The sequence below is a fragment of the Capsicum annuum genome, chromosome 4 (assembly GCF_002878395.1).
Source record: "Capsicum annuum cultivar UCD-10X-F1 chromosome 4, UCD10Xv1.1, whole genome shotgun sequence".
NCBI classification, from domain to species: domain Eukaryota; kingdom Viridiplantae; phylum Streptophyta; class Magnoliopsida; order Solanales; family Solanaceae; genus Capsicum; species Capsicum annuum.
The window spans coordinates 49,298,675-49,370,763 of NC_061114.1; the positions used below are offsets into that span (position 1 = coordinate 49,298,675).

The window sequence follows — 72,089 nt, forward strand, 5'->3', positions numbered from 1 at the left end:
AAAATTATTTGAAAAATAAAAATAAAAAATTATTATTTAAAAAAATTATAATTTTTTTTAAAATAAAATAAATTATTAAAAAATTATTTAAAAAATATAAAATTAATTATTAGAAAAAATTCTAAAACTTTTTAAAAAATGAAAATAAAAAATGGAATTGTGAATATAAATTATGAAAAATAATTATAAAATTATTTAAAAAATAAAATAAAAAACTGATTATTTTTAAAAAAATATAATTTTTTTAAAAAATTAAATAAATTATTAAAAAATTATTTTAAATATTAAAAAATAATTATTAAAAAGATTATAAAACTTTTTAAAAAATGAAAATAAAAAATGGCATTGAGGATTCAAATTATTAAAAAAATAAAAATAAAAGCCTAATTATAAAAAATAAATTATAAAATTATTTAAAAAATAAAAAACTAATTATTAAAAAGAAATTATAAAATTTTTTAAAAAATAAAAATAATACTCCCCCACCTACCCCCCGCCCCCCAATCCCCAACGTATTCTTTTATTAAAAAAATTGGGACCCCCTAATGCTTTTTTGCCTAATTATAAAAAAGAAATTAAAAAATAAAAACTAATTATTAAATAGAAATTATAAAAAATTTTAAAAAATAAAAATAAAACTCCCCCTACCCCCAGCCCCCCAGCGTATTGTTTCATTAAAAAAAAATATTGGGACTCCCTAATGCTTTTTATTTTATTAAAAAGGACCTTTAGTGTTTTAAATTTTTTCTTTTGTTATTAAAAAAATTCTGGGGCCCTCAATGCCTCTTGTAATCTTTTTATTTGTAAATTAGTAAAAAAAATGCTCCTCACGTGCCTCCCACGATGACACTGCACGCACAGTGCCACATAGGCAAAAAAGGCCCTATTGGAACAAAATGTGGGGGGGGGGGGGGGGGGGGTTTAGGGGCCTGATAGGAACATGCCTTAGTTTAGATGTCTTAGTGAATTTTGACAACAAGTTTGAGTGCCTATTGATGCCTTTGGTCGAATTATTATTTCGATCCGCATATGGTTCCATCCATAAATATAGTTTGTGTAAGATGAGGGTGGTTTTTAATTTAGTTGGATAAGTGTGTTGATAAAAGGTGGATAGTAGGTGGTACGCGGAAGTTTCACTATCCAACCAACTGTATTTCGTGTCTCCCCTTGTCGTCTTGACGGTCCTAATTGCACTGCGTTTTGCTTTTCCTTTTTTTTTTTAAAATTATTCAACGTCTATATTAAAGTTTGATTAATTTGAATTGCATACTTTTAAGACTTATTTTGAACATTAATTTTTTATAAAATTTTTAATATATTTAAAACTCAAATAAAAAATCTCTAGTTAAGAATAGAACAGTCACACCTCACAACAACTCATATTGAAAGTTCGGAACCAAAATATTCTTCATTTTTAAAGAATGACCAATCTATGTCATGAAATTAGAAAGTGACTAAATAGATTTTGTGCACAATATTTTTTTAACATTATGAGGGACGCCGTTTAAATTAGATAGTGCACTATTCATTTTTTTCACATAGTAAGCAAAAAAAGTGCATTGTTAATTATTTTTAGTGAATAGTGAAAAGTAACACATTTTTTTTACACTATCCATTTTTTTTCCTTATAGTGAATGCTTATTTATGAAAAAGTTAAAAACCTAAGGTTGGTTTTTCCCTATAAATAAATGAATTTTCCTTCATTGTAATTCACCCATCAAGAGAATCCCTCAAGAGAAATAAGAATTACTCTTTCTTCTCTCTCTATTTTTCTTCTTATTTGCTTTATATTTCATAACACATTATCAGCACGAGACTCTGCCAAATAAGGTGAGATTATAAATCAAAAGGTAATTTCAAGGTTAGTAATTCCTTATGTTATTTATCTTTTGATACTAATGATATAATCATTATTGGATTTGGGAAAAAATAATTGATTTAAAACCACTTATGCTTTAAATTTGTTCATGAAGAACAATATTGTTAAAAAATATGATGATTAATTTAAGTCTCATCTCATCAAGAGGGTAAGACATTGGGTTAAAAGTTTCAATGCACCATGATGATAAGATGTTGGGTTCAAGTCTCATAGATTTATAGCCTAAGGCGCTTTTATATGGATAATATATTGAGTTTGGATCTCAATATATCATATTAATGATATTATGATGGCTAAGGCAAAATAATGGGTGTTTGGAGAAAAGTTATAAAACATATCCCACTGATATGCTCTATTCCATGAAGTGAATATGATAGCAATATATGATGAATCTAAAAGTTGACAACTTACTCCATTCTTGAAGGGAGTGTGGTAGTAGTGCATAATATGTCTGAAAGAAGACAAGTGATTGAACACACAGATATAAGCATGGAGGGACAATATGATAATAATCATCAAAAGTGATAATATTTTCACATGCTTATTATAATTATAAAATATGTTAGAGAAACATTCTCTGCATTATATATATGCCTTAATTTACTCCTATAGTAGCAATATCTTAAAAGTAGTACTAAGCTATCATAATTTGATAGACTTAAGGCATAGTTATATTTCATTCCTAGGGAATGCGAATTTCAATTGTTATAAATGTAGTATGATTCTATTTGGTAAAGCTTATAGACTCAAACGTGTTATTAATTAGTTGTGATTATATCACAATCCACCTCTAGAAGAGGTAGAATAATTGGACCATTGAATATCTCCAAGTTACTGTGGTAAGAAACACGAATGTGAAAAGTTACCCAAACATGTTGAAATCACATTTCATAATAAACTAAGAGTTCATTGTTTATTGATACAAAATTCATGTCATAGTAAACAAGAAGTTTACTAAAGTAAAAGGCACAAGTCACGGTAAACTTAGAGTTTACTAGTACAAATAAGTTCATAAGTTGACATGCACAATTATGACATTCCAAAGATGTGCGTATTAAGTATTAAACAAATATTGAAGAACTAGAAAATTCTTCATTAACTTTTAATGTTGCGTGTTCTCATGATAAGTTTGTTGGACCAACTAATGTTGGGATTAAATCCCTTAAAATCTGAAAAAATATTAAAGGTGAATAAGGTCCCGTTCATCTGTCATGTGATCTATTAAGATGCATCAATATAAGATGATCACATGAGAGTTTATTGTCAACCTGCAGCTTGACATTCATAAAGTTGCTTGCTCAATATAATGTAACACCCCAAGTCTGTACCCTGGACACTACACGGTGTTTATAATCCCAAAGGACCACAAGCTAACCCATGACTGGTTTCTGTTACAATAATTGAATAACAATACTGTAAAATGCGGAATTTAGGTGGAAATAGCCATAAGGTTCAAAACTGAAAATCAATTACTAAATACTAAAATCAATACTGTAACCTGAACATCTATATGAAAAATTACTCTAGTCTGAAAAGCCTCTAACTGTCTGAATAAGGAGTTGATGGGACAAGCCCCAAACTAACCTAAGCTACTGAAAACTGATAAACTGAGATACTGAAGTAATAATAATATCCTTAACTATGAGGACTCATAACTAAATCTACTGCTGAAAGGTCCGGTCTGCTAAGTACAGTCAGGAGCCGTGCGTCTGAACCTATGATATAAGACATCATAGCGCAAAAGAAAAGTATGCGTCAGTACTTTGAATGTACTGGTATGCTAAGTGAGGTAGGCCTATAAGCGTGGGTTCAAATGTATGAACAATAACTGACTGAATAACATGAACATAACTGAAAGAGAGTACATGTATAATGCTTAAACTGTAACTGACGTCATGGTAACACTAAATACTGAGTTCTAAATTACTTGTTTATTGATATCTATAGTACTATTAACTGAGTGACCATATCTGACAGTCCTAATTCTGTAAAACTATTCTGAGTTCTGGACTGAACTGAGTGACTGTATCTGACAGTCCTGATTTTAGTTAAACTGAACTGAGTTCTATACTGAGACTGGAACTGAAACTGAGACTGTGGGAGGTAATTATCTAACCGATATGCCCCTCTCTGATATGATTGGGGTTCAACCTATAACCCTAGCTGGAAGGGTGTCAGTACCGTGCCATAGGTAAAGACAAGATAAGTCACCCTCATCTGTCAGGTGCTCTGAATGAGAATAGTGGTACCCTCAACTGGCAGATTAAAACACCTCATCAATCCTCAACTGGAAGGTTGATGTCTCAACCTACGCTGGCTATATAGTTCTAGAATGCAAGGACTACTTCTAAGGATCACACCCTCTGCTGGCAGGTGAGTCCCCATCCTTGGGTTCACTCAGTGAGGAATCCTACTCCTAACTAAATAGATACTGAATTGATTTCTAAAATGTTCTAAGCTGGACTGAATTGTTATTAACACTGTTAACTGACTGAACTGAACTGAGTTCGCTGGGTTCTAAACTGATTACTAACTGAGTTCTGAATTGATTACTAACTGAGTCCTGAACTGATTACTAACTGAGTTCTGAACTGATTACTGAACAACATATCATGATATGACTGATACTATTTTGACACTGACTCTAGATATACAACTAAATTGTCAGGTATTAAATACCCCCAGGACTCGATAGCATAAAAAGTAAATCACTGCATGACTTTAGTAGCATAATGGTACCAGCTTGCTAATAATACATTCACTTAGACATTTTTGTCAAAAACTTGATATACATGAGCTTGTGCATGATTGAAATCACATAATAACATGTTATGCTTGATCTAGTCAATTCACATAAGCATTTTAACAAACATTTGGGGGAGCATGGGTATTTCACATATCAATAAACATGTAGTAATATCATGGATTCTACATTTAACTTGCAATTCAAGAGTTCAACATGTAGTTCACAAAATTCAATTCACAATTAACTAATTTGCATAAAACTTGGGACAAATTATGGAATTAGATCACTATTAACATCATAATCATTAATGCATTTAAGATCCAACATGAAATCCATGAAATCAATTAACTTGTATTTTAAAAGAGTTTTTTGAACTCCAAGGGTGGAAGGAGACCCTTGGATAAACACATCACATACTCAGGTATTTAAATTTGCGAAGAATGATGGAGTGTTCTTGATGGATGAATCTTGAATTGGAGGTCCTAGGGTTGCTTCTTGAGAAATTTTGAGAATGATGAATGGATTTTGCCTCTAAAGGGGCTTAATCTCGTGTTTGGGGGCTGACATAAGGTGGGAAAATACTCAATTACCCCTGAGGATGCAACTTTTTAATGACTGAAAATGGGTCCAATAACGTGCAGGCCGACGCGTCGCATCGGTGGGGTTGACACTATGGCCGACGCATCGCATCGGTGGGGTTGACGCTATGGCTAATGTACCGCATTGAGTCTGCGTTGACTCATTGGAATTTGACACTGGAAGCTGGAAACGACATTTATCAACGCGATGGTGATGCAGCGCGTCGAAATCGCGTTGACCCACTAGTTTGGACTCCCAAACTTGAATCAAACGAGGTCTGAAAAATCTGAAACTTGTCCAAAAATAACTACTAGCATTCTTGATCATGAATCAACCAAAAAGTTGATATTTAAAAGTTATAAGGGTCATGAAAAAAGATTGCCAACTTACGAAGGGTAAAATAACTTGAAGTATGAATACATAGTTAAAATTTTCTACGTCTTGGACCCCTCATAAAGATCTAAGAGATTGAGTTAGGCTTAGAATTCTGCGGGGTCTTACAATATCTCTCCCTTGAAAACATTCGTCCTCGAATAAGATTGACTAAGCTAAGAATACTGATAGACTAAATTTAGATACTGGATATGCACAACTGCAACATGATTTCATAACTGACACTACTGATATGCTGAAATTTCATACTGAACATGCATATCTGGTGCATTAGTACATAGCTAAACATGATTCACGAATGCATGACTGGGATTGCTAATAAGCTGAGTTTTTCATGCTGAATATGCATATCTAATGCATAAAGACACAACTAAATATGCAATGGTAACTGGTACCAAGTCTATAAAAGAAAGTCTGAGCATGGAACTGATTGGGCTAGGTCTAAGTTTGCAGAGAAGAGGTGAGGATACTTGGTCCACATATCTGCCTCTGCTTCCCAAGTAGCTCCCTCAGCTGACTAGTTCTGCCAAGGAACTTTGACTAGAGGGGCTTCTTTGTTCCTTAGTCTGTGAATCTGATAGTCAAGGATTTTGACTGGAACCTCTTCGTAAAAAAGACTATTTTGAATATCTAGGTCCTCTATAGGGGCTACGATTTCTGGGTTACCTATGCACTTCTTAAGCAAGGAGACATGAAACACTGGATTCACTGAAGCTAAGTCTGAAGGCAACTCAAGCTCGTAAGCTACCTTTCTGAAACAACTGAGAATTCGGTAAGGAAAGACATATCAGGGACTGATCTTTCCCTTCTTGCCAAACCTATTCACTTCTTTCATAGGAGAGATTTTCAAATACACATAATCACTAATATCGAACTCAAGATCCTTTCTGCGCACATCAGCGTACTATTTTTGTTGGCTTTGAGCTATCTTAAGCCTTTCTCTGATCAGCTGAACCTTTTCTGAGGTATCGAATACCAAGTCAGGCCCTACCATTGTGGCCTCATCTACCTCAAACCAAATAATGAAATACCTATATGCTTTCCCATAAAGCGCCTCAAACAGGGCCATCTGAATACTGGAATGATAGCTGTTATTATATGCAAATTCAATCAAAGGCAAGTGGTCATCCCAACTACCTTTAAAGTCTATTGCACACGCTTGCAACATATCCTCTAAAGTATAAACGGTTCTTTTTGCTTGACCATCTGTCTGAGGGTGAAAGGCTGTACTGGGGTGAACTTGGGTACCCAGACCCTTCTAAAATGCTTTCCAAAAATGAGAGGTGAACTACATACCTCTATCTAAGATAATAGATAACGAAACTCCTTGTAATATTACCAACTCTCTGACATAGAGTTTGGCATAGTTTTCAGTTAAAAAAGAGGTATGGACTGGTAGGAAATGAGTTGATTTGGTCATCCTGTCTACAATGACCCAAACTGAATCGTGCTGATGAGAGTATGAGGCAAACCTATCACAAAATCCATGTTCACCTCCTCCCACTTCCAAATGGGAATATTAAACTCCTGCATAGCCCCACTAGGCCTCTGATGCTCGATCTTAACTTATTAACATATTGAGCACTTGGCTATAAACTCTGTAATGTCTCTATTCATCCCACTTCACCAATAGATCTCTCGTAAATCATGGTACATCTTAGTGTCCCCTGGATGAATAGAGTAACGCGCACCATGCGCTTCTGTAAGAATCCACTGTCTTAGGTCATCTACACCTGGTACACATAGGCAACCCCTGACAACGCAGAACACCATCTCCCCCTTGGGATAAAACCTCTACCTTCTGATCTCTAAATTATTCTTTCAACTTAGCTAGACTAAGATCCCTATCCTGTTTTTCCTTTACCTCGAAAACCAAGAATGATGCTGAACTACTCTGCACCCATACACTACCTTCTGCTGAATCAACTAACCGAACACCTAGTTTGGCAAGCTGATGAACTTCCTGAGCTAACTTCTTCTTACTATCATCCACGTGAGCAATACTACCTATAGACATCCTACTAAGAGCATCAACCACTACATTGGCCTTGCCCAGATGATATAGAACACTCATGTCATAGTATTTCAATAACTCCAACCACCTTATCTGATGGAGGTTTAGGTCTTTTTGAGAGAGTACATACTACAGACTCTTATGGTCAGTGAACACATCAATGTGTACTCTAAACAAATAGTACCTTCAAATCTTTAAGGAAAATACTACTGCGGCTAACTCAAGATCGTGAGTTGGATAGTTCTTTTCATGGGGCTTAAACTGTCTAGAGGCACAGGCTATGACCTTACCTCTTTACATCAAAACATACCCTAAATCAACTCTGGAAGCATCATAATACACAACAAAGCCGTCTGTACCATCTGGTAGAGTCAAAACTGGGCCTGTAGTGAGTTGAGTCTTCAACTTCAGAAAACTCTTCTTGCATAAATCTGACCACTGGAATTTGACTTTTTTCTGAGTCAACCTGGACATGGGGGATGCAATAGATGAAAATCCCTCAATAAACCGTCGGTAGTAGCCGGCCAAGCCTAAGAAACACTTGATATCTAATGGAGAGATGGGTCTGGGCCAGTTTTATACTACTTTGTTTTTTTAGGAGTCCACTCTAATGCCATCACCAGAAATGACATGGCCAAGAAAAGCTACTGACTTTAGCCAAAATTCACACTTATTGAATTTGGCGAACAACTAATGGTTTCTGAGAGTCTGTAATACTATTCTGAGATGGTCTACATGATCATGCTCTCTGCGGGAGTAGACAAGAGTGTCATCTATGAAGACTATGATAAACATGTCCACGTACTACATGAACACACAGTTCATGAAGTTCATGAAAGCTGTTGGGGCATTGGTAAGACCAAATGACATAACTAGGAATTCGAAGTGACCATTCTGAGTTTTGAAGGTCGTTTTTGGAATGTCACATTCCCTGACTCTGAGTTGATGATAGCCTGATCTGAGGTTTATCTTAGAGAAGTAACTGGCCCCCTGAAGTTGGTCAAATAAGTCATCAATTCTGGAAAGTGGATACTTGTTCTTGACCGTCTATTTAACTGACGGTTGTCAATACACATTCTGAGAGAACCATCTTTCTTACGCACGAATAGATTTGGTGCACCCCACGGGGATATACTGGATCTAATGAATCCCTTATCTAAGAGATCCTTCAACTGTTCTTCTAACTCATTGAGTTTTTGTAAGACCCCACAAGATTCTCTCATAGTCTAAGCCTTAGAGCATGTTCAGTGAAGTGTTAATCCGTCCCTAAAAGGTTGAGAAGTGTCTTTCCAAGTGAGAAGTATTTTGAATTGTGTAGAATTTCCCTAATATCGACTTTTTTTCATGTAGATCATTGAATAAGCTTTCTGTGATACCAAATTTGCCCAAATCCAACACTCGGGCGAAGAGTTAGAGCTATTTTAGTAAGACAGTGTACCACCTGGTACTTTAGCGGGTCGCAGAGCCATCCAAAATGGCAATCGTCAAAATCCAGTGAGCCTCCACGATTATGGAGCATCGCTCCAACGCTTAATTTTACAATTGTAAATTTCATATGCACCAACGCGATTCCACCGTGTCACGGTTCTTTTCCAGCTCACAACCAAGGTGGCAATGTAATTTCCACCGCGTCGCGCCACCAACCAGTTTCCCAATTATCCAGTTTCTAGTGAGCTAGCGCGATTCCACCGTATCATACCAGCATGTGAAATCAGGATTTTTATATTCTATTTTTAAATTTTAAGGACCAATTGGTAATTTTCTAAAGTCCCAAACCAGTCTATATAAGGGATCTATACCCTAAATAATGAAAATACTTCTTTATTCATCAATTTTTCCCTAAAATCAAAATATTTTATCTCTCAAGAAATCAAGAACAAGACCTAGGGTTTCTAATCAAAGACCCAGGTCATCAAGATTCCTCCGTAAATCTTTCGAGAATCATATAACAAGGTATGTAGATGTTGATTATTGGGTCCCTTTAATCCAAGAAGCTCAAGAACCCTTTTCTAAATTTCAAAGATTTTATGTTTATGAGTTTTCATGATTCATGTGAATTGAAATTGGAGTTCATGCTATTATTGAGTTTCTAATTCATGTTTTGTTTATAAGGTTTCAAGCTTTGACCCTAGTATATGATATTCATGTGATGGTCATGATAAAACCTCTTCAATTTGCTTGTTAAGTGACGTGTTCATGTCAATTAAGTGTAGAAATTGTTGAATAAGCAAAGCATGCTCCCCATATGTTTGATAAAATGCTTATGTGAAGGAATTAGAATCATAGCATGTTGACTAGAAATCCCCAATTGTGTGCAAGCCTATACATGCCAAGTGTTTTTTGAAAAGACTTAGAGAATGAATTGTGACATGTTAGCATAAAATCCCCCAATTATGTATTCTTTAATGCATGTTAAGTGTTTGATGCAAGACCTTGTTGAATGGAGTATGAGCCAATAGCATGTCTCTCTATACTATCACATGTTTATGATTTCTAAATGCTTGAAGTGATGCTTTAGTAATTGTGAAGGTGAATGAATGTCCATGGTCTTGATAATTTAAGAATGGTTGTGCTTTACTTTTATGTTATCGAGTCCTGGGGTTATTTATACCCAACAATTTAGTTGCAGTCTAGAGCCCGTATCATTTTTCATGATAATCTTAGTCAAGCCATGATTCTCAAAACTCAGTGAGTTATAGAAATCTGTATTCTCAGACAGATATAGAACTTAAGAAATCTCAGTAATCTCTGTAATCTCAGTATCACTAGTAATCTAGCCTCAGTTCTGTACTCAGCTCAGATCTAGTAGTATTCAAGTGTTCAGTTCAGACCTTAGTAGTAGTCGAGTAATCTATTCAAAGCTCTGTATCATTCAGTCAGATAATGAGACTCAGTAGTATTCCATAAGATATGGAACCAAGTGAATTCAGCTTAACTCAGTCAGATTAGTCGATAAATATAATCAGTATCAGATTTAGTTCATTTTAAGTTGAGAATCACTTCAGAGTCTTTCAACTGGGAGTAGGAGCTAGCACCGAGTGAGTGTAGGGATGACAGCTTCTCGTTAGAGAGGCAGAGTCATTAGGAGCAATTCCTGAACTCTAAAATTACGTAGCCAGTGCAGGATGCAAGAGTCACCCATTAGAAAAGGCTTGTCACCCGCTAGCTAGGCTTGACTATTATACTGTCTTAGACTTGACTTCTTGCAAGGGTCACCCATTAGAAAGGCTTGACCAGAGAGGTCTTTACCCATGGCACGGTATTGACACCCTTCTAGCTGAGGTTATAGGTTGGACCCACCAGTTCAGATTTAGGGTATGTCAGTTAAGTGAGAACTTCCACAGTTACAGTTTTTGTATCAATCTTCAAAAAAGCACTCAGAAATCAGGACTGTCAGATACGGTCATCTATCTCAGTGAGGAACTCAGATAGTTCCATTAATTCATGGGCCACCCACTAGATAGGCATGGTCCCACATAAAGTTATTCAGTATCAGTGTTATCAGATCCAAAGATCACCCGCTAGATAGGCTTGATCTCAAATTTAGTTGAGCATTCTTGTTATCAGATTTAGAGATCACCCGCTAGATAGGCTTGATCTCAGTCTCAGATTCAATTGAGTAATCTCACTGTTAGATCCAGAGATCACCCGTTAGATAGGCTTGATCTCAGTCTCGGATTCAGTTGAGTAATCTCATTGTCAGATCCAGAGATCACCCATTAGATAGGCTTGATCTCAGTCTTAGATTCAGTTGAGTAATCTCATTGTCAGATCCAGAGATCACTCGTTAGGTAGGCTTGATCTCAGTCTGAGATTTAGTTGAGTAATCTCATTGTCAGATCTAGAGATCATCCATTAGATAGGCCTGACCTCAGTCTCAGATTCAGTTGAGTAATCTCATTGTCAGATCCTGAGAAGGATATGAATGCAGTGGTGACTAAAGGAACCTGAAAGGTCACCTGTTAGATAAGCTTGATCTCAGTCTCAGATTTAGTTGAGTAATCTTATTGTCAGATCCAGAGATCACATATTAGATAAGCTTGATCTTAGTCTCAGATTCAGTTGAGTAATCTTATTATCAGATCCAGAGATCACCCATTAGATAGGCTTGATATCAATCTCAGATCCAGTTGAGTATTCTCATTATCAGATTCAGATCCTCCACTAGATAGGTTTGATCTCAGATAAAATCTCTTTTTGTCATTGATAGTAGATTTAGGGATCATCCATTAGAGAGGTTTGATCTCTGATGCAGTCAGTCGAGAGTAGAAAGCTCAAAATTTAGTCATTGATATGAGTAGATTCAGTTAATTAGTTTTAGTATCATCAGTTTTTGAGACCACTCACTAGATAAGACTGATCTCAACTCCAGTACTCAGTTATTAGTATCGGATAATTCAGTGTTCAGTATCTCAGGCATTAGTAGTAAGTTCAGATAGTAGTAAAATGGTATTCGAGTTTCAGTATTTCGAGTTGCAATGATTTCGGTTATGATTTGTGCATTTATGCATACATTCTCATTAAGTAGTCTCATGATTATTCAGTTATGTAATTGTTCATGCGTAAGTCCTTGCATTTAGCCTTACCTCATCTTCATACTCGGTACATTCCCGTACTGACGCATTTGCGCTATGGTATTTTATTTGACACCATAGATTCAGAGAAATGAGATCCAGAGTACCCTTAGCAGCTCAGTCCTAGTCAGCAGCAGTAGGCGTAGCAGTGAATCCTTTTCATTCGAGGATGATCCTTAGTTTATTATTGCATCAAATTTGGTTTAATTTTTGTAGACGGAGTTAGTTAGGGACATATCCCATCAACTCCACAGTTCAGACAGTTTAGAGGCTTTTTGGACAGATGTATTAGTATTCAGTTTTCAATTTTAAGTATTTTTAGATGTTTTGAACCTTATGGACAGTTTCCACATTTATTATCTATATTATGCAATATTTAGGTACAGATATCAGTAGAGGGTTAGCTTATGGTCCTTCGGGATCATGAGCACCGTGTGACATTTCAGTTTCAGAAAAAAATTAGGTCCTTACAAACTTGGTATCAGAGCCTAAGGTTCAATAGTGTCTTAGGGAGTCTGAAAAGCCGCATTTAGTAGAGTCTTGTGCATGGGTGTGTTGTGCGCCACATTTTTGTACAAGAGGACATAAGATGTTTTTAGGAGCCATTTCCTTTATTTCAGTATTCATTTCGTGCGAGTGAGCATGAGCTCAAGTTAATCCTCAGTATAATCCATATTTTTCTTCTATTTACAGAGTATGGCTCCTCATAGAGATAGTGCCCATAGGTTTGATGACCATCCACCTTCGCTAGTAGATCCTGAGAATGAGAATATGTCACATACAGAGTTACGAGCAGCTTTTTAGGCGCTAGCCCAAGATGTGACTAATGTTCAGGGTAACCATCAGGCTGTGGCCTCACCTCAGTAAGATGGGGGTTCAGATATATCCAGAATTAGAGATTTCATGACGATGAGCCTGCCAGAATTCTTTGGGTCAGTAGCAGTGAGAACCTACAGCTTTATCTTTAGGATGTAAGGAAGATCACCCAGATTATGCATGTTACTGACAAGGAGAGTATAGAGTTAGCATTATATAGGATGAAGTATATTACTCATGATCGGGTAGTGATGTGGGAGAAGAGTAGAGGGGAGGGTCCAGCTCCCGTGACTTAGCAGGAGTTTCAGGATGCCTTTCTAGATAAGTTTTTCCTGCTAGAGATGAGAGAGAGTTTCCGCCAATCCAGATGTACCAAATATTGAGGAGGCTAAAGTAGAAGAGTTTATGAACCTAAGGCAAGGCTCCATGATAGTGAAAGAGTATTGTCTTAAGTTTAACCAGTTAGCTAAGTATGACCAACTTGATAGTTGACCCTAGAGCGAGTATGATTAAGTTTGTGACTAGTGTATCCAGGTTAGTGTTGAAAGAGTGTAGGGCTGCTATGCTCAATAGAGATATAGACTTTTCTAGGATGATGATGCATGCATATCAGATTGAGGAAGATAAGGTAAAACAAAGAGAGAGAGTGAGTAAGAAAGCTAGAACAGATAGTCATGGTTTCTCTCAGGTAGGGTTCCACGGTGGTAGCCATCCTCAGCATAGCTAGAGATTTTCAGTACTAGCTCCATCCTCAGTTAGTGTACCCGCACCAGAGTTTGGGGGTGTCAGTCATGATGGGGCGCCAGACCCCAAAGCCCAGAGTAGTGCTAGTGGTGTTTGTACCTATCCGCTTTGTGAAGAGTGTGGCAAGAGCTACCTAGGTGTGTATAAAGCCAATAGTGAGGTGTGCTTTGGGTGTGGTAATCTAGGACACAGAATACGAGAATATAGAGTGCTAGCTCAGAGGAGTAGAGAGTTTCATCAGCAGAGTGCCCCTTCCGGTGCCAATAGTGGTTAGCGTTAGAGCAGACTTCATGCACTTTAGACCCACTATGATCAAGAAAGGTTCCCTGATATAGATTTGGGTATGTTATGAGTCCTTCGTCTTTATGATATGCATTGTTAGATCCTTTTCTCCCATTTTGAGGTTATATGTCAGCATGAGTCATGTATTAGTTTTAGATCTCAGTTGGTCAATTATGACTCGGTTAGTAGGTGCTTCGTGCACCGCCCCAGTATTTCAGTGAAGTATGTTTAGAGGGACATAGATTCCCAAGGAGGAGATGCCCCATGATATTGCAATGCTTTCATGTCCTTAGACTCCTTCAGTTGTATGTTTAGACTTTCCTTACGAAGTTAACATCAGTTATTATTGCATACACAGTCATGCTTTTGAGAGTCAGTTCAGTCAGATATTCATGCATTATATATGCATGTTCAGTAGAAAGAGTTTAGCTTTTCAGTGTGTTCAGTCATGCATTCATGAGATCAACTCAATTGTGAGTCCATGCATCAGATATGCATGTCTATTATGAGAATTTAACTTATGAGTAGCTTCAGTTGAGTGTCCCATGCATCAGATATGCATGTTCAGTATGAGAACTCAGAACATCAGTAGTTCCAGTTGCATAGTCATGTTTCAGATGTTCTCGTTCCTTAAGTAAGTTCAGTCAATCAATATTCTTAGCCTATCAAGTGACATTCAAGGACAAATATTTTAAAGGGGGAGATATTGTAGGACCCTACAAAATTCTCTCGTAGTCTGAGCTTTAGAGCGTATTCAGTGAAGTGTTAATCTGGCCCTAAAAGATTGAGAAGTGTCTTCCCAAGTGAGAAGTATTTTAAACTGTGTAGAATTTCCCTAATATCGACTTTTTTTCATGTAGAGCATTAAATAAGCTTTTCATTGATACCAAATTTTCCCAAATTTGACACTCGGACGAAGAGTTAGAGCCATTTTAGTAAGACAGTGTACCACCTAGTACTTTAGCGGGTCGCAGAGCCAGCCAAAATGACAATCATCAAAATCCAGTGAACCTCCACGATTATGGCATGTCGTGCCAAGGATTAATTTCAGAGTTGTCAATTTCCTGTGCATCAACGTGATTCTACCGTATCGCGGTTTTTTTCTAGTTCGTAACCAAGGTGGCAATGCAATTTCCACATCATCGCGCCACCAACCAGTTTCCCAATTGTTCAGTTTCCAGTGAGCTGGTGCGGTTCCACCGCATTGCGCCAGCATGTGAAATCGGGATTTTTATTTTCTATTTTTAAATTTCAAGGACCAATTGGTCATTTCCTAAAGCCCTAAACTAGTCTATATAAGGGATCTATACCCTAAATAATGAAAATACTTCTTTATTCATCAATTTTTCCCTAAAATCAAAATATTTTCTCTCTCAAGAAACCAAGAACAATACCTAGGGTTTCTAATCCAAGGCCCAAGTCATTAAGATTCCTCCGTAAATCTTTTGAGAATCATATAACAAGGTATGTAGATGTTGATTCTTGGGTCCCTTTCATCCAAGAAGCTCAAGAACCCTTTTCTAAATTTCAAAGATCTTATGTTTATGAGTTTTCATGATTCATGTGAATTGAAATTGGAGTTCATGCTATTATTGAGTTTCTAATTCATGTTTTATTTATGAGGTTTCAAGCTTTGACCCTAGTATGTGATATTCATGTGATGGTCATGATAAACCCTCTTCAAGTTGCTTGTTAAGTGACGTGTTCATGTCAATTAAGTGTAGAAATTGTTGAATAAGCAAAGCATGCTCCCCATATGTTTGATAAAATGCTTATGTGAAGGAATTAGAATCATAATAGCATGTTGACTAGAAATCCCCAATTATGTGCAAGCCTATGCACGCCAAGTATTTGTTGAAAAGCCTTAGAGAATGAATTGTAACATGTTAGCATGAAATCCCCCAATTATGTGTTCTTTAATGCATGTTAAGTGTTTGATGTAAGACCTTATTGAAGGGAGTATGAGCCAATAGCATGTCTCCCTATACTATAACATGTTTATGATTTCTAAATGTTTGAAGAGATGCTTTAGTAATTGTGAAGGTGAATGAATGTCCATGGTCTTGATAATTCAAGAATGGTTGTGCTTTACTTTTATGTTATCGAGTCGTGGGGGTATTTGTACCCGATAATTTAGCTGCAGTCTTGAGCCCATGTCAGTTTTCATGATAATCTCAGTCAAGCTATGATTCTCCGAACTCAGTGAGTTATAGAACTCTGTACTCTCAGACAGATACAAAACTTAAGAAATCTCAGTAATCTCTGTAATCTCAGTATCGCTAGTAATCTAGCCTTAGTTCTGTACTCAGCTCAAATCTAGTAGTACTCAAGTGTTCAGTTCAGACCTCAGTAGTAATTGAGTAATCTATTCAAAGCATTGTATCGTTTAGTCAGATAACGAGATTCAGTAGTATTCCATCAGATACGGAACCAAGTGAATTTAGCTTAACTCAGTTAGATTAGTCAAGAAATATGATTAGTATCAGATTTAGTTTAGTTTAAGTTGAGAATCAGTTCAGAGTCTTTCAGCTGGGAGTAGGAGCTAGCACCAAGCGAGTGCAGGGATGGCGTCTCCCCATTAGAGAGGCAGGTTGTCGCTTCCATTGCTACCAGTGGTCAGCGTCTGAACAAATTACATGCTCTTTAGTCCCACCAAGATCAGGAAAATTCTTCTGACATAGTCACTGGTATGTTGCAGGTTTTTCACTTACATATTTATGCATTACTAGTCCCTGGGCTTCTCTTTCTTTTATAACTCCATATATAGCCGTCACCTTCGGAGTCAGTCTCAAAACTCTAGCAGAGCTCTTTTCAGTGTCTACCCCAGTAGGTATTTCTATTAAAGCCAGACAGGTATACAGGAACTGTCCGATCAAAATATCTCATAAAGTTACCTCAGTTGATCTCGTGGAATTAGAGATGATGAATTTTGACGTTATTCTCGACATGGATTGGCTCCACTCATGCTATGCCTAGGTTGACTGTAGAAATAGAATAGTTTATTTTTAGTTCCCAAATGAACCAGTCCTTGAATAGAGGCGTAGTACTACAACTCTTAGGGGTCAGTTAATCTCATACCTTAGAGCCAGAAAGATGATATCGAAGGGGGTGTATTTACCATCTTGTGCGAGTCAAAGAGATCTAACTCGGAAACTTCAACCCTTGAGTCTATTTCAGTAGTCAGGGAATTCCTAGATGTGTTCCCTAAAAATCTCCATGGAGTTCCTCCTGAAAGAGAAATTGACTTCAGAATAGACCTTCTTCCAGATACTCAGCCTATATTTATTTCACCATATAGAATGGCTCCAGCTGAACTCAAAGAATTGAAAGAAAACTTGAAGGATCTCATAGATAAGGGATTCATTAGACCCAGTATATCCCCATGGGGCGCACCATTTCTATTCGTGCGTAAGAAAGACAGTTTTCTCAGAATGTGTATTAACTATCGTCAGTTGAAAAAGGTCACAGTCAAGAATAAATACCTACTTCCTAAAATAGAAGACTTATTTAACCAACTTCAGGGTGCTAGCTACTTTTCCAAGATAAACCTCAGATCAAGCTATCATTAGCTCAGGGTTAGAGAATGTGACATTTTGAAAACAGCTTTCCAAACCCGGTATGGTCACTTTGAATTTTTGTTCATGTCCTTTGGTATTACAAATGCCCCAGTAGCCTTCATGGACTTGATGAATAGAGTATTTAAGAAGTACTTAGACATGTTCATCATAGACTTCATTGATGACATTCTTGTTTACTTCCGTAGTGAAAACAATCATGCAGACCACCTCAGAATAGTACTTTAGACTCTTAGAGCTTACCAGTTGTTCGCTAAATTCAGTAAGTGTAAATTCTGGATAAGATCAATAGCTTTCCTTGGCCATATTATTTCTGGTGATGGCAATAGAGTTGATTCTCAAAAGATCGAGATGGTGAGAAACTGGACTAGACCCATCTATCCATCAGATATCAGGAGTTTCTTGGGTTTAACCGACTATTACTGTCATTTTATTGAAGGGGTTTCTTCTATTTCATCCTCTATGTCCAGATTGACCTAGAAGAAAGTTAAGTTTTAGTGGCCAGATTCATGTGAGAAGAGTTTTCAGGAGTTGAAGACTCGACTCACCTCAGCCCCAGTCTTGACTCTACCAGATGGTTCAGATGGTTTTGTTGTGTACTGTGATACATCCAGAGTAGGTTTGGGTTATGTCCTCATATAGAGAGGTAATGTCGTAGCCTATTCCTCCAGACAACTTAAACCCCATGAGAAGAATTACCTTATTCATGATCTTGAGTTAGTAGCAGTAGTATTCGGCTTAAAGATTTGGAGGCATTACTTGTATGGGGTGCATGTAGATGTGTTTACAGATCACAAAATCCTTCAGTATGTGTTCTCTCAGAAAGATTTGAATTTGCATCAGAGAAAGTGGTTAGAATTATTACAGGATTATGACATGAGTGTTATGCATCATTCAAGCAAGGCCAATATAGTGGCTGATGCTCTCAGTAGATTGTCTATGGGTAGTGTATCTCATATGAAGGATGGTATGAAGTAGTTATCTCAGGAAGTCCATCAGCTTGCCCGACTAGGTATTCGCCTAGTCGACTCAGCTGAGGGTAGTGTGTAGGTAGAGAGTAGCTTAGAATCATCTCTAGTTTCCAAGGTGGAGGAAAAGTAGGATAGAGATCCCAGTCTAGTTAAGTTAGAGATCCCAGTCTAGTTAAGTTGAAAGAATCAGTCAGAGATCATAAAGTGGAGGTTTTCTCCCTAGGGGGAGATGGTGTGTTACGTTGTCAGGGTAGATTGTGTATGCCTGGTGTAGATTACTTGAGGCAACGAATTTTTACAGAAGGTCATGGTGCATGTTACTCTATTTATCCAGGGGACACTAAGATGTACCATAATTTTTGGGAGATCTATTAGTAGAGTGGGATAAAGAGGGATATTAAAGAGTTTGTGGCTAAGTGCTCTACATGTCAGTATGTTAAGATTGAGCACTAAAAACCTAGTGGGTCTATCCAGGAGTTCAGTATTCCCACTTGGAAGTGAGAGGAAGTGAACATAGATTTTTTGACAGGTTTGCCTCGTGCCCATCATCAACATGATTCTATTTGGGTTATACCTCTTATTCAGCTGAGGACTATGCCAAACTCTATCTCAAAGAGTTGGTTATGTTGAACGGTGTTCCCTTATCTACCATCTCAGATAGAGGTACCCACTTTACCTCTCTTTTCTGGAAAACATTCCAAAAAGGTCTTGGTACCCAAGTCCATCTCAATACAACCTTCCACCCTCAAACAGAGGGTCAAATAGAAACGACCATTTAGACTCTTGAGGCTATGCTGAGAGCATACGCAGTTGATTTTAAAGGTAGTTGGGATGGACACTTACCTTTGATTGAGTTCGCATATAATAACAACTATTATTCCAGTATCCGTATGGCTCCATTTGAGGCTCTCTATGGTAGGGGATATAGATCTCCAATTGGTTGGTTTGAAGTAGGTGAGGCCACAATTATAGGGCCTGACTTGGTGTTTGATGCGCTAGAGATGGTTCAGTTGATCAGAGAACGGCTTAGGGATGCCCAAAGCCGATAGAAATCATATGCAATCGTATACAGATGTGAGGAGAAAGGATCTCAAATTTTAGGTCGGTGATTTTATGTACTTGAAAATCTCTCCCATGAAGGGAGTGAAGAGATTCGGCAAGAAAGGAAACTCAATCCCCGATATGTAGGTCCCTTCAAAGTTCTCAGTCATTCTGGAAAGGTAGCTTACGAGCTTGAGTTGCCTTCAGATTTATCCTTAGTACACCCAGTGTTCCATGTCTCATTGTTGAAAAAGTGTATTGGTGATCCAGCAGTAGTTGTTCCCTTATAGAGTATAGATATTCAGAACAGTCTTTCCTTCGAGAAAGTTTCAGTCAAAATTCTTGATCATCAGGTTCATAGACTAAGGAACAAATAAGTTCCATTGGTCAAAGTTCTTTGGTGGAATCAGTCCGTTGAGGAAGCCACTTGGAAAGCAGAAGCAGATATGCGAACTAAGTACCCTCATTTTTTCTTCGCGAATTTAAATTTAGTATAAGGTACCAATCTTCTTAAGATTTCTCTCTATCATACTCACTTTCAGTTGCACATCATGTTCATGTCAATCGTGAATTTACAAATTAGTTTAGTCATGCATTCCATGCATCAAATATACATGTTCAGTGTGTAAGATCTACCCAATATCTTTCCTCAGCTTAACCAGTTTCATTTGAGGATGAATGATCCCAAGGGAGAGATATTGTAACACCCCATATTTTCCTAGCATAATCTAAGTCCCATTGCATAAGTATTCATTAATAAAAATTTCAAAACATTTATTACTTTTTAGTTTAGAGCTAGCCATTGAGTAAGAAATTCAATTAGCTTTCCAACAATATAAAATTCACCAAAATCCGATAACCAGGTAAGAAGTTATGGCGATTTTAAGTTTCAGTTGTTAAACATCATCATTTTATCTTAGCGCATCACGGAGACAGTCTAAATGACAATTGTCAATTGCCAATGTGACTCCGCAATGTTGGCGAATCGCGGAGCAGGCTAATTTCCAGTTTAGCAATTTCCAGTGGGCCTCCGCAATGGTGGCGCATCGTGGAGGTGGCCAAATTGGCATTCCCAAGGCTTACCGCTATAGATCCGAGTCGCAGTGTTTGTCCAGGCCCCAATTGTCCATTTTTAGTGGCTTGGCGCGATAGTGGTGCATCGCGCCAAGGCCAAAAATTGGGATTGTTAGTTTTCAGCTTACGTTTTGAATCCGTTTATAGGTATTTGGGTCGTTTTCCTATACCCTAAACTCATCCTAAAACACAAAATTTAGACCCAATTAACCTAAGTAATCATTCATTATTCAATTCCTCTAGAATTAAAGACCCCTTTTCCAAGAACAAGAAATCCTAGCCCTCAAATTCAAGACCTATCCTCAAGAACTCACCAAGAACCTCAGGAAATTCATTATCCCATGTATGTTAGATGTTCATCCATGGATTCCTTTCATCCATGGAGTCTAAATAACATATTTTAATTACCAAGTTATAATCTTTTCAAGTTATTTGATTTTAAATTATGATTACATCCATGAACCTCTATGTACTATTTATTTTATACCATGTTATCATGAAATTATTGATATCATTGAATCCTCCATGTTTTTATATTATTATTTATTGAATTAAACCATGATTTAGATCTATTATGTTGAATTTTTGCTATTCCTATAAGTTCTATGACATTTCTATAATTGTTTTTAATCATGAACTACCAATGTTTGATAAAATGCCTACAAGAGTGATTGATTTAATAAAAGTCTTCATACTTTTTCCCCCAAGCTTTAGTGTCATTTTAACATTGTTGTTTTTGAGTCCTGGGGGTATTGAATACCCGAAAACCATAGCTGTTTATGTAGTCTAGTCTCAGTACATTACAAAATAGTCTTTAGAACTTACTATGGGCATTATCAGAATAGTCAGATATCAGTCAGTTAAACTCAGAACAGTCTAGTATTTTAGTGTCTTACAGTTGGGAGTAGAATTTAGCATCGAACGAGTGTAGGGGTGGTGACTTCCCCATCCGATAGGCAAAGTCGTTAGTAGCAGTCCCTATTCTCCAGAACTACGTAGCCAGCATAGGATATGAGAAGTCACCCATCAGATTAGGCTTGACTATCTCGCAGGGGTCACCGGTCAGTTCAGGCTTGACACACTTAGTCCTTTGGACATTATATCAGTTAAGTGGATCCACACAACCAGCGTTAGTACACGTGACACGGTATTAATATTCTTCCAACTGGGGTTACAGGTTGGACCTCGATTAGCTCAGATTGGGGCATGCCGGTTAGTTGATACCTTCTACAGTCTCAGATGTAGTCTCAGTTACAGTCCCAGTTCAGTTATGCAGTCTTAGAGTTGTTTGACCAAAGCATACAGATATCAATATTTTTCAGTATTTCAGTTTATAGATTTTACTCAGTCCATATTATATGCTTGGTCATATATCCCCAGTGTCTATAGATTTTCACATATCTTCAGTATTTACAGACTGTCATGCATACTCGATATTTACAGATTCTCCATATTTTTAGTATCTACAGATTCCATGTTCTCTACTTAGTACTTCATGTTTTATATGCATATTCAATTAATTATTAATTCTGTTCATGAAACCATGCATATCAGCCTATCTCATTTAGCATACCAGTACATTCGAAGTACTGATCGCATACCTTTCTTTTTCACTATGATGTATTATATCATAGGTGCTGACGCTCAGTTCCTAGACCACGCTTAGACTTCACTTCTCAGGCTATCAACAGTACAATAGCAGTGGTGAGTCCTCATCATTTGAGGACAGATTATTTTACTTCATATCTCTATTTCAGTAGTTAATAGAGTTAGTTGGGGGCCTGTCCCATCAACTCATATTCAGTTAGTCAGTTTTAGAGGCTTTTCAGACATTAGAGTCAGTTATTCAGTATTCGGATATTTAGTCGACATGTCAGTTTATCAGTATTTAATAAGATTCAGTTAGTTTTCTATAGATTCATATTTCAGTATTGATTTAGTGATAAAACCTTATGGCAATATCAGATATTTTACGCAATTATGATATTATTATTTAGTGCTCACAACAGGTACCAGCTCATGGGTTAGCTTGTGATCCCTCAAGACTGTTAGCATCGTGTGATGCCCAGGGTGTACTCTCGGGGCATTACAGCAACACAGACCTTATTGCAGTGGATAGGATCCGTGACATGGGGCTATCGCGGAAGGCCACTATTTTGTGTCTTTGGGGGAATTTCCCCCCCTTTTTCTTGCCTTCCTTTTTCATTAACTTAATACATATATTACGTACATGATAGCCTCCCAAAACACTAAATTTACTCACTTGTTGTTCATCCCCATGCCCTGAACTTTCTCATTCCTGCAATCTCTACAAAAACAACAAAACATGTGAGAAAAAAATGGGTTGCCTCCCACCTAGCGCCTTAGTTTTGGTCGTGGCTCGACACATTTTTTTGTATTTTTGATTTTTTTATTTTTTTATTTTTTTCTCTTTTTTCCCTTTTTCAATTAAATAGAAAATACACTACGCTATTACATTACATTCGTAGGTTGTCTCCCATGCAATGCCTTATTACATGTCATGGAATGACCAAGCTTAGCTTCATTCATTTTCAAATATGATGAACGTCTTGTTCCTGTTCACATGATCCGTCCAATAATGCTTAACTCGCTACCATTTACCAAATATGCAGTACTTTTTTCCCCACGCTAAAGTTCAATAGCCCCGTGAAGAGTCATTTTCACAATTTTAAAAGGTCCAGATCACTTGGACATCGGTTTACCATGAAACATCTTCATCCTTAAATTGAATAGCAGCACTTGCTGACCAGGATCAAAGACTCGAGTCATAATTTTCTTATCATACCATCTTTTGGTTTTCTCTTTTTACAATTTCTCATTTTCATATGGATGTAAGCAAAACTCATCGAGTTCACTCAATTATAGCATTCTCTTCTCTCCTAACATCTTTAGATCAAGATTTAATTTCTTCACTGTCTAATAAACATGATGCTCAAGCTCTGTGGATAAGTGACACACTTTTACATACACTAAATAATAAGAAGATGTCCAATAGGAATTTTTATAGGCTGTCCTATACTCCCATAGTGCATCATCCAACCTAACCAGCCAATCCTTACGCTGACCATTAATAGTCTTCTACAAAATCTACTTGATCTCTCTGTTAGATACTTCCACTTGACCACTTGTCTGTGAATGATAAGCAGTGGCCACTTTTTGTGTGACTCCATACTTTTCCAATAAGTTCTTGAACCAATAATTCACAAAATGCGTTCCTCCACCACTAATAATTGCTCTGGGTGTGCCAAAATAAGTAAATATATTATTCTTTAAAGATTTCATCACTACCCTAGCATCATTCGTGGGGAGTGCTACAACATCCACCCACTTGGACACATAATTTACAACCACCAAAATATAAAGATTACCATTGATGGTGAAAAAGAGCCCATAAAATTGATCCCCAACACATCGAAGATATCAACTTCAAAAATATTATTCAGGTTAATTTCATGGAACCTAGAGATAGTGCCCTTTCTCTGGCATTGATCATATTCTCTCACATAAGCTATAGCATGTTTGAACAATATAGGACAAAAGAAACCAGATTGTAATAACTTTCTTGCTATTCATGCACCTCTATCATGACCTCCATAAGGTGATGAATGGCAACTTTCCAACACCTATTTGGATTCATCTTCTGAAATATATCTTCTCATAATTCTATCTGCACCTTATTTGAACAGATAGAGCTCACCCACATATATGAGCGGGAGTTACAAAATAGCTTCTTCTTTTGTTGACTTATGGCATCTGGAGGATACATATAACTAACAAGCAAATTCACTATTTCAGTAAATGAAGGAACCTCTACTGCATTTAGTGCTATCAACTACTCATTCAGAAAATCCTCCCGAATATATATTGTATCATCAGTAATATGAGCATGACTCTAAAGCCTCGATAAGTGGTCAACCACTTGATTTTTAGCTCTATTTCTATCGGGAACCTCCAAATTAAATTCTTGGAATAGAAGAATCCACCTGATTAACCTTGGCTTTACGTCTTTCTTGTTGAACAAATACTGGATGGCAGCATGATTCGTATGAACAATTACTTTCATACCTATCAAATATGCTCTAAACTTGTCAAATGCATATATAAGTGCCAACAACTCTTTATCTGTGACTATATAGTTGACCTGGGTCTCATCTAAGGTATTACTTACATAGTAGATAGAGTGAAATACCTTATATTTCCACTGCCCCAATATGCTCCAACAACCACAACACTAGTATTACACATCAGCTTGAATGATAATGCCCAATCAGGAGCAATCAGAATGGGTGCTTTAAAATTCAAAATTTACCTCTTTCTCTAGCAGTTTACACATGGGACTTGCTATCTTTGAGAAGTCTTTGATAAATTATTTGTAAAACCCTGCATATTCGAGAACGTTTATCATACCTTTCAATGAAACTAGATATGGTAGTTTCTCAATGACCTCTAATTTGGCTGTGTCCACCTCAAGTCCCCTTTGTGATACCTTATGACCAAGAAAGATACCTTCATTGACCAAAAGTGGCACTTCTCCTAGTTTAATACGAGGTTAGTCTCTTCATATTGAGCCAAAACCCTGTCTAAGTTCTGCAAGCATACATCAAATAAATTACCAAAAATGGAAAAATCTTACATAAATACCTTGACAAAATCTTCCACTATATCGTAAAAGATTTCCATCATACATATGTGGAAAGTCGCTAGTGTGTTGCTTAGACCAAAGGGCATACGTCTGAATGCATAAGTGCCGTAAGGATAGGAGAAGGTTGTCTTCTCTTGATCTTCTGGCGTTATGGATATTTGATTATAGCATGAATACCCATCTAGAAAAAAGTAATATTCTTGTACAGCCAACCTATCCAGCATTTGATCAATAAAAGGAATGGGATAGTGATCCTTTCGAGTAACATCATTCAACTTTCTGTAATCTATACAGATCCTCCCAGTCACTGTAGAAGTTAGAATCAACTCATTATTCTCATTAGTCAAAATAGTCATCCCTCTTTTCTTTTGAACAAATTGCACAGGACTGACCCATTTACTATCCGAGATGGGATAAACTATCCTAGCATCAAGCCACTTAATGACTTCCTTTCTAACTACTTCTTTTATCACAGATTCACTCTTCGTTGATGTTGGAAGCTTGCTTTATATCCATACTCCAAAAATATTTTATGCATATAGAATGCAGGATTAATTCCTTGAATATCTGATATTTGCTATTCGATTGCCTTTTTTCTTCTCTTCAGTACTGTCAATGCCTCTTTCACCTATACATCAGATTAACCTGTAGACAAAATCACAAGCAAAGTATCATCATCACCAAGGAAATTATTTTTTAGATGCGAGTATAGAGCATTAAGTTCTAGCTTCAGTGCTACCTTAATGCTTTGGAGGAGGGGCCAATAGGTCTATTCAAAGGCTCAAATACAGTTTTTCTAGTAATAATGCTTGCCACATCCAAAAGCTGAACCATTCCAACTACTTCAAAATCATCAAAAAATCATATCCCACCAATGCCTGCTCCAAGGGATCCTTGGATGTAATAAGATGAAAGTCAGACTCGAGATCCAAGACTGTGATTGTTGATATCTCTTCATATACTACAGGTAACTTCATTGCCTTGTACACGTCGAACACCTTGACCTTGTCATAAGTATGCATGATCAATTGTTTTGTAGCTACATCAATCAATGAACACTCGGTTGCTAAAAAGGGACGTCCCAAAATAAATAGGACTTATACATTAGCATCAAAATCAAGAATAATGAAATCCATTGGGAAAATGAGTGACCCCGCATGCACCAATATATTTTCAACAATTCCATCTGGTCTGGAAAGCGAATGGTCAGCAAAGTGCAAAACAACTGCGGTGGGTCTTGGGCTACCTAACCTCATTTTTCTAAACAAAGATATGGGCATAATATTTATGCTCTCCCCAAGATCACATACACCTCGAGCGCTTATTGATTGCCCAATTGTAATCTGAATGGTGAATCTCCCTGGATCTTTCAGCTTTGTGGGAAACCTTTTCTGAATTTGTGTTATGCACACCTCAGTAAGTGCCACAATAACATATTCCATCAGGCGGTTCTTGTTGGGCATGATGACTTTTATGTACTTAGCATACTTCAGAACACTCTGTAAAACATCAACTAGAGGTAGGTTAATGTGAACCTATTTCAACACATGAATAAACTTCTTATAGCAAGCTTCCTCTTGGTATTTCTACAACCTTTATGGAAAAAGTGGAGGTAACTTCACACTTTTCTCTTTTGTTTCTTTGCACTCAACTTTTTCTTCCATAATATTCTTTTTATCCTTTGTTTCTTCTACATCAACAACCTTAGCATTAACCTGTTTAGGTTCCAACTCCTTCTGTTACAGCCCACTCTGAGTAGTGATTGCATTCACCTATTTTGTATTTGGCTCAGTATCACTAGGTAGACCTCTCTAAGGTCTAGTGTTTTGTGACCCTGCAATCTGACCCATTTAAACCTCTAAGTTCTTTGTAACCATCCGTTGGTTCTTTATATCTGCTACCAACTGTGCTTGAGTATCCATAATCTTCTTCAACATCTTTTCAATATTGCTAGATTGAGTAGTTGCTTGATTTCCTGAAGTATGCTACAACTAATTCTGATTTACTAGCCCACGATATTAATTTGCATTTTGTGCCTGATTTCTACCGCATAAGAAGTTGGGATGATTCCATCTATTAGGATTGTAAGTATTGCCAAATTTCTGATGTCCTTGTCGATTAGCATTTCCTACATAATTAACACACTCTGGATTAGCTGTGCTAGCCTTTACTGTATAATCATTACTTTCGCAAACCTTGCACCAATTCTGATCCTGGCGAACTATATTTGTTATTGGTGGTGTGGGTTATGTGATCCCAGATTCATATTGCAGAACTACATATTTATTTGATTTTGTAGAGAAGTAATCTAGGCTAATATATCCGTGAAATGATCAACCTCCAGCACACATGCAACTTTCTTTGGAGCACCTTATGCATCAGCATGTCACTCAGGATTATCCTATGAAATCTAATTCATCAGTTTTTGTAATTCATCATACATCTTTACTAGAGCCTGACCACCTATTGCTGAATTTAGGAGAATCTTGGTGTTTGGATTAAGACTCTTAATAAAAGTATGTACTAACACATCATTAGTCTGATGATGATGGGAAATTTTTTAGCATAGCCTTGAATATTTCCAAAGATTGGTAAAGAATTTCTCCATTTTTCTACGTAAAACTCAGAATCTCACTTCTCAAACGTATTATCTTCCTTGATAGAAAGAATCAAATAAGGAATTTTTAAGATAGATCATCCCAAGAAGTGATAAAGTTTGGTTGTTCAGCATGTAACCACCTTTTTATTTCCCCAACAGAGAAAAGGGAAAGAGAGTCAATCTGACATAATCAGTAGATACCCCAGCAGGAATATAGGTATCACTGATCTCAAGAAAGTTTTGTATGTGCTGCTATGGGTCCTCATTAGATAAACCTATAGATAAACCTATGAACTTCCACTCGAGTGCAAGAGTTGCACCATATTCTGCTTCAATTCAAATTGACCACCCACATCTGGGTTGCGAATCTATTAGTAGCATTTTTCATAAGTGGGATTACCACTTTAAATATCGTTCTAGCTTCTACTTTTGCAGGAGCAGCTGGAGTCACCAGAGCTGGAACAATTAGAGTAATAATATTAAGATTCACTTGATCTCCTATTGGAATTTGTTGAATTGGGTATTGAAGTGTTGCTGCTCTTCGCCTCTAATAAAATATTCCTTCAGGTTCTGAATAAGGCTCAACCAATTCTTTTTCTCTTGCCAGCATGATATGTCACTACCTGTAAAATTCAGCTATTAAGATCAAGTTGTTAACACTTAAATTTATCATCAAAAGCAAGAATTTAGAAAATTACTAATTATTTGAGTCCCTGGCAACGACATCAAAAACTTGTTGTGGTCAATTGCACACGTGAGTGCACATGATCTTACAAGTAATATAGCGACTCAAAGAATCCAATATCATACCCATGAGGACTATTTGATTAGTAATTTACTTAACTTAAGTTTTGACAATAATGTATTCAAGTGCTTCAGAGTATCAAAAGGGGTTGAACGATTTAATAAATAATCTAACAACTCATTAAATAATAAAGTGTGACAATCGCAACATAAGCTAGGTTGTAAATAATATGAGAGAGAATTCCAAGGTAGAGGCACTCTTAATAATCCTATAAATCTCTATCCTTATTGTGGTAGTGTTGATTATTGGGTAATTTATTCACAGGGTTTAGATTATGATCATGGTCTTTCGAACCTCTAATCTTCTACATAATGGACATTGCAATAATATCATTGAGCGGGGATGCAATAATCTATTTAGATTCTTTAAGTTATCTTTCTACAATTGCACCAAACAAGGCTTCTAGGTATATTTCTATCCTAGCCGTTACTTCACATCCTTCGTTATGTAGAAGAATACGAACTTGCTCCTTAAACTCTTCGATCTATCCCAATCATTCTCATTCGAGGTTCACAACAGGATTATAGATGTATTCTAATGGTGGCCATTCATTAAAATAGTAGAAACAAGAGAATAAAAACAACCCATGCAATAAATCAATGTTAACCACTCTAAGAATATTAAAATATAATTATGTTCTCGGCCTCAACCCCAGAACAAGGGTTTTTATCCGCTCATGTTCGAAATTAACATCAAAGAAAAAAAATTAATCATACAAAAGTCAATTTTCAAAGATGAAAAATGGAAAAACCTTAATAAAAGACCAATAATTATTTTTGTCTTTTTATACGTATGCCAAGATATTTCAAATTGTGTTTAAGTATTCATTTTATAGTGGGTCACAACTACATAAAAATTACTCATCACCGCTCTACGGAGCATAACACAGGGGCTAAGGCGTGGGGGTGGGGCTCTACGGAGTAATTGTATTATGGTATTTCTGAGGCGTGGGGGTGATTGGCATGGTTCTCATTGTTTTTTGGTACAATTTATGAGATTTTGTGATTTTTGATGGCTTTGAGAGCCTTATTTTGGACTTATATGGATATTCTTTGATCTGTGTGATGGATGGATGAATGCACTATGCTAGCAGTTCCAGAATATTAATTTTAGACTAGGTAGACCTTTGGTTCGGGTTCCTGTGGACTCGGACTCATTTCAACCTATTTGTCAGAAAGTTAAAAAATTAAGAATATGGGTGTGGGACCCACATTTGATCAAAATGATCTCAGATGAAAATTTCAACTGCTCTAGAAACTTCGGAATGCCTATTTTAGGGTGGTAGCATATTTGGTGAGATTTTACGATATTTAAATCTCATTTCGAACCTCGGTTTGGAACATTGTGATTTTGGGTTTCAGGGGACAACTTTGTGAAAATGATGTTTCTTCAAAAATACGACTTCACCAATGCTTCCAGAACATTGAATTTAGTGTGGCTTCATTGTTCGTTTGCGTATATCAGACTCTAAAAATATTTTGAGTACGCCGTTGAAATTTGTTTGGACTTAGAAATCTGCACGTGCAGATTTTTTTGCAATATAAAGCAGTTTTTTTACCCTTTATTGGCCCATTTTGTCCATTTCTTTTTCCTTGACACTTGAGAGTTGAACCCTAAAATAGTATGAAAGCTTAAAAGTGAAGCTTGTAGGAGTTTGGAAAGCTAGATTAACATCTATTTTCTTATTCTCTTACGGATTTAAGGTAAGACTTCATCATTTTCTTAGTAATTTCTTTGATTAATTTCTCAAAACCCCAAAAATCTTAAGGCTTGATTTTAAATCCAAATTTTACTCCTTTTCACTTGAATAATATTTTAATCTTATAATTACTAGTTTTTCATCAATTAACCTTCAAAACAAAGCTGATTCTTGATTTTAATCTGAATATCAAAGATTTTACCCGGTAAAGCTTTAAAATCATTTTCTTTGATTTGAACCTTATTTTTAACTCGATTTAACTTGAATTTTCATATTAGGTTCCTAAAAATATGAGAAACATATTTTTGAAGTAAAGTTATGATTTTTTTCCTTTTTTTAAAAAAACTCATTTCGGAGGTTTGTTTTGACTCCGAACCTAAACTAGTCAATATGAGTGTCGTTGATTTTATTTTGATGTGTAGAATCCATATTTGGTATTTATGATAAGTTTGAGATCATTAGTAAAAATAAGGTCGTGAGTTTAAAGTGTAGCGGATGGGTTTCGACATTCGAGGTAGGTTATGGCTTAACTCTTTCAGACTGACTGGATAGTAAATGATGGTGCAAAATATATATTAAGTGTGGGAACTAATCATGAAAAAATTACTACCTATGTGTTTTGCCTGTGCAGAGACTTATATGTGATGTAATTATTGAAATTGAGATATTATGTGATATGTGTGACCATGTGGGGTCCTATGTGATATAGATAGCCTTGAATACATATGAATAATTGTGTTGTGAGTTCAAATGTTTAATGTGGTTCCATTGGTGTATTGTGATTATATTCACACTTTATTGGCATATGAGACATGTGAAAATTCATGGATGAAATAGAAATAATAAGTGGATATTGGCTCACGTGATTGTGGAAATGTATCATTATGGTTGGTTGTGGAAATATATCATGTGGATGGTTGTCAAAATAGTCATTGTGATTGGTTGTGACCATTACATTCTCATATCATTTTCATTCATGAAAAATTATTATCACCGTTGCAACACATGAGTAACAGTGGCAACACCTTTTTAAAAACCCTCCCCGAGGGATATGCCAGGGAGAAGATATTGTAATGCCTTATAAAACCCTTTTCGAAGGATGTGCCGGGAAGGAGATATAAGATATATGGATTGTATATGGGTTGACAAACCCCTCATGGGTTCTGCATCGGGAGGCTTGCCTCCGTAGGTGTATATGGGAATTGTGCGACGATCTCGTGCATCATCACCATATCAGCTATCTATTTGTGTTATATTCTTGACTTGTAAATGTCTAATTATTCTAGCTTTCTTTATTTGTACTTGATGATCTTGATTATACATGTTCCTCTTTTTTCTACTTGTATGTGTATACTTGTATCTCTATCTAGTGTGTTGTTGTATTATATGTGGATATTATAGACCTGTTAGTGCAAGCAGTGTGGTTTACCATTGTGGGACATTTTTTGATTGCAGGTGGCGTGCCCTTAGTGTGTATTTTGCATGATTTATTTTCTACTTTTCTCGATCGGCCTATGATACCTACTGTGTACAAGTGGACCGTACTCATTCCTACTTCACCCTTCTGGTGCAGATCCAGGTTCGTGTGCGCCTTTCGCTACTTGACTCTAGCGATTATTGTAGTTTTCAAGGTAGTAGCTTTCAGGCATTCGAGTGGATCTTACTATCTTTCTCTATCAGACCATGTCTTTATTATATTTTAGAGACAGAGTTTTCGTGTTTTGAGTTACTTTATGTATTCTCTTTTGGACTCGAGTTATATTAGTAGTTCTTACACTATTGACACTGGGTTTGAGAATGTATGGTTTTGATAACTCTTTCCATATTGTTATAATTACTTGTATGGTTTGGCTTTGTTATAAGAGCCTTACCTTGGGAATTTTTGTCTTTTTCTCTTTTGTATCAGTTTAGGGGATAGACTTACTTATCAAGGTACGTCGTGGCAAGTGCCATCACGACCCTTGTTTTTGAATTGTGACACAAATATTGATACTTAGGATAATGTAGATCCTATCAAGGAACATCCCTCATCCTCTAATTCTTTTGGTGAGCCTATTTCATGTTCGCGGCATTCTATTGTTGAATACAAATTCATATTGTCGTAGAGCTTTCATAAACATGGTATAGGCTTGAATATATGCATATTGACATTTATATTGAGGTCTCATATAACATGCATAAATTTCCATATTTTGTATATATAATTATACAAGTTTATAAGAATAAAGTGTTTTGTAAAAGGCAAATATATAGACAGGTCTCTAAACTTTTTAATTTTTTTTCGTATTGACACCTCAATTAGACCATGTACCTATTAAACTCTTTAGTTATTCACAAAAGTGTGCCAATTAGACACAATCTACTGATGTAGCATAGTGTGTGTGCACTACACTGCATTTGGGAGCATGAAATGTTAAATTTTTAATTTTTTTTGCTTAAATCTCTTTATCTCTTTCATTTTTCTTAATTTCTCTTTTATCATTTTGTTGTTTTTAAAATAAAATTTCTATCTTTTTCCTCTTTACAAGAGGCTTTTCTTTCTCATTATCTTTTACATTTTCTTTTGATCTCTTCTTTCTCTCTCTGCCACCACTTCAACACCACTCTACCACCATTCTACCACCATATATTTATAATATACCTTCATCTAATAACCTAATAAATCTCTTAGAAATTGCAAAATTGTATTCTAGGCATTAAAGTAATGATGAAATGGCTGTGAAAAAATAGAAAACATAAGCAAAAACAAATTTCTTTGGGTTGAATTTTTGACAAAATGAATGTGAAATGGCAAAATTTTGTATAATTAAGTATTAGGAAAAAATATTTTAACAGATCGATTGAATTTCAACCAATCAAAATATCAATTTCTTTCTCCTTACATTGACGGTGTTCATCTCCCCATTTCCGATCATTTATACATTATTCTTTCAATTTTCATCATTTTATTGAATATCAAATTTTTCTTTCTACTATTTCTCATCTTTAAATGGTGAAGATTGTTCAAGCACATAAAATTTTGTATATAAAATAAACTATTAAAAGAGAATAGAAGAAGAGGGGGACGATGACGGGACAAGGGGTGATTTTCAAGAAAAGGAACGGGGGAAGGTTGGGTGGGACCATGACGGGAAAAGGGGTTTTTCAGGAAAGGGAAAGGGGTAGGGTTGTGTAGGCTGCAATAGGGGTGGGGGTGTATAAATGTTTTATTTTTTTTTTAAAAAAATAGCTTTAATTATATGAAAATTTATTTTTATGATTATTTTTTAAGTTAAAATGTCATATGTTTTTATTTGATTTATCAATTTGTCACATCATTCGTGTGTATATTACACGCATTTTATATTTTTGTCACATCAATAGATTGTGTCTAATTGATACACTTTGTGAATAACTAAAGAATTTAATAGGTACATGACCTAATTGAGGTATCAATATGGTAAAAGTCAACAAGTTTAGAAATCTGTCAAATTGCCTTTATAAAGAGATTTACATTTTCGATCATGCATGAATTAGACATTTATATATGTATATCAAATTTTGACTGATTCGCTCGGTCAAAGTTAACATCGAGCATTGATCTGTCCCATCAAATGTTTGGTATCACAGTGACATAAGATTTGGTTGTGATGAGTGTACCATCTCTGTTGATGCAAACCTGTCATTGACCATAATTACAAAACAATCGGTGTATATTTGGTCAATTCAACTAGTTTAAGGTTAATCATGAAACGTCTTTCTAAAACGTTGCTACTATTTACTAAATCTAAACGTCATAAATCTTGGCTATCTTGAAAATAAATAACAAAAAAGAAGCATGGTTTAATGTTCAATGTTGAAGCCTGCGATCATATTATTTAGAAAAAAGTCATCATTTTCACCTCAAACTTGTTCCGAAAAGTCATTTACACACCTAAACTATTGTTGCAACCTAATACACACTCGTATTATATAAAAATAAATTTATTTCCATCCCAAAACGTAAATAACCAGTCACATGATGAAGAGTGATTTACACTCGCGCCACATCATTGCCATGTCATTGCCACATCAGATATTATGTTATTTTAAAAAAAAGAAAAATCCATGTCACCTATTACTTCTTTTTCACCAAAATCGTCATTAACACACCACCATTGACACCATCACCATCAAACTCAAATCTCCACCACAATAATTTCAAGAATCCACCATGAATTTCATTACCCGAATCACAACACAACCGTTGATATCACAAGAATCACAAACAACCACCATAAAATTCAACACCCACTACTAAAACTGTCATCAAAATCACAATATCACCATTGTTAACATCCAACGTTACAAAGAACCACCACAAATTCGCACCATCACCACTACTAAATCCTAGAGCAAAATCGACTATTGCTATTGACTGAGCAGAATTGAAAAAGCATTTTTATAGAGAGAAGATAAATCTACAAAAAAAAGTGTTCAAAGATTGAATTTTGAGCAAAAATTCATAAACTTTTATAGAGAAAAGATAGAAATATAAAAATAAATTAAAAAATTAATGTTTAATGTGGGAGCAATAAGACCTGATCAATTTCAAACATCCCAACAAAAAAAATTTCGACCGACAGCGATTCTAGACTTAATTTTTTTTATTTTTCTCTCCAAAAACTATTATGAAAAAATCATTCTCATCAACCATAGTAAGGGAGGAGGACTTGTGATAAAGAAGAAAGGAAGATGGAGAGAGAGATAGAAAGATTAAAGATGGGTGAAGAAGAGAGTGTGTGCAGAGGTGGAGGGAGGGGTTTAAAGAATTTTTGACTTTTTTTATTCTAGACGCGCTCTTTTATTTTTTCTAATTTAATGTCATTTCCACGTCAGATTTAGGGTGGAATTAAATTTATTTTTAAGAAGAACAGGTGTGTAACAGGTCGACACATTAGTTTAGGTGTGTAAGTGACTTTTCGGATATAGTTTAAGGTGATTTTGATGACTTTTTCCTATTATTTAAGAACTTAACCTAATAGCGAGAATATATTTTTATTATTTAATTATAATTCTCAACATTACCTCCTTATATGTGGGCCTGATTCTTTTTTATCGGGCCAAATACATAAAAATTCTTTTTGATGATAGCGGTTGAGATTCAATCTCATGATCTCTACCTGCTCAAATAATATGTTGAATTGTGTAACCACCTCTTGTAAAAGTTAAAAATGATTAAAAACAAAAAGACATTTTTATTATTTAATTATATTTTCGACATATAATATTTCAGTCAATTAATTCTTATTTTCAAATACAAGATTCATCAAGTAGGAAAAGAAAGGTATGGCTAGTACAATGGCACTACAACCATTTTATTTAGGAAAACATAAATATTTCTTATGTAATACCACAGACATATAGATGATTGTGCTTAGACCATATATTCTACGGCGTATATCATCGTCTGCGAACTTCTTCTTTTGTTGGATTACTCCTAACAATTAGGCATGGGTATACCGCAGTCTCTTAAAGCTTTCTCAACGTTAGCGCGGTTGACATATTGCTGATAGGCAGGATTCTTGAGGTACTCACAAAGGCACTTAGGATCCTGCTTTCTAATCTCGTCGCAACATGCTGGAGGGGGTCGCTGTGAAAGCAAGTACGAACAAGTCAGCAACAAAAGAAAAAGAACTACTATTCTTCATATTAAAAATTTTTGAAGAATTTTGAGTAATGGTAAATATTTATTAATTAGTATATAGAAAGAAAGACAAGTGGAGTAAAGGTCGAGAGCAAATGGATGATGGTGTCTCAATTTATAGTGAAAACTTGGATAATCTACTGCTGTGGAAATGAAACTAAAAGGCCATATTGTTGAATTTTTGAAAAATGGCCTATCATTGCTAGTGACCTCGTACACAATTTGATGAAAAGTATGGTATATAGCTTGGTCCTACTAGAGATAGTGTGTTTGGCAAAGTTCACTACACGGTGAAGTTAGAAGGTGTTAAGAACTTTAGTGTATATCTTTAAAAGTTATTTTTGATCAATATATACAATAATATTTTTTATATACATGATCTAATTTTTCAATAAAAAGTGTTGAAGTGACCACCATAGGTAAAAATAAGATCAGTAGCTTGTTTGGCCATCTGCCAAGTCAAAAGTGAGTTATTAAGTTACTCAAGTTTCTAGGAAAAAAAAAGATGTTTCATAAGCGGAAAATAGTACTAGTATAGAGGTCGTTTGGTGTGAGGTATAAGAAATAAGTAGTTTCGAAATAAAATGAATAATTATTTTATCCCATATTTGATTGGAGGTATTAGTCAATCCGAGATAATTTATCCCACCATTTACATCAAAGTGAGATAAGTTATCCCATATGCATGATGAGATAAGTTATCCTAGGTAATCCGGGATAATTATTTCCCAACCAAACGACCGTGTTTTCCTGGAAACACATTTAAAACCTTGTTTAAAGCACAAATTATCACTTTAGTATTTACAAAAGATTAATTGTTGATTGATTAGTCAAACACAAACTATTACTTTTTAAAATTACTTTAGAAAATGTTTCTAACAAAGACGTAGAAGTTTTTATATCTTACAGAGACATGTGGGATGAGACTAGTTTTTTTTAAGATGTATTTACTTTTTTTATTTTTGCTCCAAAAGAATCTACCTTTTTTTTAAAAAAAGTAGTAGAAGTTTTGTTAGTGTAGAAAAATTCACTTGCAAAACCGATCAAAATCACTTTTTCCGAATTTGAAATTCATCTTCAATTTTTTTCCTTCAAAAAATCAGTCTAATATATCCAAACGTGATCTTAGTTCAAAGGAGCGGATACAAAATAATATGTATAGGTTCTCAGAACCTAATAATTTTTGTGCACACATTGTATACGTACTAAAAGTTCATTAAAAATTTATAACTATTTAATATAAAATCAATTTTTTAATAAATTCATTTAAGATTATCACATGAAAATTGTGAACTATAACTACTGAATTCCTCCAAGGACTTGAGAGCACCTAGCACATGAACTCAAGTATCAGTAGTGTATGTTATGGCTTATGGGTGCCTAACCACCTATTTCTACCCAAAAAAGTTATCGTAAGAGGTGACAATTTTGTAGAAATAACACTGGGTTGCCATTTTACATATGTTATTTAAAATTTTGCCACATTTTAAAAGTCAATCAAAGGTAAGTTAGATTTGACAAATTTGTTTTCTCTCCGCTCCTTTACTGATTTTAGAGTTTGAAGTTTTGAATTGTTACAAGCGTAACTTTTGTCGGAAGGCCTGAGGTTTGAATTCAAAGATTTAAGAACTTGTTTGGAAAAATATTTTTCTTAATTGAATTTGGTGTAATTATTAGGAAGGGCATTTTGGTAATAACCCAACAGCATGGGTATTTTCCTAACTTACAAATAACGGTGCTTCTGTGGTAATGACACTTCCTCGTGTCTTTTTCCTTTACTTCTTAGCTTTCCCAATATTATGCAAACGATAAGCACACCAAAACATACGACGACTCCAAAAGGAGAGAAATCCCAATTGCGATTCGATTAATATTGTGACCCAAATTCCGACGACTTCGCCGATTTCCGGAGACTCTCCGGCAATTTCTCTCTGTCGACTAATTCTCCGGCGAACTCACGGCTGAGAAATCTATTTGTAAGTACCTTTACTCGAAATCCTATTTTTGTTTTAAAGTTAATTGGTGAATTGGATTTTATGATTTGTGTTTACTGTTGATTCGTAAAGTAAATGCCTCAAATCTGCTACTTTGTGTAGTACTTTTGTATGTTAATTTTTTTTTTGTTGAAGAATTAACTTGAATAGTACTTTTGTATGTTATTTTTTTTTTGTTGAACAATTAACCTGAATAGATTTGTGAAAAGATCCCCTTTTTGTAAGGGCAGTGTTTGACTAGCGCACTTTGATTAATTTCACGGGGTATCTGTCAGCTTCAACCTGCAATATAGGTAGTAAAGAAAAGCTAAAATCTGCTACTTTGTACAGTACTTTATATGTTTGCCTTTTGTGGGGGTGGGGGGGAGGGGTAGGGGGTGGAGTGTTTGATGAATTAACCTGAGTAGTTGTCCACTGAACCGCATAAACTTAGAATAGACGATAGATGTATGATATGTGTTTGACTATGTATAAACTTAGGATTTTAGAGTTTTGTAATATAGCCTTTATCCTGCAAATTGACAGATCATATACAAGTGAGTTGGAACTGGTTATGTTTTCTTACATATCAGTACATTGTACCTTTGTTTGATATATGTCAGATTGTGTTTTGATACAGATACCTGATTGCTTGGCTTACATGTCATCCTTCTTGTTCTGTCATATCTTTGCCTTTATACTCTCATGAAAGATCATGTTGGCAGCGATATTATTTACCTTAATGTTCATCATTCTCAGACTTGGATTCGGAACAATGATGATGAATGTAGGAATGCAGATGATAGAGTCTAATGGTGCTGCTGGAGGAAGTGAGATTGTTGCAAAATTAATTTACCTCTGTTTCTTTCTTTATATATATATATATCCTTTTTTATTATCTCCAGAGTTGGAATAATCAAGTTAAATTTTTGAGAACGATTATTTTGGAGCTCGACTTTTGCTCTATTCCAGGTAAACTCATAGTTTAAAGTTAGTTTTATAATCTGTTTACAATTATAGACTTTATGATCCACATAGAACAGAGAGCGTCGTTATCTTTCGACGACTTAAAGGCTCTCACTAGCAAGAAATTAAAGTTGTGAAAAGATTAAATTTGTGATATTGTCCAACAAATCAGATCTAAACGGAAAAATGATTTAGAATGCTTATTTATACTTCGTTGGATTGTTCTTAAATATGCAGTTTTAGTTAGTGGACTGACTCTGATTTGTGTTTTTTTTAAAAATAATTATAGACTTTTAGATTAATAGATAGGGAGTTTTATATACTATCAAAGGGTATTGGAAAATCTGTGTATTGGTATGAACTTTGTCATACCCTCTTCTATATTAGTTAGCCCTTCAAGGTATCCTTGTACCATTTTTTCTATTTGTATATGTGCGCTCACTTTTTCCTTCAAGTATGAATTCGGGTGTGATGCCAATTTTTTTTTAATTGATTTTCTAAATTCTTTAGAACAAGCACCGCTATTTTGTAGTCACCATATACCTTAAATTCACTATGCACGGTAGATATTCGATGAAATTCCTATGCCATATAAATAGTATAGGGATTCAGCTTTTCTAATTAAGTAAATAATTAGTGTGAGATGGTGAGAATGCCTTTCTGTACCGAAATAAAAAAAATCTTTTCTTGGATTAGATATTGTATAAGATGGTTGCGATTTGAATAAGTGGAGTGGATATTAATCTTCTCCTTAGTTTTGAGTTTGAAGTTTAACAATTAGTTCGAACTTGTCCAGCTCTGCTACAACCTATTAAATCCATTTCTGTTTTCCTTGATTATAGTTTGTCATTGCCGTCCTTTGCTTTCCACTACTTGGTCTATGTTTTGGTCGAGGTCATTATGAATTGGTTAGATTGCTAGACATTAGTGAGTTTGTCTCATGTCTTTGCAGCAGTTTTAATTTTCGAATATGTCATCAGCCGCCTACTAGACTTTCTTTATCCTTTCTGTATACTTTATCCTGTATTGTTGCCTATTTACTTACTGAAAATTGAGAGCAGTCGGTTTGAATTTGAACAAAGTCTCACTTATCTTCGTGTTATAAATATTTTCAAGTTAAGTTCTCATTGTCTTTGTTATTGTGATTTTGTTTGATGACTGTTTGTGAGAGTGCTAAGATCAATATTTGCTTGGCACCACCACTTGTAGAGGGGTTCGTGAAATTTTATTCATCGCATTCGTGATGAGGTCATCGCTAACGCGAAGGATCAAACAGTGTCAGCCTCGTGATTACCGATGATGGAATCAATCTGGACAGAATTTTTAATAATGGCCCTATTTTTCAGGAAACTTTTCTTGTAAATATGAAAGGTATTTCTGCATCTCCCAATTACAATTTGTAATTTTTTAATCTTGTCTCCAATCATTTCTTCTTTTTAGTGTCCTGGATTTTACCGCAAAATATGAACAGATGTTTTGAACCCGTGGATTGTTAAATAGAAAGGAATATGATCATTAAAGTCGAGTTGGGGACAACTCGAGCGTTCAGTCTGTTTTTCGAGTTCAATTCATTGATATGTTTTTTGTTACAAGAGCGCGTGGTGGTTTGATATTGAAAGATTTCTAATACGAATTGGAGTTGGACTTCTTTTTTATGTGATAAGTAGCTAAATTACAAATAATTCTTTCGTGCTCTTCCAATGTAAAACATATCGGGTAGAATTCCATCATGATGCAGGCTCCTATATACATTGTAGAAATCTCGCCAAAGAGTATTCTAGGTGAATGCACAGATGCACTTGCGGTAAATGAGAATCCATTCTTTTTAATGATTCGGAAGTGTCCAAATAATGCATATTTAAAAGTTAAAAATGTTATGCTTTTGCAGTTCATGGTATATTTTGGTCTTTCGTGATGTTTCTGGTTGGGAATATCCTGACTTGACGCACCTTCGCTATAGTAGGTAAGACTGATTCCTATATTATGTTTACTTCTTGTGGAGCTGCAGGGAAGAGAAGACCGTATAATATGCGATGTAGAAGAACTGATTGATACAAGATCGACAAGGAAGACACTAACACACACCAAAACAGTCCATGATTTGAAGAACCAAGGACCCCTTTTGATGACCCCTCTCGGATTCACTACACAATAACAATACAAGCATGATAACAATAAGATTATAAGGTGTTCAACACCTATAATCAGCGAGCCACAAACTAAGATTACAACACAATAACAAGAACAAAAATGACACAACAAGGTCTCGGGTTTGGACACCCAAAATCGAGAATGAACACACTAACAATAATAAGATAGAATGATAGATTACTTGACACATAATGCACACACACTATGAACCAAAGTGTATATTGAACACTAAGACCCAAGAATTCATACAAATAACATCAAGTTCTTACGGTGATCTTAAGGGAACGGAATACCCAAGCAACAAACGTTTCAAAACAAGCAATCAACACAAGTGATTCCACACTTGTATGAACACTCTCAAAGAGCTCTCAAAATATCATCTAAGTTATGAGAAAATGACCTAATATGTTCTATTTATAGCCTAGATTACAACTTATTCCAAAATGACTAAAATGCCCTTAATGAGCCAACACTCCAAAGCTTGTTACATTAGTTGGCCAGTCACCCGAGCACGAGTTCTTTACGTATTGATCCACAATCACGATCGTACTCATATCATCCTCCCCTTTTTGAAAAAGGATTTGACCTCGAATTTGAACCTTCAAAACAATAGAGGAGACAAAAGAACACATATTTCTCATGACATAAGGGTTAAAGTTAGCATAATAAACAAAAAAATATCAAACCACGAGTGTACATTCTACACATGGCGTGGAAACTTAGGGAATAAGATACCCTTCTAAGCACCAAAAGAAATACTTGTCTACCTAAGCGTGACAAGAAAAAAGATAAAAAGAAAAGTGTACTTCCTTGGAGTAAGGACCATAGTGTACTCTCGGATTCTTTATTATCAAGAGGTCAAAGTGGAATCAAAACCTCACCTTCTTCGGGCCAAGCATCATCATGAGATGTTCTCCTCATCAATCCGCAAGGCACATTAACTTTCCCTTCTTCCACCACCCTCTCGGGTTCACCATCATTTCTATCATCCTCTTGAGGGGTTCCTTCACTAACATCATTTTTGGTGACTTTATCCCCAACAAAATAAGGATCACCCTCCACTAGTATAATGTTTCTTCGGTTTGGGAACTCGCTAGCTTTGTAACCCCAAGCTTGACATTTAAAACAAACGATACCCTTAGGATTGGAGTGGAAGAATTAGTACCTTTAAGTCATGGATACCTTTGAATTGTTTTATCAAATGGCTTCTTCTCTAAGGGCTTGTAGGACTTGTCCCACCCGAAGGTTTTCTTAGTATGATTGTTCCTTTCAACTTCAATGGCCGCTTCTATAAGGTCCTTAATTTGGTCAAACTTGTGGACAACTAATTGAGAAACAACTTCATAGCACAAGCCGCCCTTGAACCGAGCTAGGCAATGATTTAGAGGTTCGACTATGTCAAGACGTAGGATCAAGTTTTGAAACTCGCCATAATACTCCTCCACACTTCTATCTCATTGCCTCAAGTTGTAGAGCTTTGTTAGTTGCTCTTGTTTGTACTTTTCCATGACATGTCTCTCCCTCATAAGAGCTTTCAATTCATCCCAATCCAAAAAGTCAAGATTGTCATTCCTTGTCCGTTGCAACCGCTTTGTCTCTCACCAAGTAGATGCATAACCTTCAAATTGAGCAATGACACGTGCGGCTTTCTTTTGGGAAGTTAACTCGTTGAGTTGGAAAGTCCGATTATATTGTAAATCCTAATCAAGATAGAGAGATAGATCACTAGTCCCTTTTAAAGAAGGAAGAGTGATATTAATGGAATTTTGGCCCGTGTCTCTACCCACATTGCCTCCTTGGTCCACTAAACCTTCTTGAACATGAGGTCGGTGTCCCAAGTTACCCCTACCACGATGAGCCATTCTAACTCTTCCTCCTTGGCCTCTATGTCCCCCGCCATAAGCTCTTCTTCTATTGTGCATAAATTCCACAAAGAGAATTGCTTCATCTGACTCCTCACCTCTATAAAGATCCTCACCTTCCACATCATCAATTTAGATTGGTTAGTTTTGGTTTAGTGGTGCTCTCGGCATATCAACGGGTCTCGAATTTGGGAAGCTTCTTGATGGACTTGACTTCGGTTTTTTGGATAAGTAGGGACTTGGTGGATGGGTTCATGGGTTGGTCTAGGTGGATTGAGCAATTGAGGAAATGTATCCGGGGTGGTAGCATGTCCACTAGTCGAGGCGTGGTAGTGTTTCAGACTTGAATGGTTGGAATCTAAACAAACTTCCAATGTATCCATTCTCCTTGAAAAGGAACCCTCCATCCCATCCATCATTTCTTCTATCCACTCCATTCGACCACTAAGATCATGTTTCACGCTCATTATGGCCGCCAACAAAGCATTTATGGTTACCTCTTTCGAGGCTCTTGGACTACCTTCACCCGAAGCCATTGTACCTAATAAGAAATACTAAACAAAACACAAACAATAACAAGTTAAGGTTAGCAAAAATCACCCTCACTAACTCTCAAGCTCATACTTTTTCAAGATCACTCAATTGGTCTCACAAGTGTTGGTACACCGTTTTTACTCCAATGAAGTTATTTGGTCCCACTTGCGGCTTAAGGTCGGAATGGATTTTTGTTTGCAACGACTCAAAATAAATTTGTACATACTTGAGTCAAAAGGCTACAACGAGTTTTCGAAAAAATAAAAGCACACAAAAAACGTAGACACGAATAAACGGATCCAAAACTAATTTACAACCTAGTAGACAATTACTAGTTTGTTAATTAGCAATAGAATGAACAAAATGCAACTAAGAAACAAAGATTAGAAACTAAGAAATCAAAAAATTCGAGCTTACTTATGTTGCGTGAACAGTAAAATGTGATGACATGGTAGCCACGTAATTAGTTGCGGTCCCATATAATTTTTTATTTTTTTTTAATCTCCAATTTGAAGCTTTTGTCTTGATACAATTTGGAATGGATAAGTTTGTCTTTTGGTGGAAAAATTCAAGTCTTAGAAACTTTTTCAAATTGCAACTCAAAAAGTGAGACTTGACTTTACTATTCCTACAAAACAAGGTCCTTGAAATATGAAAAAGTGGTTGACAAGTCTTTGAAGTGATGTGCTCAAGTCTCTTCACCAACAACTTTTCAACTTTATCTTACACCTTTTCTGGATCTATGTTATACTTTATATTGATTAAGAGATGTCAAGATGTGAAGAATAAAAAGATCTCAACAACAATTTCTCAAGAACACCACCAACATTCACCTCCAAGTCCACAACAATTGCAACACACGACCAAGATCAACAATATCAACACACGGCCAACTTCCAATTTAAATCAACAAGGTCAACAACATAAGCTCAAACCTTTATATCTAGACACTTTAGTGTTGGTGAACAATCTAAACAAACAAAAGACTACAAGATCTATCCACAAAAAAACATGTCTCGGCCAAGAACAAGTAGAATTTCTACACTTTTTTTTTTTTTTTTTTTTTTTTATATTTTTAAGCTAGCTAGCCCAAGATTGATCTTGTGAAAACAAAATCAAGTCATGCTTTGATACCAAATGATACAAGATCGACAAGGAAGACACTAACACATACCAAAATAGTCCATGATTTGAAGATCGAGGACCTCTTTTGGTGACCGCTCTCAGATTCACTACACAATAACAATACAAGCACGATAACAACAAGATTCTAAGGTGTTCAACACCTATAATCATCGATCCACAAACTAAGATTACAACACAATAACAAGAACAAAAATGACACAACAAGGTCTCAGGTTTGGACATTCAAAATCGAGAATGAACACAACAACAACAATAAGATAGAATGATAGATAACTTGACACACAATACACAAATACTATGAACCAAAGTGTATATTAAACATTAATACCTAAGAATTCATACAAATAACATCTAGTTCTTACGGTGACCTCAAGGGAGTGAAATTCCAAGCAACCAACACAAGTGATTCCACACTTGTATGAACACTCTCAAAATATCATCTAAGTTATGAGAAAATGACCTAATATGTTCTATTTATAGCCTAGGTTACAACTTATTACAAAATGACTAAAATGCCCTTAATGAGCCAACACTCCAAAGCTTGTTCCATTAGTTGGCCAGTCACCCAAGCATGAGTTCTTTACGTATTGATCCACAATCACGATTGTACTCCTATCACCGATTTACCGACTTTGCACTTTTTAGTTTAAATAATTATATCCCCTTTGGTGTAGTTATTAGGCATATTCTTCATACCAGAATCTTCAAGATGGTTGGTGAGTGGACTATATATTAGTGGAGTTTTCCCTGTCCAAAAAGCTAAAAAAACAACTATTAAGATCACGTGCTTCCAAATGTGTTACTACTAACTCAGTGTGTACTATGAGCTTATTCTCTTTCCTGATCAAACTATCTTCTATTCAAATTACATTGTGTAATTTAAATTAAATCTCTTCACAAGATAATGTGGAGTCGCTCAGGCTATCGAACCAGAGATAAAAGAGAGAAAACTGGTTTTTTTTTTTTTTGGTTTGAGCCTTAAAATTAAAACTTTCTGCAATATGTATACAGAAATTTCTCATCATCATCATCCATGGGCAGCGTTGAAATCATTGAAATGAGTTTTTTGATGTTGTTGTTGTAGTTGCTTCTATTACGGATGTCACACCCCTTTTTCGCCTAAGGGGTTCGAGTTGAAGGGTTTTTCCAATTAAAGTGACAGTTTTGAATGGGGATATTTTTTTTACAGAGTCGCCACTTGAGATTGAGTTATGGTATTCCAAGTCACCTTATTGAATCTCTAATCAAAAGAAAATGACTCTTTATTGGTTTGCGAAAACAGAAGACCGGGTAAGAAATTGTGTTGACCGAAGGGAAGGTGTGAGGCACTCCTTGAGTCCCATGGTTCTAACATGAAGGGAAGGTGTGAGGCACTCCTTGAGTCCCATGGTTCTAACATGGTCGCTTTTATTGACTATTACTTGACTTAAACTATTTTGAATAAATTATGATTTAAGACCTTTATTTGCTCATTTTAATGTACTAAAATTATTTAACGCTCTTGTATTAAATCATTGAAAAATTAATTTTAAAAATATTTATCAAAGTGCATTATTGCATCCTTGAATTTTTAAATGTCTTAGAAAGATGCGTACGCCGCATTCTTAATTGAGACAAATATTTTAAAATGCGTCTAAAATTTACCTAAACGCTTAATATTAAATTAAATCAAAATTGATTTAAAATAATTAATTAAATCAATAAACAATTATTAAACATACTAAATTATGTAATAAGTCATTGAAAATAACTTCATTCATGCTTCGGTTTATATCAATATTTATAAAAGAAATAGTACAAAATTTGATAGAAACCTGTATGATGAATTAAACAGAATAAATAAGCAATCACACCATGATCGAAAACTCAACCGGATGCCCAACCTCCACTTTTTTCTTTCTTTTTCTTCCATTTTTTCTCCTTTTCTGATTGTTACCCATTTCTGTCTTTTCTTCTATTTTCTCTCTGTGTTTCACTATTTTCTTATTTGCTGTGCATGTCTATATTGTGCATGGTTTTTTCATTTTGGTTTCTCTCCACTTTTTTATTTTAAGTTTTGGGTTTGTGTCTCCTTTTTTTTGTTATTGTCTATGTCTGTGTGTCTATTATAGTGTGTAGGGGATTGGAAAGTTGAGGGAGGTTGAGAGACATTAGGGGGTGGTTGGGTAGTTTAGGATAAGAAGAAATTTTTCAAATTTTGAATCTTTTTTTTTTTCTTAAAGAAGACAATAATAATAACAATAAATTAAAATAATAAATAAATAAAATAATAATAATAATAATAAAAATAATATAATAATAACTAATACCAAATTAATTTTTATATTTAAGAAAATACAATAAAAGTTTAAAAATAGATAAAAATAAATATAATTAAGATAGTACTGAAACTACTAACTTATTTGTTTAAAATCATTTTTTTTTAAAATTTTTGCATTATTTTAAAAAATTATATAAAAATAAAATAAAACACCTCAAAATTAACTTTATTTTTTAACTAAAAAATTATTAAAATAAAATAAGAATTTAAATAATATTAGACTAAATATAAATATTTAATATCAAAAAATATATATATTACACTTGGGGGAGGGTAAAAAATGACGTGTCTACATTTTACCCCTCTTTGTTTGAAATCTCGAAGATTTTTCATACAAAGAAGAAGACAAAGAGATGATTTTTGACCCTCCGATTATTCAAAAAGTGAAGATAAAATAAAATAAAATAAAATAAAATAAAAGATGTGATCGAGTCATGATTTTGGACCGCCTACATATCCCGGGTTATAAGAGAATTAGGTCATATGTAGTTCAAATGGGGTAAAATGATGTGGCAGTGAGCTAAAGATTGAGTCAGGTTCCGTCGAGCTTTCGGTTCACGACATTCTACTTTTACATTGAAATGAATAACAAAAAATAAAATGAAGATACAAGTGAGAGATCCTATCTATGCTATTTTTTTTCTTTCTGAATCTTGACTTGAATCTTCATGACTTCTCAAATGGTGAGATAGTCATTATTCAGAGTTGAACTTGATACACGAAATGTTCCTCCTCGTTGGCTTTTGGCATTAGAGGGGAACTTGACAATTGGTTTATTCTTCAGATCTTTTTCTGACTTGGACTTGAAAATCTTCACCCTATTCTTCAGGTAGGCTCCTGAACTTGCAACTGATAATGTTCACCCTATTCTTCAGGTGGGCTCCTGACTTGCTACTTCTTCACTCGGTTCATCTGGTGGGATCCTGACTTGTTACTTCTTCACCCTGTTCTTCAGGTGGGCTCCTGATTTGTTGCTTCTTCACCCTGTTCTTCAGGCAGACTCCTGGACTTACTTTTTTTTTTCACCCTGTTCTTTAGGTGGGCTCCTGGACTTTCTCTATTCTTCGCCCTGTTCTTCAGGCGGGCTGTTGGACTTTCCTTTTTTCTTCACCCTGTTCTTCAGGTGGGCTCTTGGACTTTCTCTTTTCTTCACCCTATTCTTCAGGTTGGCTCCTGAACTTTCCTTCTTCTTCACCTTATTCTTTAGGCGGGCTCCTGGACTTTCTTTTTCTTCACCCTATTCATCAGGTGGGTCCTAGACTTACAATTTCTTCACCCTGTTCTTCAGGCGGGCTCCTGGACGTATAATTTTTTCACCCTTTTCTTCAGGTGGGCTCCTGGACTTTCTCTTTTCTTCACCCTGTTGTTCAGGAGAGATCCTGGACTTACAATTTCTTCACCCTGTTCTTCAGGCGGGCTCCTGAACTTTTAATTTCTTGACCCTGTTCTTCAGGTGGGCTCCTGGACTTTCTCTTTTCTTCACCTTGTTGTTCAGCCAGGATCCTGGACTTACAATTTCTTTACCCTGTTCTTCAGGCGGGCTCTTTGACTTTCTTTTTTCTTCACCCTGTTCTTCAGGCGGGCTCTTGATCTTACTTCTTCAAATGGGTCCTGAACAAAAAATAAATTTCCATTCTTCAGGAGGGTCTTGTCCCATTTTTTAGGAGGGTCCTGAGTAGAAAGTAAAATTTAATAAACATGAACAAAATTTTTACCCAAGTTTGTACTAGAAAATTTAGTGAGCATCACTAGATTACAATTTTTGAAAAGTACAGAAAGAGTGTGAATCAAAGCCCTGCTAAAGAAATGTGTCTCATCAGATTAAAACTTATGACCAAAATTAGGAAGTATGTCTTCTAAGAGTTAAATTGAATGACTCGACTAGAAAGTGCGTCTTCTAGGAGTGAATGTTCAAGTTAGGAAGTGCTTCACCTAACAAATGAAAACTGGCTTATTCAGACTAGAAAGTGCGTCTCCTAGGGGTTAAATAAAATGACTCGACTTGAAAGTGCGTCTTCTAGGAATGAATGTTCAAGTTAGGAGGTGGTTCACCTAACAAATGAAAACTGACTTATTCAGACTAAGAAGTGTGTCTCCTAGGGGTTGAATGAATTGACTCGCCTAGAAAGTGCGTCTTCTAGGAGTGATGGTTCAAGTTACGAAGTGCTTCACCTAACAAACAAAAACTGACTTATTCAGACTAGGAAGTGCGTCTCCTAGGGGTTAAATGAAATGACTCGACTAGAAAGTGCTTCTTCTAGGAGTAATGATTAAAGTTAGGAAGTGCTTCACCTAACAAATAAAAACTGACTTATTCAGACTAGGAAGTGCATCTCCTAGGGGTTAAATGAAATGGCTCGACTAGAAAGTGCATCTTCTAGGAGTGAATGTTCAAGTTAGGAAGTGCATTAAAACTTAAATTACCGAAACAAGGAAGTGCGTCTCCTAGGGGTTAAATAAAATGACTCAACTAGAAAGTGCATCTTCTTGGAGCGAATGGTTCGAGTTAGGAGGTGTGTTACTTAACAAATGAAAACCTGAATTATTCAACTAGGAAGTATGTCTCCTAGGGGCATGGGATGATGATTTTTCACCATGACTGTGATTACTAAACATGTGAAGCAATATTGCCTCTTGCATTTGCAAAAGTGAGGAATTGCACCTTTTGATATTTAAGCAATGAATCCCTTGATTGAAAGATAACACGTTTTTTTCCTCATATAATAAAAACTTGTGTTTTTTTTTAAAAAAATGGTGGTTGATTTGCGACATTTGGCTATCAAGGTGACCATTCTTGCACTTGTCGTACTCAGCTCAATTTCAACCATTGATAAGTATCATTGACTTGCATTTTTGACACCCAAATTCTTACTACTAAAACCTTTTGACTCAAATCATATTTCTCTTAAATGATGCCTCTAGGTTCAACTTCAAATATACCCCTTATACTTCCATGAGTCCAAAAACTGTCGGGTGACAAGCATTCTTGAATGATTTGCTTTATTTTTTGAGATATGTTATCTCTGTGTGTCAGCCCTTTGTCTTGCTTTGTTCCATTGAAGTAGTTTATATAAAGTTTTGATGTCCTTCCTCGCTTGTCTTAACATGAATTTGACTCAAAAAACACACAAAAGATGACAATGATTTTTCATTTGACAACAAAAATTCAAAAATAAAAATAAAAAGATAAAGAAAAAAAAAGACAATAGGTATCTCTTTCCAAATTAACATAAAGGAAAAATTATTTGGGTGTGATAGTCGATTCCAGTGATTATGACATGCATTTTTGAATTAAACAACTGGATCTTTTCACACTAATCATTTGTCATCTTTTGCTCACTTATTGAGTTTGAAATTGAGCCACTGTTGAATTTGTTCTCTCTTACTATACTCCTTCGGCTTGTGGCACCTCAATGGGTTTTTGCTAATGAGCCTGTCTCATTTTCATTTCATTCTCAGCTCACTGTCGCCTTATGGTGCCCAAAAGGGTTTTCACCAATAAGACTCTCTGATTTTTATTTTCATTTTATCCTTTTTTTTTAAAAAATAACACATAAAATATGAAATATCACGCACCCATAAGATTTTAAGCCTTGACATTCTCAAAGATTGATCTGAAGGTCTTTCTTTGGTTGTAACTTGGCTTTGGAAAAAGGTTTAGAAAGAAAGAGCGACATGAGACTCAAAATTTACACAACACTGGGTGAAGCATACAACTTTTGGAATCAACTCTTTTAAGAAAATAAACTTTTACCTCAGTTTTATTTCTTTCTCGGTAACTTGAATTTTTTTTGGTTGGATCTAAACCCAGAGTAGGGCTGCCTACGTATCTTGTCATAGCAAGAATCAGGTCAAACGTAGTTGAGACATTTTGTTCTTCTGCTTTTTGCTTTTTTTTGAATCGAACTTTGGCTTTTTTTTTAACTTTCTCATTTCAAGGATTTTTTTTGACTCTATTTCTCTTTCTTGACTCTTTTTTTTCTTCTTTCTTTTTCCTTTGACTTTTTTTTTCTATACTCTATTTTGATTCCAAAAGAAGGGCACAAAAGAAAATAAAATAAAAGCTTAAAAAGGGTAACAAAGGATGACACAACATTTGGGTAACAGAATAAAATGCCTTCGTCATATCAATCCTTAAAAACACAAGTACATAACATGTAATCTGAGAGTAGAATATAAAGATCATACGTCTTTTTTTCAACATTGATCGTGACTAAACTCATGCACGTGCATCACTTCTTTTAAGCTTGTGAAACATACATGTCAACTTATATTGTACTTTTTCTCGATAGGTGACTCATGTCCTTTTGGAGGTAACTTCCTTTTGCTTTTCCTTATAGTGGATACTATATATCCTCCTATCGACCCCATTTAAAATTCACGAATTGAATCTTCTAATTGATGATCAAGTTATTTCCCGATTCACAAAATGATTGCATCAATACATTCAAGTGAGGTTGTAACTATCTCCCCAAATACCTAAACACTTTACTTATTTTCTTATATGTTTTTTTCTTTTAACTCTATCTTCTTGATCAAATATTTCAGGATTAGATTGGATTTACAGATCAGTCTATGAATTCAACATGCATATCACATAACTAGAATCACCATAGAAAGAGCTCTCTAAAGAAAAGAAAGACAATAATACAATATATAATAAAAAATAAAATAAAAATAAAAAGGACACACATTTGTTGACCAAAGGATAGAAGGATTTGAATGAAAATTATAATAAAATAAGATAAGATAAATCCCAAATTCCAACCCTAAAATAATTCGGGTAGTAAAAAGAAAACAAATTAAAAAAATACCAAAAATCCTTCTCGTGGGGAGCAGATTGACTTCTAAATTACCGAACTTAATATTTTAGCCATTGAATTGCACGTCGTCCTTAATGGAGTCTCCACAATCATTGCTACATCATATTATTTTTCTTTTGGAACTCAATCATTTTGAATTTATTACTTCAAACTCTCTCCAAAGTAAGTCGTCAGTAGTTTCTCTTTCTCCCTACTCTTAATTGATTTCAAAACCGTTTTAGATAAGTCAAAGGATCACCATGACCCTCTTATATGTCCAACTTTGTTGTTTTGGACTCTAGAGGCAAGTGAACATCATGAAACATGTACAAATTCTCGTAAGAAACTCTCTTTCTCTCTCCAAGTACCTGCATGTCTCTTACATTTTGCTTTAAATTTTTCACCTTCATAGTCATTTCTTCTTATTCCTCATTTCAAACAGTCTACACCACCTCATCTCAGACCTTATACCATTTTCTGTGGGTCATCTTGCCTGTTCTTTGGACCTAGTTTTGTATGGACGAGAAGCCAACTAGCCACAAACCAACCACCTTAATAATATTTTAATTTTGGAGAAAATTAATGTGTTAGAGTTCATTTTTTTTAAAACCACTGAATCCATGAAAGACTGCCTACGTATCTCATTAAGATGAGAATCAGGTGTGCGTAGTTCTTTAAATATATGTCTTACAAAACTCAGCTTCAAGACCCCTAAAGGTTCAGGGCTGTTATGATTTATATATATTTTTTATCTTGTAAAAACTTAGCCTCATGATCCCTAAAGATTCAGGGCTATTAAGATATATAAAAATTGGACTTGAAGATTAGAAAAATAATTATGAAAATAATCATATTTTCAAAATATTCCCCAATAAATCTATGAATAATTGTTCAAAAGATAGGGTCGTATCCTGGGAAGGACTACTATGTATCTCAACTAAGATGAGAAGCAGACCCTCGTAGTTCATAAAGACCATAAAACTATGTTACTAAAATTTTTTCTTTCTTTTAAAAATAAAATTTTTCTTTGAAAAATGATTCACTAAATGTGAGGATAATTTAATCTCTTGCATTTTAAAGTTGCCTAAAGCCGGCCAACAAACAAACAACCTTCTAAACAAATGTCAAAGAGCATGTAGGATGCACATGTTGGTCTTTATAAAGTAGGTCACCTGGCCTAGACAGACCCGACCCCTATGCCGAGTTCCGCTAAGTCAAATGCATATGATGCAAATAAAACGACACCTAGTAGAAATAATCAGATTCTGAGTTTTCAGTTCTTCTAAATTTAACCCTAATAGGGATAGGTGTCTAGACTGGATTACTCGAGCGGACACTCGAGCTGGGAAGGGACAACTTGGTCGGTAGCAGGGCAACATCGCCTTCATTACCGATCCGAACCCCGCCTAACATGTGTGAGTATAATTCTTCACCATGTGCCTTGACACTCCGGCTATCTGAAAATGAAAGTAGGATGCTTGCGCTGCATTCCTTCTATCCTATTTCAAAGACTCAGAGGGGGGTGCGCAAGAGAAGACAGTATATAATATAGTCCAATGAATATGAAAGCGGTAAATAAGCGAGAAGTAGCACATAAGGCCAACAAACACAATATCAACAATAATTAAAGCTAGTATGAGTCAATATAAAAAGCTCGAATTCTTATTATTCCCTAGCATAGTCGCCAGAGATGTCACACCCCTTTTTCCTTCGAAGGGTTCGAGTCGAAGGATTTTTTCAATTAAAGTGACGATTTTGAATAGGGATATTTTATTTACAGAGCTTCCACTTCGAATTGAGTTATGGTGTTCCAAGTCACCTTATTGAATCCCTAGTCAAAAGGAAATGACTCTTTGTTGGTCTGCAAAAACAGAAGACCGGGTAAGGAATTGTGTTGACCAAGGGGAATGCGTGAGGCAACCCTCGAGTCCTGTGGTTCTAGGGAGGTTACTTTTATTGACTATTACTTGACTTAAACTATTTTGAATAAATTATGATTTAAGGCCTTGATTTGCTCATTTTAATGTACTAAAATTATTTAAAGCTCTTATATTAAATCGTTCAAAAATTAATTTTAAAAATAATTATCCAAGTGCATTATTGCATCCTTGAATTTTAAATGTCTCAGAAGATGCGTACGCCACATTCTTAATTGAGACAAACATTTTAAAACGTGTCTAAAATTTACCTAAACTCTTAATAATAAATTAAAGCAAAATTCATTTAACATAATTAATTAAATCAATAAACAATTATTAAATTTTGTTAATAAAATAATAAAATATACAAATTTACCTATATTATGTTAAATTTAATATTATTCCCAAAATTTAATCTATTTGAAAGAAAAGGATTAATCTTACTCTTGCGAACAAATTATTAATATATAAACTTAACAAAATTACTTAAAAGCTAAATTGATATAATCTCATAATAAAATTAATTAATGAAGTTACTTTCAACAAAATTATCATAACGAATTTAACAACAACAACAATAAAAAAATAAAATATGATTACGTGTTACATTTAACAAAATTATTATAACTAAATTAACATGAAAAATATAAATAAATTATAAAATCATGCAAGTTTTCTTTCTTTTTCCTTAAACTGTTTCACTCTTTCCTTATTGCTTTTCTTGTCCCGCCCCCCCTCCCCCCCCCTCCCCCTTTTTTTTTCCTTCTATCCTTCCAACTTTTTCTTTTGCATATGCATGTGCATGAAAATTGTGTAACTAATGCATTCTTAATCTTTTTCTGTTTTGTTTTTGCATGCATGCATGTAGCCTAAAATTCTAGTTTATAACCGCGTATAATGTTATATCTTTTTAACGCTAATAAGTTTAACAATTATCTCATTTACAGTTCAAACAAGCCTAACTAATATTATTTCATAAACTACTAAAGAATTACAAATAAAGTCATAGAGCATGAACTACATAAACTAACAAATTAAACATACTAAATTATGTAATAAGTCATTGAAAGTAACTTCATTCATGCTTTGATTTATATCAATATTTATATAAGAAATAGTACAAAATTTGATAGAAACATGTATGATGAATTAAACAGAATAAATAAGCAATCACACCATGACCAAAAATTCAATCGGATACCCAACCTCTACTTTTTCCTTTCCTTTTCTTCCATTTTTTCTCCTTTTTTGGTTGTCACCCGTTTGTGTCTTTTCTTTTGTTTTCTCTGTGTCTCACTCTTTTCTTATTTGCTGTGCATGTCTATGTTGTGCATGATTTTTCCTTTTTGGTTTCTCTCCACTTTTTTATTTTAAGTTTTGGGTTTGTGTCTCCCTTTTGTTGTTGTTGTCTATGTCCACGTGTCTATTATAGTGTGTAGGGGGTTGGGAAGTTGAGGGAGGTTGAGAGAAATTAGGGGGTGGTTGGGTAGTTTAGGATAAGAAGAAAGTTTTCAAATTTTAAATTTTTTTGTTTTCTTTTTCTTAAAGAAGACAATAATAATAACAAATTAAAATAATTGATAAATAAATAAAATAATAATAATAATAAAAATAATGTAATAATAACTAATACCAAATTAATTTTTATATTTAATATAATAAAATAAAAGTTTAAAAATAGTTAAAAATAAATGTAATTAAGATAGTACTGAAACTACTAACTTATTTGTTTAAAATTAAAAAAAAATATTTTAAAATTTTTTGCATTACTTTAAAAAATTAGAATAAAGTAAAATAAAACACCTCAAAATTAACTTTATTTTTTAACTAAAAAATTATTAAAAAAATAAGAATTTTAAAAATATTAGACCAAATATAAATATTTAATATCAAAAAATATATATTAAACTTGGGGGAGGGTAAAAAATGACGTGTCTACATTTTGCCCCTCTTTGTTTGAAACCTCGAAGAGTTTCATACAAAGAAGAAGACAAAGAGATGATTTTTGTCCCTCCGATTATTCAAAAAGTGAAGATAAAATAAAATAAAATAAAATAAAATAAAAGATGAGACCGAGTCCTGATTTTAGATCGCCTACATATCCCAGGTTATAAGGAAATCAGGTCATATGTAGTTCAAATGGGGTAAAATAATATGGCAGTGAGCTAAAGATCGAGTCAGGTTCCGTCAAGTTTTCGGTTCACGACATTCTTCTTTTACATTGAAATGAATAACAAAAAATAAAATGAAGATATAAGTGAGAGATCCTATCTATGCTATTTTTTCTTTTGAATGTTGACTTGAATCTTCATGACTTCTCAAATGGTGAGATAGTCATTATTCTGAGTTGAACTTGATACACGAAATGTTCCTCCTCGTCGGCTTTTGGCATTAGAGGGGAACTTGACAATTGGTTTATTCTTCAGATTTTCTTCTGGCTTGGACTTGAAAATCTTCACCGTATTCTTCAGGCGGGCTCCTGAACTTGCATCTGATAATGTTCACCCTATTCTTCAGGTGGGCTCCTGACTTGCTACTTCTTCACCCGGTTCTTTAAGTGGGCTCCTGACTTGTTACTTCTTCACCCTGTTCTTCAGGCGGGCTCCTGATTTGTTGCTTCTTCACCCTGTTCTTCAGGTGGGCTCTTGGACTTACTTTTTCTTTACTCTGTTCTTTAGGCGGGCTCCTGGACTTTCCTTTTTCTTCACCCTGTTCTTTAGGTGGGCTCCTAGACTTTCTCTTTTCTTCACCCTGTTCTTCAGGCGGGCTCCTAAGCTTTTCTTTTTTTTCACCCTGTTCTTCAGGCGGGCTCCTATACTTTCCTTTTTCTTCACCCTATTCTTCAGGTGGGTCCTGGACTTACCATTTCTTCACCATGTTCTTCAAGCGGGCTCCTGGCGGGCTCCTGGACTTTCTCTTTTCTTCACCCTGTTTTTCAGGAGAGATCCTGGACTTATAATTTCTTCACCCTGTTCTTCAGGCGTGCTCCTGGACTTTAAATTTCTTGACCCTATTCTTCATGTGGGCTCCTGGACTTTCTCTTTTCTTCACCCTGTTGCTCAGACGGGATTCTGGACTTACAATTTCTTCACCCTGTTCTTCAGGCGAGCTCCTCGACTTTCTTTTTTCTTCACCCTGTTCTTCAGGCGGGATCTTGATCTTACTTTTTTAAGTGGGTCCTGAACAAAAAATAAATTCCCATTCTTCAGGAGGGTCCTGTCCCATTCTTCAAGAGCGTCCTGAGCAGAAAGTAAAATTTAATAAACACGAACAAAAGTTTTACCCCAGTTTGTACTAGAAAATTTTGTGAGCATCATAAGATTACAATTTTTGAAAAGTATAGAAAAAGTGTGAATCAAAACCCTGCTAAAGAAATGCGTCTCGTCAGATTAAAACTTATGACCAAAAGTAGGAAGTATGTATCCTAAGAGTTAAATTGAATGACTCGTCTAGAAAGTGCGTCTTCTAGGAGTGAATGTTCAAGTTAGGAAGTGCTTCACCTAACAAATGAAAACTGACTTATTCAGACTAGGAAGTGCGTCTCCTAGGGGTTAAATAAAATGAGTCGACTTGAAAGTGCGTCTTCTAGGATTGAATGTTCAAGTTAGGAGGTGCTTTACCTAACAAATGAAAACTGACTTATTTAGACTAGGAAGTGCGTCTCCTAGGGGTTGAATGAAATGACTCGACTAAAAAGTGCATCTTCTAGGAGTGATGGTTCAAGTTAGGAAGTGTTCACCTAACAAATAAAAACTGGCTTATTCAGACTAGGAAGTGCATCTCCTAGGGGTTAAATGAAATGAATCGTCTAGAAAGTGGTTCTTCTAGAAGTAATGGTTCAAGTTAGAAAGTGCTTTACCTAACAAATAAAAACTGACTTATTCAGACAAGAAAGTGCGTCTCCTAGGGGTTAAATGAAAGGCTCGACTAGAAAGTGCATCTTCTAGGAGTGAATGTTCAAGTTAGGAAGTGCATTACTTAACACATGAAAACTTAAATTACCGAAACAAGGAAGTGCGTCTCCTAGGGGTTAAATAAAATGACTCAACTAGATGTGCATCTTCTAGGAGTGAATGGTTCAAGTTAGGAGGTGTGTTACCTAACAGATAAAAAGCTGAATTATTCAGACTAGAAAGTGCGTCTCCTAGGGGCATGGGATTATGAGTTTTCACCATGACTGTGATTACTAAACATGTGAAGCAATATTGCCTCTTGCATTTGCAAAAGTGAGGAATTGCACCTTTTGATATTTAAGCAATGAATCCCTTAATTGAAAGATAACATATATTTTTTTCATATAATGAAAACTTGTGTTTTTTTTTAAAATAGTGGTTGATTTGCGACATTTGGCTATCAAGGTGACCATTCTTGCACTTGTCATACTCAGCTCCATTTCAACAATTGATAAGTATCGTTGACTTGCATTTTGACCACTAAATTCTTACTACTAAAACCTTTTGACTCAAATCATATTTCTTTTAAATGATGCCTCTAGGTTCAACTTCAAATATACCCCTTATACTTCCATGAGTCCAAAAACTGTCGGGTGACAAACATTCTTGAACGCTTTGCTTTATTTTGAGAAATGTTATCTCTATGTGTCAGCCCTTTGTCTTGCTTTGTACCATTGAAGGAGTTGATAGCAAGTTTTGAGGTCCTTCCTCGCTTGTCTTAACATGAATTTGACTCAAAAAACACACAAAAGATGACAATGATTTTTCATTTGACAACAAAAATTCAAAAATAAAAATAAAAAGATAAAGAAAAAGAAAAGACAATAGGCATCTCTTTTCAAATTAACATAAAGGAAAAATTATTTGGGTGTGATAGCTGATTCCAGTGATTATGACATGCATTTTTGAATTAAACAACTGGATCTTTTCACTCTAATCATTTGTCATCTTTTGCTCACTTATTGAGTTTGAAACTATGCCACTGTTGAATTTGTTTGCTCTTACCATACTCCTTCGGGTTGTGGAACCTCAATGGGTTTTTTCCACTGAGCCTATATCATTTTTATTTCTTTCTCAGCTCACCATCGCCTTATGGTGCCCAAAAGGATTTTTACCAATAAGATTCTTTTATTTTTATTTTCATTGTATCCTCTTTTTTTTTTTTTTAAAATAACACCCAAAATATGAAATAACATGCACCCATAAAATGTTAAGCCTTGACATTCTCAAAGATTGATCTGAAGGTGTTTCTTTGGTTGAAACTTGGCTTTGGAAAAGGGTAAGAAAGAAAGGGCAGCATGAGACTCAAAATTTACACAACACTGGGTGAAGCATACAACTTTTGGAATCAACTCTTTTAAGGAAATAAACTTTTGCCCCAGTTTTATTTTATTTTGGGTAACTTGAATTTTCTTTTGGTTGGACCTAACCCCAGAGTAGGGCTGCCTACATATCTTGTCATAGCAAGAATCAGGTCAAACATAGTTGAAACATTTTGTTCTTTTGCTTTTTGCTTTTTTTTTTAATCAAACTTTGGCTTTTTTTTTTAACTTTCTCATTTCGAGGATTTTTTTTGACTCTATTTCTCTTTCTTGACTCTTTTCTTTTCTTCTTTCTTTTTCCTTTGACTTTTTTTTTCTATACTCTATTTTGATTTCAAAAGAGGGGCACGAAAGAAAATAAAATAAAAGCTCAAAAAGGGTAACAAAGGATGACACAACATTTGGGTAGCAGAATGAAATTCCTTCGTCATATCAATCCTTAAAAACACAAGTATATAACATGTAATCTGAGAGTAGAACATGAAGATCATACGCATCTTTTTAAACATTGATCGTGACTAAGCTCATGCACATGCATCACTTCTTTTAATCTTATGAAACATACATGTCCACTTATATTGTACTTTTTCTTGATGGGTGACTCATGCCCTTTTGGAGCTAACTTCCTTTTGCTTTTCCTTATAGTGGATACTATATATCCTCCAATCGACCCCATTTAAAATTCACCAATTGAATCTTCTAATCAATGATCAAGTTATTTCCTAATTCACAAAGTGATTGCATCAATACATTCAAGTGAGGTTGTAACTATCTCCCCAAATACCTGAACACTTTACTTATTTTCTTATATGTTTTTTTCTTTCAACTCTATTTTCTTGATCAAATATTTCAGGATTAGATTGGATTTACAGATCAGTCTATGAATTCAACATGCATATTACATCACTAGAATCACCATAGAAAGAGCTCTCTAAAGAAAAGAAAGACAATAAAGTAATATATAATAAAAATAAAATAAAAATAAAAAGGACACACATTTGTTGACCAAAAGACAGAAGGATTTGAATGAAAATTATAATAAAATAAGATAAGATATATCCCAAATTCCAACCCTAAAATAATTCGGGTAGTAAAAAGAAAACAAATTAAAAACTAACAAAAATCCTTCCTCGTGGGGAGTAGATTGGTTTCTAAATTGTCGAACTTAATATTTTAACCATTGAATTGCACGTCATCCTTAATGGAGTCTCCACAATCATTGCTACATCATATTATTTTTCTTTTGGAACTCAATCATTTTGAATTTATCACTTCAAACTCTCTCCAAAGTAAGTCATCAGCAGTTTCTCTTTCCCCTTACTTCTTTTAATTGATTTCAAAACCTTTTTAGATAAGTCAAAGGATCACCATGACCCTCTTACATGTCCAACTTTGGTGTTTTGAACTGTAGAGGCAAGTGAACATAATGAAACATGTACAAATTCTCATAAGAAACTCTCTTTCTTTCTCCAAGTACCTGCATGTCTCTCATATTTTGCTTTAAATTTTTAACCTTCATAGTCATTTCTTCTTATTCTTCATTTCTAACAGCCTACACCACCTCATCTCAGACCTTATACCATTTTTTATGGGTCATCTTGCCTGTTCTTTGGACCTAGTTTTGTATGAACGAGAAGCCAACTTAGCCACAAACCAAACATCTTAATACTATTTTGATTTTGGTGAAAACTAATGTGTTAGAGTTTAATTTTTTTAAAGACCATCGAATCTATAAAGAACTATCTACGTATCTCATTAAGATGAGAATCAGGTGTGCGTAGTTCTTGAAATATATGTCTTACAAAACTCAGCTTCAAGACCCCTAAAGGTTCAGGGCTGTTAAGATTTATATATATTTTTTATTTTGTAAAAATTTAGCCTCATGATCCCTAAAGATTCAGGGCTATTAAGATATTTAAAGTTTGGACTTGAGGATTAGAAAAATAATTATGAAAATAATCATATTTTCAAAATATTCCCCAATAAATCTATGAATAATTATTCAAAAGATAGGGTCGTATCCTGGGAAGGACTACCTATGTATCTCACTAAGATGAGAATCAGATCCTCGTAGTTCATGAAAACCATAAAACTATGTTACTAAAATTTTTCCTTTCTTTTAAAAATAGAATTTTTCCTTGAAAAATGATTCACTAAATGTGAGGATAATTTACTCTCTTGGATTTTAAAGTTGCCTAAAACCGGTCAACAAACAAACAGCCTTCCAAACAAATGTCAAAGAGCATGTAGGATGCACATGTTGGTCTTTATAAAGTAAGTCACCTGTCCTAGATAGACCTGGCCCTTATGTCAAGTACCACTAAGTCAAATGCATATGATGCAAATAAAGCGGCACCTAATAGGGATAACCAGATTTTGAGTTTTCAGTTCTTCTAAATTTAAGCTTAATAGGGATAGGTGTCTAGACTGAATTACTCAAACGAACACTCGAGCCGCGGAGGGAAAACTTGGTCGGTAGCAAGGCATCACCGCCTTCGTTGTCGATCCGAACCCCGCCTAACATGTGTGACTATAATTTTTCACCAGGTGCCTTGACACTCCGGCTATCTAAAAAAAAGTAGGATGCATGCACTGCATTTCTTCTATCCTATTTTAGAGACTCAGAGGGGGCGCGCAAGAGAAGACAATATATATTATAGTCCAATCAATATGAAAGCGGTAAATAAGCGACAAGTAGAACATAAGTCCAACAAACACAATATCAACAATAATTAAAGCTAGCATAAGTCAATATAAAAAACTCGAGTTTTTATTATTCCCCAGCAGAGTCGCCAGAGATGTCACACCTTTTTTTTCCCGAAGGGTTCGAGTCGAAGGGTTTTTCTAATTAAAGTGACGGTTTTGAATAGAGATATTCCGCCACCTTCAATTTTTGAATATGAGAGATCTTGACTGGCCAACACTCCGCTCCATACAACATGGCCGGGCGGACTGCCACCCTGTAAAATTTTCCTTTAAGGTGTCGCCCAAGCTTAATGGTAAATTTTACAGGGTGGCAGTCCGTCCGGCCATGTTGTATGGAGCGGAGTGTTGGCTAGTTAAGAACTCTCATATTCAAAAATTGAAGGTGGCGGAAATGCGGATGTTACGTTGGATGTGTGGTCTTACTAGGGAGATAGGGTTTGGAATGAGACTATTTGGGAGAGAGTTGGAGTGGCTTTGGTGGAGGACAAGATGCGGGAGGTCCATTTGAGATGGTTCGGACACGTGATGAGGAGGGGCACAGATGCACCAGTTCGTAAGTGTGAGAAACTTGCTTTGAATGATTTCAAGCGGGGAAGGGATAGGTGAAAGAAATATTAGAGAGAGGTGATTAGGTAGGACATGAAGCAGTTATAGCTTACTGAGGACATGACCCTAGATAGGAGGAGCTGGAGGACGTGTATTAGGATAGAAAGCTAGTGACTATTAGGGTAGGTAGGGTAGGGCATTACCTGTTTGGTGTATTACTCTTGTTGGACTACCTTGTTGCATGCTGTATTACGAGTGCCTACTATTCTTTGTTTACTTTCCATTGTAGGGGCATTTTTATGTCTTGCCATCTTGTTCCATGAGTTTTGTACGGTTGTGATTACTTATCTTATCTTGAGCCGGGGGTCTATCGAAAATAAACTTGCTAGTTCTCCGGAGGTAGTGGTATGGACTGCGTACATCTTACCCTCCCCAGACCTCACTATGTGGGAATACACTGGGTTTGTTGTTGTTGTAGAGTCGCCACTTGGAATGAGTTATAGTGTTTCAAGTCAACTTATTGAATCCCTAATCAAAAGAAAATAACTCTTTGTTGGTCTGCGAAAACAGAAGGCCGGGTAAGAAATTGTGTTGACCGAGGGAAAGGTGCAAGGCACCCCTCGAGTCCCATGGTTCTAGCACGGTCGCTTTTATTGACTATTACTTGACTTAAACTATTTTGAGTAAACTATGATTTAAGGCCTTGATTTGCTCATTTTAATGTACTAAAATTATTTAAAGCTCTTGTATTAAATCGTTGAAAAATTAATTTTAAAAATATTTATCAAAGTGCATTATTGCATCCTTGAATTTTTAAATTTTTCAAAAAGATACGTACGCCACATTCTTAATTGAGACAAGCATTTTAAAACGCGTCTAAAATTTACCTAAACTCTTAATAATAAATTAAAGAAAAATTCATTTAACATAATTAATTAAATCAATAAACAATTATTAAATTTTGTTAATAAAATAATAAAATATACAGATTTACCTATATTATGTTAAATTTAATATTATTCCCAAAATTTAATCTATTTGAAAGAAAAGGATTAATCTTACTCTTGCGAACAAATTATTAATATATAAACTTAAGAAAATTACTTAAAAGCTAAATTGACATAATCGCATAGTAAAATTAATTAATAAATTTACTTTCAACAAAATTATCATAACGAATTTAACAACAACAACAAGAAAAAATAAAATATGATTACGTGTTACATTTAACAAAATAATTATAACTAAATTAACATGAAAAAAATAAATAAATTATAAAATCATGCAAGTTTTCTTTCTTTTTCCTTAAACTGTTTCACTCTTTCCTTACTGCTTTTCTTGTTTTTCCTTTTTTTTTCCTTCTATCCTTCCAACTTCTCTTTTTGCATATGCATGTGCATGAAAATTGTGTAACTAATGCATTCTTAATCTTTTTCTGTTTTTGTTTTTGCATGCATGCATGTAGCCTAAAATTCTAATTTATAACCGAGTATAACATTATATCTTTTTAAGGCTAATAAGCTTAACAATTATCTCATTTACAGTTCAAACTAGCCTAATTAATATTATTTCATAAACAACTAAAGAATTACAAATAAAGTCATAAAGCATGAACTACATAAAATAACAAATTAAACATACTAAATTATGTAATAAGTCATTGAAAATAACTTCATTCATGCTTCGATTTATATCAATATTTATAAAAGAAATAGTACAAAATCTGATAGAAACCTGTATGATGAATTAAACAAAATAAATAAGCAATTACACCATGACCGTAAACTCAACCGAATACCCAACCTCCACTTTTTCCTTTCCTTTTCTTCCATTTTTTCTCCTTTTCTGGTTGTCACTCATTTCTGTCTTTTCTTTTATTTTCTCTCTGTGTCTCACTCTTTTCTTATTTACTGTGCATGTCTATGTTGTGCATGATTTTTCCTTTTTGATTTCTCTCCACTTTTTTATTTTAAGTTTTGGGTTTGTGTCTCCCTTTTTTTGTTGTTGTCTCTGTCCGTGTGTCATTTATAGTGTGTAGGGGGGTTGGGAAGTTGAGGGAGGTTGAGAGAAATTAGGGGGTGGTTGGGTAGTTTAGGATAAGAAGAAAATTTTCAAATTTTAATTTTTTTTCTTTTTCTTTTTCTTAAAGAAGACAATAATAATAATAAATTAAAATAATAAATAAATAAATAAAATAATAATAATAATAAAAATAATATAATAATAACTAATACCTAATTAATTTTTATATTTAAGAAAATACAATAAAAGTTTAAATATAGTTAAAAATAACTATAATTAAGATAGTACTGAAATTGTTTATCATTTATTATTAATTGAGGGAGCTGCTCTTTTAGATTTTGCGAGGGCCTTTGGGTTAGTGGTAGTGAGTTCCAGCTTTTCGAAGAAGGAGAAACATTTGGTTACTTGTTGTAGTAGGCTAGCGAAGACTCAAATTGACTTTTTGCTACTTAGGAAGGGGGATAGAGCAATGTGTAAGGATTGTAAGGTTATCCCGAGTGAGAATGTTGTGAGCCAACATAGACTTCTAGTGATGGACTTGGGTATCAAGAAGGGCAAAAAGAGATGGGGTGGGGAGAGCTGTCCTAGATTTAGGTGGGGTGGACTGACTCCAGCTAGTGACCTGTATATAGGGACAAAGTTGGAAGGGATGGGGGTTTAAGAAGATAGCGGGGACGTGGATAGTATGTGGGATAGGGCTGTGGGATGAATCAAAGAACCTGCTAAGGAAGTGTTGGGTGTCTGGAGGAGATGGTCGAGCCGGTATTAAGTGGATTGGTAGTGGAATGAAGATGTTAAGAAGAAGGTGGAGATAAAGAAAATAACTTATGTTAAGTTGGTGGAGAGTAGGGATGAAGAGAAGAAATGGGTTAGTATGGAGGAGTATAAGTTAGCTAAGAAGGAGGCTAAGTTAGCAGTTACAGCTGCTAAGACAGCAGTTTTTGAGAGTTTGTATACGGGGTTAGAGGAGAAAGGAGGGGAAAAAAGGTTGTTTAGGCTTGTCAAGGCTAAAGAGCGGAAGGTTTAGGATCTGGATCAAGTAAAGTGCATTAAGGGGGAAGATGACAGAGTATTGGTGGAGAACGCCCTCATTAAGAAAAGATGGCAGTCATATTTTCATAAGCTCTTAAATGACGAGGGGGACAGAGGTGTTGTGCTAGGAGAGTTGGAGCATACCAAGAAGTGTCGTTATTTCGGCTATTGTCGACGTTTTAAAGTAGAGGAGGTCAGCGAGGCTATTCGCAAGATGCGAAGGGGCAGGGGGCCCGATGAGATTCCAGTGGATTTTTGGAAGTTTTCTAGCATGGCTGGGTTAAGGTGGCTGACCAACCTGTTTAATAATATTTTTAAGTCCGTGAAGATTCCTAAGGCGTGGAGATGAAGCACGATGATTCCTTTATATAAGAACAAGGGTGGCATTCAGAGTTGCAATAACTACCGAGGTATTAAGTTGTTGAGTCACACGATGAAGATTTGGGAGAGGGTGGTGGAGCAGAGGTTGAGAAATATTGTGTCTATTTTGGAGAATCAATTTGGATTTATGTATGGTCGCTTGAAGACTGAGGCAATTCACCTTGTGCAGAGACTAGTAGAGTTGTATAGAGAAAGAAAGAGAGATCTTCACATAATGTTTATTGACTTGGAAAAGGTGTATGACAAGGTCCCTAGGTAGGTTCTTTGGAGATTCTTGGAGGCGAGGGGGGCTCCTGTGGCGTACATTAAAGTGATTAAGGATATGTATGAGGGGGCGAAGACTCGAGTAAGGACGGTGGGAGGAGATTCTGAGCACTTTTTGGTCTTGACAGGGTTACATCAGGGATCGACTCTTAGTCCATTCTTATTTGCCGTGGTGATGGATGTGCTGACCGGAGTTTACAAGGCGAGGTGCCTTGGTGTATGCTTTTTGTGGATGATGTTGTTTTGATTGATAAGTCGCGGCAAGGTGTTAATGATAAGCTGGAGGCTTGGAGACAAAATTTAGAGTCTAAAGGTTTCAGATTGAGTAGGACCAAGACGGAGTATTTGGAGTACAAGTTTAGTGACTCGAGGCAAGAGGAGGAGGTGGTGGTGAAGTTGGAGTCTCAGGCAGTTTGCAAGAGGGATAGTTGTAAGTATCTTGGGTCTACGATCCAGGAAAATAGAGAGATAGATGAGGATGTCTCGAACCGTATTGGGGTAGGTTGGATGAAATGGTGGCTCACTTCGGGAATTTTATGCAATAAGAAAGTGCCTCCCAAGCTTAAAGGTAAATTCTATAGAGTTGCAGTCCGGCCAGCTATGTTGTACGCAGCGAAGTGTTGGCTAGTTAAGACTCCCCATGTAAAGTTGAAGGTGGCAAAAATGAGGATGCTGCATTGGATGTGTGGTCTTACAAGGGATGACAGGGTTAGGAATGTAATTATTCGGCAGAAGGTGGGAGTGGTATCGGTGGAGGAAAAAATGCTGGAAGTGAGGTTGAGATGGTTTAGTTATGTGATGAGGAGGGGCACGAATGCTCTAGTTCATAGGTGTGAGAGACTAACTTTAGATGGTTTCAAGCGGGGTAGGGGTAGACCGAAGAAATACTGGAGAGAAGTGATTAGATGTGACATAGAGCAGTTACGTCTCACTGAGGACATGACCCTGGATAGGAAGGTTTGGAGGAAAAATACTAGGATAGAGGGATAAGGTGGGTCGATGAATCGTAGTCCGTAGTTAGGAGGGTTTTGGTGTCTTTTTATTGGTATTATACATTACTTTTGTGGATGTTGTATCTATGTTAGTTTTATCATGTTTCATGCTTTGAATATTTTTGTATATTGTCCAGTGTCTTGAGCCGGGGGTCTATCAGAAACAGCCTCTCGACTTCTTTAGAGGTAGTGATATGGACTACGTATATTCTACCCTCCCCAGACCCCACTAGGTGGGAATATACTGGGTTTGTTGTTGTTGTTGTTATTATTATGCATTTATTAATTTGGAAGCCAAGGTCGTGTGAGCATCTTACATTATGTGGAAAATCAATTGAATCTTTTTACTAAGAAAACAAAATTATAGATGTCAGGACAGGTGGCTTTCACTCCAAGTTTCTAAAACCTTCTTGTTTTCACCACTCCCTCGCCCATTTTTGGTGCTCAAATATGATAAGTTTTTCTTCCTCCTTCTAATTCTTTTTTTGTGTTTCTGTTTTGGGTGGTTTCTAATGGACTTCATCTTTGACGTTTTGGTTTTCTTGTTTAAGAGGCACCAAAATGGATATTTTTTCTTTTCATTTCTTTTTTTTCCCTAAACATACCTTTGTTTTCATTTCTCCTTAAAGCAATTGTTGCTACATGTATTAGCAGTGGCTTCAGGTAAATAAACAAATAGTGAAAGAAGCAGAAAATGTCTCCGACAATGAGAATCCCAACTGTAACTCCTTAGGTTTCTTTTGCCAATTATAGTTCCAATGTCTGTTGTGGTAGCATGGAGTACCCCTCCGAGAATAGAGAAGTAAGGATTAGTGTTTAGAATTAAGATTTAATAACTGTTGGGATTAGTGTTTCTATTTACCTTAAAATGCCCAACACATTACTGATTTATGAAAGATACTAATATGCCTTCACATTGTGTCTTCCTTCCCTCCTTTTACTTAATTCATTCTTTCCATTTTGATAGGTACTGCAAATCTCATTACCTGGTATGCTCTGTAATGGTTGGCTCCATTAATTTTGTCAAATAGGAAAAGAAAGGCTTATGGTTGCAGTGTTTTATGATATAGTAGACAAAATGGGTTATCCTTTTTCTTCTTTTTTAAATGAATTTTTTTCATGAAAATAAAAAAATGTATTATTTTGCAAATAAACATTAATGTAAATATACGCATAATTTATGTTGGATATAGATTTGAATTTTATTCCTGGATATTGTGCTCTCAAAGTTGAAACTCTTTAGTAATATTTGTAACGACAGAATATTACAAACAATGTTGGTGGAAATATGCAATATTGCTTTAGCGAGCAGTCTCAAAGTTGAAACTCTTCAATAATATTTGTAACGACTGATATAAACGATGTCTTTGACAATATGCTCATGCAGTGCATGAGCACGGGCTATCTGGTATATATATATATAAGCAAAATTAAAAGCAAGACAAGAAATCAAGTGGCATAGTATTGGGAATCCACGTGGTGATTTTTAAGACAAAACTTAATAATGTTATAATAATAATTTTGAATTAAAGGATATTAAATATTTGAATTTAAAAATACATTATCCTGTTATTTTTTACAAAAAGAGATTTCAAAATAAAAACTTATCATTGAATAGTTCTAAAAAACTCACACTTTTTCCTAAATTTATCTGTTTTAAAATTTAAATATCAAAAAATATATTTGAATATAATTTATTTAAATATTAAATAAAATATAATAATAAGATAATACTAATATAGTAATAAAGTAGTAGTAGTAGTAATATTTTTTAATAATAATAATAATAGTAGTAATATAGAAGAGTCTTAAAAGAAGAAGAAGAAGAAGAAGAAGAAGAAGAAGAAGAAGAAGAAGAAAAAGAAGAAGAAGAAGAAGAGGAAGAAGAAGATAAAAAAGAAGAAGAAGAAGAAGAGGAAGAAGAGAAAGAGAAGGAAGAAGAGAAAGTGGAAGAGGAAGAAGAGGAAGAAGAGACAGAAGAGAAAGAAGAAGAAGAAGAAGAAGAAGAAGAGGAAGAAGAGGAAGAAGAAGAAGAAGAAGAGGAAGAAAAAGAAGAAGAATAAGAGAAAAAGGAAGAAGAGAAAGAGGAAGAGGAAGAGGAAGAGGAAGAGGAAGAGGAATAGGAAGAGGAAGATGAGGAAGAGGAAAAGAAAGAGGAAGACAAAGAAGAGAAGGAAGAATAAAAAGAGGAAAAAGTATAGAAGAGTCCTAAAAAATACTTATCGTCTCATAAGTTTATCAAAAAGAAGAAGAAGAGGAGAAGGAGAGGGAGGAGGAAGAAGAAGAAGAAGAGGACGAGAAAGAAGAAGAAAAGAAAGAGAAGAAAAAAAAGAAAAAGAAAAAGAAAAAGAGGAAGAAGGAAGAAGAAGAAAAAGAAGAAGAAGAATACACTTATCATCTCATAAGCTTATCAAAAAGAAGAAGAAGAAAAAGAAGAGAAAGAAGAAGAGGAGGAGGAAGAAGAAGAAGAGGAAGCAGTGGAATAAGAAGAAGAGGAAGACAAAGAAATGGAAGAAGAAGAAGAGAAAGAAGAAAAGGAGGAGGAGGAAGAGGAGGAAGAGGAGGAGGAGAAGGAGGAGAAAGAGGAGGAGGAGGAAGATGGGGAGGTGGAAGGCGAGGAAGAAGGGAAAAAAGAAAAAGAATTGAAAGAAGAGAGAGAAGAGAAAGAAGAAGGAAGAAGAAGAAGAAGAAGAAGAGGCGGAAGATAAAGAGAAACACGAGAAAGATGAGGAAGATGAGGAAGAGGAAGAGGAAGACGAGGAAGACGAAGAAGGAGAGGAAGAGAAAGACGAGGAAGAAGTATAAAAGAGTCCTAAAACATACTTATTGTCTCATAAGCTTATCAAGAAGAAAAATAAGAGGAAGAAGAAAAAGAAGAAGAAGAAAAAGAAGAAGAAGACGAGGAAGATAAAAAAGAAGAAGAGGAAGAAGAAGAAAAAGAAGAAGATCAAGAAGAAGAGGAAGAGGAAGAAGTGAAAAAAGAAGAAGAGGAAGAGGAAGAAGAAGAAGATGATGAAAAATAAGAACAAGAAGAAGAGGAAGGGGAAGAAAAAGAGGAAAATGAGAAGAAAGAGGAGGAAGAGGAAGAAGAATAGGAATAGGAAGAAGCAAAAGAGGAGGAAGAAAAAAAGAAAGAGAAAGACGAGGAAGAGGATTAGAACAAGGAGGAGGAAGATGAGGAAGAAGAAGAACGAGGAGGAGAAGAAAAAGAAGAGTAGTAGTAGCCCCAACAATACCCTATGAGGAGTATAGTAGTAGTCGAGGTAGTAAAAATAATAATATAATACAATAAATGATAAATAATAAAAAAATAATAATCATAATAATGATAATAATATATTTTTATTAAGACTCCTATAACTATGTTAGAATCAAACACATTTACAAAAAAAATAACAAAATTAAAAGATAAAGATTTAAAATTTAAATTAAAATAATAATAATAGAATATTAGAATCTTGAATTTAAACTATAAGATAATCATGATATTTTAAAATTCTATCTTTCTAACAAATTGACGTCACATTCAATTTTGACTTTGAACTCTTACTATTTCATAATAATAATAATCTATAAATAAATAATAGTATAAACTATAGTTAAATTCATTTCATTTATATATTAAATGAAAGATAAAAAATTAATAATAATTATACTAATAATAATAATAACTAAAAATAATTTGGAGTGGTGGGTAATTCATAGTTGTAGTGATGAATGGAAAAAGAAAAAGAAAACGTGAGATTTTTTTTGTAAAAAAATAATAATGTGGATTAATCATATTGATTTTAAATATTTCTCTTAAAATATGTTAAGTATGTATTGTATTTGAAAAAATATGGATAAAGAAGAATAATATATTGATCTTCTTTTAACAAATAGATATTATATTTGAATTTGAATTTAAATGAATTTAAATTGGAATGGAGTTCTTTTTCTAATATCTCTTATATATCTATATAATAAGTAGAAGTAGTTGTAGAAACAATAGTACGTAGTATATATAGAAGTAGGATAATAATATATTTTCAATATAACCACTTAAATTGATATATATGATATTTGAATTTCAAATTCAAATGAAATTTGAGTTGGAGTGAATTTCTAACATCCTATCTCTCTCTATTTACACTTCTATATATAAAAAAGATAATAATAATAATTTTAATAATAATAATAATAATATCATATTAGATTTATGTATCTAATATTTTATTTTAAGGAGTCCTAATGCATATATCCTTATAAACCTTATCAATATGCTTTAATCTTGTCTGAAAAGTTATCTGTTAGTTTTAATATTTAAACTAATGTACTTCTCCTTCTTTATAGTAAAAATAAATAGCAGATGGTTTACATTAAATTTTTAAATAAATATTAAAATTAATAAGCAATTTAAGTTTCTCTTATTTTGTGGGAGGTTTTCATATCTATTATATTAAATGTTTGGATTAATATAATGAAACATACTTATACTAATGTATGGGAAAAGAAAATTTTAATTTATGTTTTGCAACCAAAAGAAGAAGATAAAAGAGCATAAAAAGAGAAAAAATGTATGAAATAAATAAACTATGATTAATAATAATAATAATAATAAATAATAATAATAATATATTATTGATTTTAATAATAATAAAAATATAAATATGTATTATAATTGAAAAAATGAGGATAAAGAAGAATAGTAACTAATCTTCTCTTAACAAATCTATAATATTTAAATTTGAATTTAAATAAAATTTGAATTGGAATGGAGTTCTATCACTTATCTACAATTATATATATTGCTATATTACCAGTTTTATTCATAAATCTATTTACTGCATTTTTTGTTCTTCTTTCATTATTTTTTAAAATGTATTTTATTTAACACTTTTCTTTTTGTGTGAAGGAGTGGTGTACATTTTCGTCTTCATCTTTCTCTGTAACTATTCAAGGTCTATCACTTTAAATTGTTATTTTAATGATTCGGTTTACGAAGTAATATTATTGTGTCTACTCTTTTTTTTTTTTGCATCATAATCATATAACTCTATCTTTATCTCTTTTATTACTTTCATGTTTGTTAAAGTTTTT

The 72,089-nt window shown here is 34.8% G+C and overlaps 1 long non-coding RNA gene and 1 other non-coding gene across 3 annotated transcripts; both read left to right on the forward strand.

The window, feature by feature from the left end:
- Positions 1 to 27,891: 27,891 nt before the first annotated feature.
- Positions 27,892 to 27,996, forward strand: LOC124898300. Its single transcript, XR_007055275.1, has one exon. It is a non-coding gene; the product is annotated as a small nucleolar RNA R71 (small nucleolar RNA).
- A 9,758-nt stretch (positions 27,997 to 37,754) lies between these two features.
- Positions 37,755 to 40,606, forward strand: LOC107843529. 2 transcript variants are annotated; one of them, XR_001666422.2, is made up of 3 exons: positions 37,860 to 38,095; positions 38,852 to 39,064; positions 40,268 to 40,606. It is a non-coding gene; the product is annotated as an uncharacterized LOC107843529 (long non-coding RNA). The 2 variants fall into 2 exon arrangements; XR_007054919.1 differs by having other exon boundaries at positions 37,755 to 38,095; positions 38,852 to 40,606.
- The last annotated feature ends 31,483 nt before the right edge of the window (positions 40,607 to 72,089 follow it).